This window comes from Rana temporaria, chromosome 8 (genome assembly GCF_905171775.1).
Source record: "Rana temporaria chromosome 8, aRanTem1.1, whole genome shotgun sequence".
In the NCBI taxonomy this organism is placed as follows: Eukaryota; Metazoa; Chordata; class Amphibia; order Anura; family Ranidae; genus Rana; species Rana temporaria.
In genome coordinates, this window is record NC_053496.1 from 164,438,993 (window position 1) to 164,511,081 (window position 72,089).

The 72,089-nt window shown below is 43.9% G+C and overlaps 1 protein-coding gene across 1 annotated transcript; it reads right to left on the reverse strand.

The window, feature by feature from the left end:
- Positions 1-4,567: 4,567 nt before the first annotated feature.
- On the reverse strand, positions 4,568-29,470 carry LOC120909337 (pulmonary surfactant-associated protein D-like). The gene is made up of 4 exons (XM_040321090.1): positions 29,402-29,470; positions 10,236-10,344; positions 6,531-6,572; positions 4,568-5,058 (listed from the first exon to the last, which is right to left on the reverse strand). The coding sequence occupies exons 2-4, from the start codon at positions 10,324-10,326 to the stop codon at positions 4,673-4,675; spliced, it is 519 nt and encodes a 172-aa protein (XP_040177024.1). The 5' UTR covers positions 10,327-10,344; positions 29,402-29,470; the 3' UTR covers positions 4,568-4,672.
- Between the last annotated feature and the right edge of the window lie 42,619 nt (positions 29,471-72,089).

Here is a 72,089-nt window from a genome sequence, read left to right on the forward strand (position 1 = left end):
ACCACCATGCTTGACTGTAGGCAAGATACACTTGTCTTTGTACTCCTCACCTGGTTGCCACCACACACGCTTGACACCATCTGAACCAAATAAGTTTATCTTGGTCTCATCACACCATGGGACATGGTTCCAGTAACCCAAGTCCTTAATCTGCTTGTCTTTAGCAAACTGTTTGCAGGCTTTCTTGTGCATCATCTTTAGAAGAGGCTTCCTTCTGGAATGACATCCATGCAGACCAATTTGATGCAGTGTGTGGCATATGGTCTGAGCACTGACAGGCTGACCCCCACTCCTTAAACCTCTGCAGCAATGCTATTTCCCAAAGACAACTTCTGGATTTGACGCTGAGCACATGCACTCAACTTCTTTGGTCGACCATGGCGAGGCCTATTCTGAGATGAACCAGTCCTGTTAAACCACTATATGGTCTTTGCCATTGTGCTGCAGCTCAGTTTCAGAGCCTTAGCAATCTTCTTATAGACTAGGCCATCTTGTAGCGCAACAATTCTTTTTTTCAGATCCTCAGAGAGTTCTTTGCCATGAGGTGCCATGCTGAATTTCCAGTGACCAGTATGAGAGGGGTAACCTTACGCCAGTCCGCCATATGCCATGTTAAGTATGGCGTCGGGTCCGCGTCGTCTGTTTTCCCGTCGGGTACGTCGTTTTCCTAAGTCGTTCTTGAATACGACTTTACGTCAATGACGCACACGTCGGCGTCATTGACGTTTTCCGTCATGAGCTGGAGCATGCGCACTGGGCTATTTTTCAGCCCGGCGCATGAGCAGTTCAATCGACGCGGGGGCGCGCTTAATTTAAATACAAGCCGCCCCCTTTGAATTACACGGGGATACGCTGGGCCATTTACACTATGCCGCCGCAAATTACGGAGCAAGTGCTTGAGGAATACGGCACTTGCTCTAGTAAGTTGCGGTGGCGTAGTGTAAATGGCTTACGCTATGCCGCCGCAGAAACTACCAGAATCTGGCCCAAGATTTTTACCCATATTTGCCAAGTAGTGTATGACATATTGGGAACCCATTTCCATTTTCTGAGAGGATAAAAACATGGTAGCAGCTCTCGTTCTATGGTGAAGGTATATACTGTAGATGATACTTAATTTCTTTGGAAGGGTTTTCAAACAGATTCAGATGCATTTTTGCCTAGGATTAACTTCATCATTTTAATTTTCTTTTTGGTTTTCAATCCTACATTAGTTATGAAGAAATTTACTTTCTTGGATCTTTATAAAGGATTGGCATATTATTTATGATTAAAACTAACAGAAATCCAGTAAATAACAGTTCTACTTTAGTACACTAAAGTGTACTTTTAGTGCAATGCATCACAACAAAATTCAACGCTTGTGCTAAATGGCCATGCTTGTGCTAATTTCCCACAGACACCCTATGAAATCTTGCAAAAAGCCTTTCCAGAAAGGGGTTTTTTTCACAAAGGAGGGGGACAACACCATATTAGTGGGATTTCCAACAAGCAAATTTTGGTGGGATGGTCAGGTGTACACTGATCTCAGGCCACATTATGAATCACTGCCTGAGAATCTGTGGTTCTGTCCATCTACAGTATACTATGCCTGTTCTAAGTAAAGGGGGGGGGGGGGGGTCAGGACAGTTGATAAAAACCCTTTGATCTGGAAAAGTTGAGATGACCAAGAGTAAGGGCCCTTTCACACCAGCGGACCGTATGTCTGTTTTTTCATCCATCTGTTTACGGATGAAAAAGGGATATGTATCCCTATGAGATAGTGTGTGTCAGCGGATGAACATTGGTGTCCGCTATGCTCCGATTCTGCAGATGGAGGAAAATCCTATTTTTCCCTCCATCTGCAGAGTGGATTGGGTAAACATGGACAGATGGTCCATGTTCATCCGATCCCTCCATAGGGGAGAGCGGAGATCTGACAGGGCGGTCCCTGCACAATGTGCAGGGACCGCCCTGTCATCTGCCGGCTCAGCGGGGATCAATGGAAAGATCCCCGCTGAGCAAGCGGATGAGACATGTACGGATCCTCACGGGATCCGTACATGTGAAAGTTGCTGTGTGTGTTGGTAAATGTAGCGCCTGTGTACTTTCAGTTCAGGTGCTATGTTAAATTTAGAGGGGAATGAGAGAGTTATTTTCTCTCGTTCATGATGATTTGTTAAATTAGGTTTCTGCCCGGCTGGACTGTTTGTGGTTTCATTCTGTGTTCCAAAGATACGGTTCCATCTTTGGATAGCAGGTGGTGCCAGAGGGGTCCAGGGAAAAGCGCCTTCTGTCAGCAGCCAATCAGAGGAGTGTTTCCCTCGCGGGGCATGCTGGGGGAGGGTACTTCTAGGGCAGACGCCATTTTGGAAGGGTCTTCACCCGTTCCTGGTTCCATGTGCGGCACCCACCTTTAGGGTGTGCGCACATCACGTGCCCCGGCGAGATGGCCTACCAGGCCGGGGCGCACGAGCTACGCAGAGTTCCTGACTCTGGGCCCCAATGGCCCAGAGCAATTAAAGCTGCAGAGGGGCCCCAGTGACTTACTGGGTCCCCCACAATTCATGAGGAGGATCCCAAGCGAGTTATGCTGTTCGGTGGGGAGTCGGTCTGAGGTGAGCCCGGAGGCAGGTGATCAAACAGAGCTTAGACGATCCATCGGGGATCTGGGTGACCGGACACTGGGAAGTTGTATGCTGCAACTTGTCAGTCGGTGACCCCAACCTAAGAAGTCTACCTGAGGGAGATTCAGGAAAATTGCATTTACTGGGAGGATTCGCTTTACCGTTCATGTTCCTGAGTAGAGGGCCTGTGGCAGAGGTCTCACTACAAATTCTAAGTCCTACTAGAGCCAAGTCGGTGGCAGAGACTTGTTCCTTTCCCAGAAGTTCTAAGTGATATTCTGGCTGCCAGGTCGGTGTGAGAGGCCTGTCCAGGTACACTTTACCCACCCCGGCTGGGGTGTCAACATGAATTAAAGTCCCATTGGAGGCAGGACTGCTTCCGTTTATCCATAGGCCTGAATCTGCAAATTCTCCTTTCACCAACCTATTTCTATCTACCTCGAGTTAACCGTTTGCCATGTTGGGCAAGAAATAAAAGCACAGAAAACGACACCCTGCTGTTTGGACATTCCGTTATTGCATCATCGTCATCATAAAGCGCTACATAAAGTTAATACATTTTGTTATAAATGCAATATAATTTTTTTTTTGCTGAATGCCTAGCATTTTTTTTTTTTTAATCTGTGGGTGTCTTGCAGTGCACCACAGGAAGGTGTTAAAGCCCTACAAAAAGACCCCCCTGGGGGGAAAAACAAGAGAAATGTGTCCTACCGGAGATAAAAATGCCAAATGTGGGCCGTGCCGCATAGAAAAAGGGGGTTATTGATACAAAAATTTAGCAATCACATAAATTCAGACACTTTGACACCCATCACCAACACCCAATGTGAAATTAAAATAGTTAGATAACGTTATCTAATTAAACACAGACTACGTGCGGGATGCATGCATGCAAATTTGAAAAATTAGCTGGAATTTATCCAGCCGACTGCCCAGCATGTAGTTGGATGATCAGCCTCTGAGCTGATCAAATCCAAGTGGGGCATGTATCAGAGTAATTCAATAATAAAATAAATGAGCTATGCGCTGTGGCTGACCAATGAATGAGGACGTAACCTGAATATCCCAACTCAGTGACACATGGTCCAATATTGGAGGACTATCATGGTATGTCATTCATAAAGGTCAAGGGCACTGTGGAGCCAAGTCATATATGTAGAATGCAAGGTGTTGAAGCCCCACTCTGGTAAAAATTATTTTGGAAATTTTGGGAAGAGGATGGGGAGATTGTCTACCCTTAGCATGTGGCCATCAGAAGACAAAGTAAGGGGAATAATCTCTTGGTTGTGGACATGGATTAAAACGTGAGTTTCCTTCTATGTTACAGATGGAATGTGACTCTCACAGTAAAACCTGCATGTTTGTGATATGGTCTATTGCGTCCACAGTTGTTCTGTGCCTTTCTGTATTTCCTTGTGAAAAAAGAAAAACGAATAGAATTCATATTTGAAAAAAAAAACATGAGTTTCCAACCCATCACTGCTCAACCTAAAGCGAAAAATCATACAGATGAAAATGTGCGTTATGTATCTAACTATGCGTGCCTTTGGAGAAACTATGTTGTATATCTACACTCCAACTGTAAAATATATTATACAGTTTTTTGAAACTAAAGAATAAAAAAAAAGTTGTTGCTAAAGTCACATTTTAATGTGCATTAAAGCACAATAAATAATTTGTGTTCTGCTAATCTGAAACCTCCTCTATAACAGTGAAATATACTTTGTTATGTAGGTTTACATTAATTCTCCTTGCGCTTTCTTATAATATGGAAATGCATAATGATATACAGTATATGTTAGGTGCTTTTTTTTTATTTACTTTTTTTATACGACAAAATTAAGTTATTTTTTTTTAATGATTTATAAACTGCTGAAATGAGATGACTACATTAGTTGTTTCATTTTTATTTATTTGCTGTCATCTGATGATTACATTTTAGTTCTTACTGTATGTTTAGATATACTTAAGCTTTTTTTTTTTTTTTAATGATGGTCTTATTTAAGACCTCAAAAGCCAAAACATGCCAACAATTGAAATTGACAAAAGCAGTAATTATTTAACCGCTAGATAGAAAACTCACAGATGATAAGACGTTTAAATTGACAAGCAATGTCATTCCATTCTCCTGTTCTTTGCAGCTCTACACAGTCTCGTGTGCCTTGATTATTATTGGGTGCATCATTTCTCCAGTTGGTGTAGGAGATCGCATCACCCAATGGACATCTGTAAGTCCCATCTGTCTTAATTTTATTTATTCCAAGAAAAGCAATGGCATCGTAATCAGTGGTGATGGAACGTGCGGCTTCATTCTCATCACCATTCTTTGGAGTGGCAATTTGACCTCCCGCACCTGTACACCTTTCTCTAGCATCAGTGAAATAGCCTTGACCACCATCTGAGAGGTAAATTTTGTCACCACTTCTAGCTCTTCCTTTGAAAAATAAAAAGGCTAAAATGGAAAGAGAAGAGAAAAAAATATATATCATCACAAGACCTTCTATGATGTACAGGTATCTTCACTTAGAGCAAAATATAACATTGCAGTGATGATGATGGGCTGGTAAAGGATAAGTTCACCCTTGTGCAAAAAATTATAAATGTACATATTTTTGCAGCCAAAAAATAAGCATTTTAATATTTTTTCCATAGGAGCCTGCAGACCATTGCACACAAAATTAATGGTTGCAATGTCAGGCTCCTGCAGAAAAGCCTTGCAGACTTATGCCCATACCTCTGTCAGTTTGAAGGCTGCAGTGCTTATGAATGTACTATGAGGGTAATCATCAGCACCCTCAGGCCCCATACACACGACCGAGTTTCTCGGCAGAATTCAGCCAGAAACTCGGTCGGAGCTGGATTCTGCCGAGAAACTCGGTCGTGTGTACACTTTTCAGCGAGGAAGCCGACGAGGAACTCGTCGGGCCGAAAAGAGAACATGTTCTCTATTGCCTCGTTGTTCAATGAGGAAAGTCGGCCCGCCGAGATCTCGGTGGCTTCCACACTGAACTTGACGAGGAACTCGATGTGTTTGGCACGTCGAGTTCCTCGGACGTGTGTACGGGGCCTCACAGTTGATTAAGAACTACAAGCCATCTGCTGAGGTGGCGGACTAGACTTGTTGTTTTCTCATTTACAAATCTCTGTAAATTAATGACATGGCTGTGCAGGCCAAGCCCTGCACAGCCGGCCAGACATGAGTTTCCAACCCATCACTGCTCAACCCAAAGCGAAAAATCATACAGATGAAAATGTGCGTTATGTATCTAACTACACGTGCCTTTGGAGAAACTATGTTGTATATCTACAATCCAACTGTAAAATATATTATACAGTTTTTTGAAAATAATCATGTGACAGTGGGTCTGGGGAGAGGAGCCCATGCCCTCTGTCACAGGGGAAGGGGGTAGTAGGAGCATGTTACACGTTACACCTTAAATATGCATGTAACATATAACATGCTTGTAAAGATGAACCTTTCGTAAGTCAACCTGTTGCTATCTCCTGTTTTTAGCCAAGACATGGCCCAACTCAAATCCATGCAATATGCCCCTCATTTCTTGTCTTTAATTTATAAACTCACAGATCCACTGGAGGATTATGTTTCTCCATTTAACAGAGAATTTCATCTGACCTTTACCCCTGCCCAGATCAAAAGGGCAATTTTGTTTGCACATACCGTATTTAATAAAAAAAAAAAAACACATTACTAATAAATACTACAATCTGCATACAATCCAAGTCATCCATACATAAAGAACACAACGTATTCTTACTAAGAACAAAATATGTCTCCATGGTCCAACTCAGATTCAGTCTCTCGGCTCAAAAGTAAGTCCCACTCCCTAATAGAACATGTTTGGTACATTGGGCCCTAAAGGTGTCCAACTAGATTTTTTCCAACGGTTCTTCATTTCTTCTTACCTGTTTGCAGTTCTTTTACTTTATTTTGAAGATCTTCACATACTGGGGAAAAAAGAATTTGATACTGTTTAAGGATTCATACTATGACATAGGATCTTTACCATGTCATCAATTTGTCTAATCACAGCTGATTATAGTGCAAATAGGAAGTGCCAGTTATCTGCTTTCTTCTGCTTACTCTGACAGCGCGTGAGGAGTGATCAGTGCAATGATTATCAGTGCCCACCAGTAATGCCAATCAATGCCTATCAGTGCTGCCTGCCAGTGCCCATCAATGCCTCCTCACCAGTGTCGCCTATCAGTTCCGTCTATCAATGCCTCATCAGTGCTGCCCATCAGTGCCCATCATTGCTTCCCATCAGTGCCCATAATGGTACCCATCAGTGGCGCTTATCAGTACCCCTTCAGTGCCACCTATCAGTGACCATCACTGCTGCATATTAGTGCCTCTTTAGCGGTGCCAATCAGTGCAGCCTCATCAGTGCACATCAGTGAAGGAGAAAAAATACCCATTTACAAAATGTTATAACAGAAACTAAGAAAAACATATTTTTTTCAAAAGTCTTCTGTTTTAAAAAAATAAAAAACCCAATAGTGATTTAATACCACCAAAAGAAAGCATCTGTCTCAGAAAAATTATAATTTTTTTCGGTCCAGCATCGCATAACCGCGCAATTATCATTTAAAGTGTGACAGCGCTGAAAGCTGAAAATTGGCCTGGGCAGGAAGGGGGTGAAAGTGTCCTGTATTGAAGTGGCTAAAGGTGCCACGATTGCAGTGCAGTAGGTTAAATTGGGCTTTGAGGAGGTTATATTACACCTCCTCACCACCTGTCAAATGGCCACTAAAAAGCACTTTGACTGGAATGAGGGAGCCTGAGATTGCTAGAGTGGGGATTATATCAGATCCTGACCTGGAGTAAGGAACAGGTTTACGACTCCTAGGATTTGCAGCTTGCAGGTGGCCAGGTGCCAACACAGGAAGAAGTTGGTCAGATACCAGAGTGGTTTAAGAGTGTTGGGATGTCTCTTAGGCAATGCTTTCTCATCAGAACCAAGCCTGTTGCTCAGCTCCATAGGTTATATCCTTCCAGTTCTTGCAGCTCTCCACACAGACATCTGTTAGGAAGCTGACACATTTACAGAGGCATGCTAAAATTGGAGGCCAAAGGGCCAGATGTGCCCCTGGGGCCATACGTTGCCCAGGTTTGCTCCAGATCCTTATGTGCAAGCAATGTGGTTCTGTGTCACAGTACGCCTACTGAAGGCTGTAAAAATGGTTGTAAAATGGACCATTTTATATTCACCTGAAGAGAACCTGTGCTATACCCATACAAGCAAAGTAACAGGTTCACTTAGCTCCCCATCCCCTTCCTTATATTCCCATTAAATCTGCTCCAGTCAAGCACCAGAGCCAAGTAAATTACCCTGTACATCAAAGTATGGGAAAGCATGTGACATCCATGAAGCAATACATGGTGCCCAGTGGTGATAAATCGCAAGACCCCAAAGCTGTCATATTGGGGAACAAGTCCTTGAGCACTGTACAACCAGACCAACAGAGACCTTAAAATGTAACTCCACTTCCTCTGGGTGAAAAAACATTACCCTCTGGATGACCAATGTACTGTACATGGCAAAGGTTGTGACAAACTTGGTTGTAGCTCCTAAAGAAATAGCTGTTGAAGAGTTCACCCCATTTCCTGTCTGGTAAAACATTGTAAGTAGAACAAGAAGTGGGGATGAATCTTTATAACAAAAGTCCCAGAAATCCCAAAAGGGGTCTCGACCCTTCCCCACTCTGTCCAAAATTAATAAAAGAAGTTTTGGCTAAAGCTAAGGCTAAGCTTTAAACGGGGTTTAATTTATTACAAAAGGGTAAATGCAGTGACTGGGAGTGAACAGCAGCTCAAAATCTCTACCCCGGGGGGGATTTTTTTTTTAAAAGAAGCCGGACTTTATGTATTTTGTCTGATTTAGGACTTTTGGAACAGTGCCAGGAATGGAACCATTGCTTATGGTTGGGCAATCTTTTAGAGTCAGTGAACAATAGACATGTGAAGAATGGAAAAATTTGTTTAGTTTTGTATCAGATAGATTAGTTATGTTACTAATTTTGTTTTGTTACAGAATTCATTAGTTTGTTTTCAGAATTTGTTTAGTTTTGTTTCGTTCTCCTTAAAATGTGTTTCCTTAATTAATGAATCTAACGAATTCCAACTTTTTAGAACAATCAGAATTCTGATTAGTTGAAAAAAATTGACTGGTTCAAATTCAGTTAAAAGAATAGCAGGTTGTTAGGCAGCAGGCTGGAAAGCCGGCTGCCCGCGTCCTTAACAACCATGACACACCATCTGTCAGCGGGCTTCCTCACTGACAGATGAATGTAAAGAAAAGAATGCCAGCATTGCCTGGTACTCCTTGCGGTCCTGGAATTCCAGGCAATCCAGGCAACCCTGTTTGATTGTAGCATACAATTTAGCATAATATGAGAGTGAGGTGACCCTGGGCTCACTTTAAACTTTTGTTTTTTAAAGTTAACCTCTGGATTTACTAGCCCCCCCCCCATTATCCCTTACCACGCTTTAGAGCCCTGGCTGATTTCATACTATCTATGGCTACAGACAATTTATTGTATTCGTAAAACATCTGTCATGGCAAGGACATACAGGAAACAGTTGTTTGCTGCATGCTGCATTTTATTGTAGTGCATCGTACTGAATCGCATCGCACTGCTTTACATTGCCATGAATGAAGTGTAGTCACATATAGTTTGTACAAAAAAAAGGGAGCCGTGTGATGTGCTGAATCGGGCACCACACAGCTCCCTCTCGCAGTTAGGAATAGACAGCTACCGGAGTGGCAGCTGTTTGTTCCTGTGTGAATTCACCCTACTGCATAAAAAATATTTAGGTATCAGTATTGCCCCCACACCCACCTTATACTTACCTGAGTTCTCGCTCAATCCAGTGCTGTGCCCATCTGGAGTGGCTCTGTTTTCTCTCCCCACTCTCACAGGACAGACTGAGGCCCCGTACACACGTCCGAGGAACTCGACGTGCCAAACACATCGAGTTCCTCATCGAGTTCAGTGTTGAAGCCGCCGAGGATCTCGGCGGGCCGACTTTCCTCATTGAACAACGAGGAAATAGAGAACATGTTCTCTATTTGGCCCGACGAGTTCCTCGTCGGCTTCCTCGCTGAAAAGTGTACACACGACCGAGTTTCTAGGCAGAATCCAGCGTGTGTACGGGGCCTGAGAGCAGCAGAAGCCATTGGCTCCCATTGCTGTCAGTCAAATTCTGTGATGAGAAACAGAGGGCGGGGCCAAGCCACGCTGTCTGTGAATGAGTGCCCCCATAGGAAAAAGGCTTTCTATAGGGGCGCTCGCTGAAGAGGAACCAGGAGTGTGCAGCAGTGGGCCCGAGAAGAGGAGTTTCGAAAGAGCAGGTATGATAAAAGAAAAGAAAAAAAACTTGACTTTATAATCACTTTAAATCAATTTTATATTTTTTGTAAAGATAATAATTTGTTTATATGTTATATATATATATATATATATATATATATATATATATATATATATATATATATAATCTCACATAAACACATTTTTATGAAAAATATAACTGATAGTACATATCGATGCAAAAAAATTTCCCCAAAACTCCTATTCCAGATTCCCTTTAAGATATGAGTATTTTACCTTGTTCTCCCTTCTCTTTTCCTGGAGCATCGCTCGGCATCACTAAAGCCGCATGGAGAAAAAGTAGACCGAAACCCAACAGAGCTTTCATATTCTAAACACAGCAGATCTACAGAGGAAGAAAAAAATATATATTTTACTCAATTGATGCTAATGCCCCCACTCCATTATTGAATGAACTTGTCTTTGCTAATCTCAAAAAATACTACGGTACTTGTCATGGAAGATTAATAGCAAGGATGTGTTCTAAGTCATTGACCAGTTGGGGAAGTTTTTACTTTCCATCCCGGGGGTCGCACCAGGAAATCTCTCCAATGTGATGGGGAATCGCCTTCTAGTTGTTGGTGAAACAATGTCCCTATTGGATGATCTTTCCTGTTCCAGATCTCATATTGCTTTATGTCTTGGTGACGATGGCCACCATAGCAAATAGAGTGAATCTTTCCAGTGGAAATACAGTAATAAATCATAACAGAGGATTTCACTCTTCCTGACTCTATCCAAAACTACAAATAAAGAAAAAAATATTTTCCATTGAATTCAATTTTTTTCATTGAAAATTGAAAAATATTCTTACCATCCAAAAACTGGTGAATTATAAAAATAAAAAAAAAGAGCTTAAGTAATTTTGGCAGCTGGACCTACCAATACATAATAATAAATGTACTGAGAAATAGAAGTAAGGTGCTCATTTAAATGGTACTTAATCGTACAATGGTACTTACCAAGGTAGACACTGGAGACCTGACCAAGGTAGACACGAAAGCAGGGCTGGATTAACATAGGGGCTGATGGAGCTGCAGCTCCAGGCCCCTTCCCCAAGATAGGCCCATTTGCCCAAAAAAAATAAAATAAAAAAGATTGACTTCGAGGATTGTAGCTCAGCTCTCCTATACATAGTTCCCACCGTCATACTCTCCACATTCCTCTCCTGTGCATACTACCTATTGTCATACCCTCCACACTCCTCTCCTGTACATACTTCCCACTGTCATACCCTCCACACTCTTCTCCTGTACCTACTGCTCACTGTCTTACCCTCCACACTCATTTAATGTACATACTGCTCAGTATCATACCATTTACACTCCTCTCCTGTACATACTGCTCACTGTCATACCCTACACACTCCTCTCCTGTAGATGCTGCCCCCATCATACCCTCTACACTCCTCTCCTGTACATACTGCCCACTATCATACCATCAACACTCCTCTCCTGTACATACCGCCCACTGCGATACCCTCCACACTCCTCTCCTGTACATACTGCTCACTGTCATACCCTGCACACTTCTCTCCTGTACATACTGTAACCCAACCTTACCCTCCACACTCCTCTCCTGTACATACTGTAACACAACCTTACCCTTCACACATACTGCTAACTATCTTTCTCTCCACATTCCTCTCCTGTACATACCGCCTCCCATCATACCCTCCACACTCCTCTCCTGTACATACTGCCCACTGTCATACTCTCCACAATCCTCTACTGTACATACTGCCCACTTTCATACCCTCTACACTCCTCTCTGGTACATACCAACCTCTGTCATTCCCCCCATACTCCTCTCCTGTGCATACTGCCCACTGTCATACCCCCCATACTCCTCTCCTGTACATACTGCCCACTGTCATACCCTCCACACTCCTCTCCTGTACATAGTGCCCACTGTTAGACCCTCCACATTCCTCTCCATCACCTGCACATACTTCCCAGTTTTATACCGTCCGTACTCCTCTCCTACCCCTTTTACCCACAGAAACAGTTCTTTAAAATTATACTGAATATCCTCAATATTACTAGCTCTAGAATGGAGACACTTTTGATGGTTCAACTAAAGGAAATCTTCTCAGTCCTCATATTTGTTCTGCCCCATTATTAGTACTCATTTAATTTTGTGATTTCTACTGTGATGTTTAGAGGAACATAGGGGATCTCAGCTACTCTAAATATAGTACTTGTAAAAAAAAGTGTCCCTTAAAAATATTTTTGAAATGTTTGCAACTATGCACTTAGGCACTGCCCAAGGGCTACCGGGTCAGTAGGGGGCCCCATGAGAGGCTCCTGGGTTCCTGTGATAATAAAGCGGTAGTAAACTTCGCTAAGATTACTACTTTTTAGAGGCCCTGAGGTAGGTTATGCCAAAATATGCACAGCATATTAGCACATTGGGGTACACTTAAATTGTCAGACTGAGCCTTCCAGTGCTTCGATCTGTGATCTGTCCGGCAGGTCCCGGGCGCTTCCATCTTCACCCGGTCTTCCTTCTGGGCTCTGTGCCTTCGGTCACTTGCCTTGGCTGGGCTGCGTTGATGTCATTCCCATACATGCTCATGCGCATCCTCTCTCTCTCATCCCCCCTTTCTCTCTCATCCTCCCTCCCTTACCCCTCAAAAATCCCAACAAAATCCTCAGCACCAGGCCCATGATGTTCTTAATCTGGCCCTGCACAAGAGACCAGGAGAAGATAAGGCAGAAGATCCAAAGTGGTCATCTATATATACTATATATGTTATCTGATTACGTACATATTTCTAACTGCAAACTAAGTAAATCAGCAACAGCAATTACAAACTTTGACCCCAAATATCTCCCAAAGAAAAGAATGACTCCAGTAGGCAGATTGTTGGTGTTTACAAAAACATGCTTTGGTTTACCATGAGACATAGACGATCTACAATTATTAAACTTCTGTGTGCATAACCTTTTTTTTTACAGAGATGACAGTAAATGAAAAATGGATTTCAGGAAACATGGCACTGTCAAAATTTACTTCACAGTATCGCAGAAATAATTACATTTTTTAAAGTCAGATTTTATTTAAAGATAGAAAAGTTTTCCATTTACATAGTAACATAGAAACACACTCTCACACAGGAAAGATAGACAATGGAAGATAGGACTAAAAGACAGCACTGAGCACACAAAGTCCCATCACCTAAAAACTTTGGTGGCATTCTATGAACATTCAATTTAACCACAGTTAGCAATGAAAGTGATATATGTAATAAGCAAATGAGAGGAAGTAACAGTAAACTTGCAAGAAGTCTGAATCAAAGCATACACAAAACAGCAATGAGACAAAGTTCTCAGACATAAGAGCATCCAGTATCGTAGATTTGTTGCATGGTGATTGAACAGAGCCCCACTGATGGAAGTAGAAATCACTTGTTATAGTGTCTATCTAACCAATCAGTGACAGCTCCTGGCGCATTGAAGAAATGGGTAGCGTCATTTACAACTACTCACAATTTAGCGAGGTAAACCATTGAGTATTGGAGGTGCAAATTTTGAAGTCTTTTCTTAAATCTTCTTGGTATTTACCATGGTGCTTCTGCACATTTGGCAAGAAATTCAGAAAGATCATACAGTAACTTTGGTTCCATTAAAGGAAACATCTCTTAGCTATCTGAATCCACAATGAATATTTATCCGGTCTTGGTAATTGAGTAATCAGATAAGGAAAGGGCCTGGAGGATAAGCAGGGGTAAGGGCCAATAGGGACATGATGGGTTCTCTCAACCGTAAATGATGAAAGATGCTCTTTTCCAAACATGTTTAATAGTCAGCATTCCGCAAAATCAGATGCGTGCTCCGAGAGGCCCACCAGACTGATAATATTGCAACACAGGCATTTTTTGAGATTCTATGATTTCTGTATGTGGCATCAACCTTATGAATGGTTGTGGGTTGGTGCAGCATTGTGCGGCAGCAGAAAACACTAATGCCGCGTACACACGATCGGTCAAACCGATGAGAACGGTCTGATGGACCGTTTTCATCAGACCAAACCGATTGTGTGTGGGCCCCATTGGTTATTTATCCATAGGTTAAAAAAAAGCAATCTTGTTTTAAATTTAACTGATGGACACCTAACCGATAGAACAAAACCGATCGTTTGTAGGCACGTCCATCGGTTAAAAATCCAGGCATGCTCAGAATCAAGTCGACGCATGCTTGGAAGCATTGAACTTAGTTTTTTTCAGCACGTCGTTGTGTTTCACGTCACCGCGTTCTGGATCGGGTTTTTAACCGATGGTGTGTAGGCACGACTGACCATCAGTCAGCTTCATCGGTTAACCGATGAAAACGGTCCATCAGACCGGTCTCATCGGTTTGACCGATCGTGTGTACGCGGCATAAGAGTCCCACAGCTTAGAAGTTCTGCAATACATGACAAGGCAACTGGACCAGGAAAACTCACAGCATGTAACGGCAATCTGTCAGTAAAAGTAGGCCTTGGGTGTGCCGACAGCGTCTGTCTCGAGGGGCAGAATGTGGCCGGGCCATATAGGGATTCTTCCAGATAGGATGGTGTGTCCCTGCATTTTCCCAACTCCTCTGGAACCTCTCCCTATTTAGCATTTTTGCCAGACGGAAGATCTGTCCCTACTTTAGCCACACGCTAAATGCGCCTGAGCCATGGTCTTAAATAGACTCTGCCCGACCCAAGATGGCCATCAGAGTCAAGGGGAAGCAGCATCCAATCAGAAAGCTGTCTCCTGTGACTCAGGAAACCACAAAGGAACTAAGTTCCTCTTGACTACCTCTGCAAAACCTCTGCTTTTGAGTGCCACCTGCAGTGGAGAAAGCAGACTGCACCTGTCTACACGGTCACTTTCACATCTGTTTGAAAAGGGTGTACTATGTTTTGTAGCTCGCTTACATGTCCCTCCAGTGTTGAAGTGCGGTCCATGATTTTTGTAGATCATGTCTGAGAAGTGAAATAAAGTGCAGTGAAACCCATCTCCACCATCAAGTACTCTGGTTCAGACCAGTTAGTGCTTAAACCCTGCACCTTGGGTCAGCCAACATCATCCGCCACTGTGACCTGCTCACGTATGTTTCCTGTTGGGCGGTGTGAGCATCTTTACTGCTATAGCTACTGGTCTCTGAGCTTGACCCCTGACCATGATAGGGGAATTGTGGGGAATCTTAATCTCTGTCAAGGCTGAGCTCACTTGTGTCTTGTGGCTTGTCACCATCTCCTGCACTTTCTCCCTGGTGTTGCAACCTTCAATGTGGTGTCTGTGCACAGCTTCCACCATCTTGCACACCTTGTTCCATAGTGTTGAGCCCTTGTTCTAATCTATTGTAACAAAAGGAACTGTCCTGTATGGTTGGGATTGTGGACTGTCCATGCAGCCTGCACGCTGGATGGGGATGTGCTTGGAGAGCACTATGTTTCAAATTGCACCTCATATACCCCATTAACTGTACAACATCAGATTGTGGAGGAGACACTGTTAAAAAAAGAATAATCGGATATTGTAGTATCACTATGTACAGGCGGCACTGCTCTACAGAGTGAAAGAAACTACAGCTCCCAGGGAGCCATGTAGCCTTAGGAAGGAGTGCAGAAATGCTTAGTGAACTAGGTCATGGTGCCCTAACTGGGGAAGAGAACAAACGTCCAGGCTAAAGCGCTGAGCCACAGTGTTGCAGTGTGGATTCATTGGCCATCGTTTGCATCCAAAGTGTTCCAGTGCTGGCTCATTGGCCATCTTCTGCATCCACAGTGTTCCAGTGTGGGTTCGCTGCCCATCTTCTACATCTCCAGCATTCCAAAGTGGCTTTGCTGGAGCTCATGCCATGGACCTATGAGGGGCCACTCTGCCATCGACTTCCATGGCTGAATCGCAGTATTGATAAGAGAGTTGTTAACCCATTGCTCATACTGTACAACAGGAACTGAAACTTCAACCCAGCACAGCCTCTTCCGCCTGCTCCCTGGGCATTGCCTTGCCTGTTTTGTGTATCAAAGCATCCATCCAGAACTATGTATAAATGTAACAAATCAGTGCAATATGATAAAAGACCCAAATAACAGCTGCTGGACACCAGGGTCAAATCTCAAATCCCTCAGATAAATATAAAAACAGATGGTGCAGCTATAATGAAATCAGTCCATATGAACAATAAAGCACCCTCAGTGAGTTCTTCAATGTAAATGATGGAACATGCAGAAATCCTTGTGATGTGTGAAAAACACCTCCACCAGTGGAAATAAGATGGCCGCTCACCTCACAGTTAGGACCCCACGGTAGACAGGGTCAAAAACAGCATTCCCTTACGGGTGTAATGGATGAATCCAAATCCTAATGTAGGGCAGCGATCTCATAAACTATGGAATACTCTCAATATAACATTCATCATGAAATGACAAAGAACAATCCCATAGTGCTCTCCGCAATAAAAATGATACAAACAGAGCACTGAGCCAGTGCTAGCTTGATCGGCATGTAAAACAGATAGGCGATTGTCGTAGGTGACGTCACTGCGCTGTCCTAAGCTCCATACGTGTTACCTCCCTGTGGGCGATGACTTCTTTAGCGGATTCTAAAGCAATTGTGACGCCCGCTATTATGTAGAATAAACAAAGAGTTGCTATAGCGACCCGACGCAGAGACATAAGACGATAATCAATCTTTCTTGATTTGGTCATTAATAAGGGTGTTGACCACTTTAAATTAGTCAATTATTTCAAACCTACTGACCGTAATTCTTATATGCCCCTGGGGAGCTGCCACCATCGCTCCTGGTTGTGCAACATCCCCAGGGGGCAGTTTATTAGGTTACGTAGAAATTGTACTAGTGATGATGATTTTCATGCTCAATCATAGGTACTGGTATCTAGGTTTGAACAAAAGGGTCATGATAAGAATGAGCTGGAGGGAGAGATAAAGAAGGTTAAGGCTATGGAAAGACAAACCCTTATCTCTGATCGTATTGACGGCGGGGTTCCCCTTAATATCCATACCAGACCTGAAGGGCCTGGTAATTGAATTTGGGGGGACCCCCACGCTTTTTTTTTTTTTTTTTTATGAATGAATCCTCTCTGAATTGCCGGGAGCCGACAATTCATTATAGCCGCAAGTCCGGTTTTAAATGACTTTTTTTCTTTCAGAAATGACACTTTGTGCAGGGACAGTTCTAAGTACTGGAAACATGTGCTATTTCACATGCTAATTTTACACCCCCCCCCCCCCCCCCTAGGTACAACATTTAAAGGAGTATTTCACTTTTATTGTTTCACTCTAAGCATTATTAAATTAACTGCTCCCGAAAAAACAGCCGTTTTTAAAACTTTTTTTTGCATTGATACATGTCCCCTGGGGCAGGACCCAGGTCCCCAAACACTTTTTAGGACAATAACTTGCATATTAGCCTTTAAAATTAGTACTTTAGATTTCTCCCATAGACTTTACAAGGGTGTTCCGCGGCTTTTCGAATTTGCCGCGAACACCTCAAATTGTTCATTGTTCGCCGAACAGGCGAACAGGCAATGTTCGAGTCGAACATGAGTTCGACTAGAACTCGAAGCTCATCCCTACTAATGATATGAGATCATTCTTTCAGCCGACCCATCAACAGCTGTCCTCTGGATCCAGCATCAGGGAACGCCTAGACCGACAGCTGTCCGACTACATCGGGTTAACGGCCGATGTGGACGCACTGAGAAGTGATGAACCCCTTGACTACTGGGTGCGCAGGCCTGATCTCTGGCCAGAGTTTGCACAATTTGCAATGGAACTGTTGGCTTGCCCCTCATCTAGTGTCCTGTCCGAAAGGACGTTCAGCGCGGCAGGGGGGGGTCATGACCGATAAGCGCACTCGCCTAGCTCACAACAGTGTTGACTACCTCACATTTATAAAAGTAAATGAAGCATGGATCTCGGAGGAATTCAACACATGTGACCAGTAGACCATGTTTCATTCAAATTCTGGTGAACGCCTGTTGGCTAATTTTTTGGGCCTGTACTGGTCGACACTTTATTCTGTATCCAGTGAATTCCTAATTAACCACCAGCCACAGAATACAAAGTTGTTTGCTGCTCGGTGAATGCCTGTGGCTGTGGGCTAATTTTTGGGGCCTGTAACGGCCGACACTTACTTCTGTATCCATTGAATGCCTAATGTACCACCAGCCACAGAATACAAAGTTGTTTGCTGTCCGGTGAACGCATGTGGCCGTGCGCTAATTTTTGGGGCATGTAATGGGCGGCACTTACTTCTGTATCCGATGAATGCCTATTGTACCACCAGCCACGAAATATAAAGTTGTTTGCTGTCAGGTGAACGCCTGTGGGCTAATTTTTAGGGCCTGTAATGGCCGACCCTTACTTCTGTATCCGGTGAATGGCTTAATGTACCTCCAGCCACAGAATACAAAGTTGTTTGCTGTCAGGAGAACGCCTGTCAGCTAATTTTTGGGGCTTGTAATGGTTGGCACTTACTTATGTATCCGGTTTTTCACTTAATACTTCTGGTAGGTCAGTGTCCATGTTGTGGGACTATTTGTGCACAGCTAGTAAGTATTTTGTGGCTGCAAATATGACCTGGAGGTTTTTAATATTCTCCTGCCATTAAAGTCAGTGGGGCCCGCCGCGAACTTGCGGTTCGTGGACATTTGCGATCGTTCGCAGTTAGCATTCGCGAATCGTCCCATCGGATGTTTGTCCATCACTACACTTGACTGATGGCTCCCATGCCAGCGAGCCCAGCTGACGATACTGGTCATAGAGGACGACCTTACGTAATGTATCATTGATGTTTTTGAATTTCATATGCTGTATAATATTTTCCTTTAGTGTCTGTATGTTAGCATTCCTATTTTCTTGGGAAATAAATAAGACGTTGTTTTATTAAGCAGTGTGTTTATTTTCATAGCTAACCTTATATCATTGTACTATCACCAGTAACATTGTCAGAGCTTTGATAGTCCAAGCAAGCAGCCTAGCAGGTCAGGAAGGGGGGTGAGCGAGTGCCCCGCCCCTCCTGAACCAAACCAGGCCACATGCCCTCAACATGGGGAGGTGCATTCCCCCCCCTCCCCATGGGGACAAGGGTCTCTCCCCCGCAAATCTGGGCTGTGGTTGTGGGGGTATGCAGGCAGGGGGCTTATTGGAATCTGAAAGCCCCCTTCAACAATGTGGCCCCCAGAATACAGCCACCTCCTCATGTTAATGAGTATGGGGTACATACCCCTAACCATTCACCAAAAAAGTGTCAAAAATAATAAAAACACAGAAACAGTTTTTGACAAATATACAACTGAATAACCTGTTTACTGGTCGAGATGGGTACAACAAAAAATTCTCTTTGGTGAATTTTTTTTTTAATTATTTTCTTTTTTTTATTCTTTTATGCTATTTAATGTTCTCTCATTCACGACTCTCTCTCTTCAATTATTTTTTCCGATTGATGACTATATTTTGGCATAAGATTGTAATCTGTGACATCACGCTTTCGGTTATTTATTACTATTGTTAAAACACGCAGTTATATGATGTATCTATACAATGCTATGTTTGATTTCATATTCACCTAATAAAACTTTATTAAACAAAAAAAGAAAACCATCATTGACACCCTCCATAAGGAGGGAAAGCCTCAAAAGGTAATTACAGAAGTTGGGTGTTCCCATATTAAGTATATATGCTGTTTAGATTGGCTTACCTATAGTCTAGTCTCAGCTAATACTAAGACCTATGAACCGGTGTTTTCTTAACCACTTAACGACCGCCGCATGTACATATACATCGGCAGAATGGCACGGACAGGCACATCAACGTATCTGTACGTGCCTGCCTAGACGTGGGTGGGGGGTCCGACTGGGACCTCCCCCCCGGTACTTGCGGCGGTTCCCGTGGCTGTAGGAGCGATCCGGGATGAGGGCACGGCTGTTAGTTTCTGGCCACCCCCTCCCGATCGCTCCCAGCCAATCCCCTTCCGCCAATGCGCTTCCTCTGCCTGTGTAATGTAAACACAGGCAGAGGAAGTGATGTCATCTCTCATCCTGTCAGTATTTTTGTCCGGCGAGAGGAGAGAAGACATCACAAGTAAGTTGAACCAAAAGACCACTGACACCAGTGACACATAGGCACACCTAACCCCCCCAGTCACCCCCTGATCACCCCCCCCCCCCCCCAGCCCCCTGTCAGAGTGTCACTGATTGCAGTGATCATTTATTTACTGATCACTGCATTTAGTGTCAGTTGTGACAGTTAAAAGTTGAAGGGCAGTTAGTCTTAGGCCCCTTTAGGTTCAGGGTAGCCCCCTACCCCCGCCCAATAAAAGTTTAACCCCTTGATCACCCCTCTAGTTAACCCTTTTACCCCCTATTGCCAGTGTCACTAAGCGATCGTTTTCTGATCGTTGTATTAGTGTCACTGATGCCGCTAGTTAGCTAGTTATTTTTTGAGGTTCGTCGCCAGGTTTTTATAGCGTTAGGTACACCCATAAATTTTCTAAATAAAGGTTTTAACCCCTGATTGCCCCTAGAGTTAACCCTTTCACCAGTGATCATCGTATAAGTGTCACTGGTGACGCAGGTTAGCCAGTTAGTTATTTAGTTATTTAGGTTCGCCGCCAGGTTTTTAGAAAGCGTCAGGTACCCCCATATATTACATAACAAAGGTTTTAACCCCCTGATTGCCCCCTAGTTAACCCTTTCACCAGTGATCACCGTATAAGTGTTACGGTTGACGCTGGTTAGTTAGTTTGCTGTTTATAGCATTAGGGCACCCGCCGTATATAACCCAATAACCCCCTGATCGCCCGGCGGGTGATATCAATTAAATTTTTTGCGTCAGTCAGGGTCTGCGTCGCCCCAGGCAGCGTTAGGTTAGTGCCAGTAATGCTTACACCCAATGCGCAAAGCATACACCCCCCTTAGTGGTATAGTATCTGAACGGATCGATACATGATCTGATCAGATCTATACTAGCGTACCCAGCAATTTAGGGTACCCAAAAACGCATTGTTAGCGGAATCAGCCCAGATACCCGCTAGCACCTGCATTTTGCCCCTCCGTCCAGCCCAACCCACTCAAGTGCAGTATCGATCGATCACTGTCACTTACAAAACACAACACACATAACTGCAGCGTTCGCAGAGACAGGCCTGATCCCTGCGATCGCTAACAGCATGGGAGCATTAGGGGCGGAGGAGCGATTTTGTTCCTAATGCCGCATACATACGGTTGACATTCCTATGGAGGCTTTCCCATGGAAAAGTCTGACCGTGTGTATGTGCCATAACTTTTTATGCCGTGTACATACGGTCAAAATTCCAAGGGAGGCTTGCCTGTGGAAAAGTCAGACCGTGTGTACGCGGCATAACTTTTTTGCGGGAGGATGCCCCCATGCTTCGGCATATGTAAATGGTGCATGTATGCCCATCATTAGAAGTGGGTGGATGAAGGGAGGTATTCTAATGGTGGGCATACCCACCGATCAATCTTTTTTTTCGTTCAGCCAACAGGCTGCATAAAAAAAAAGATTACAATACATGTCCAACAAGAAACATCAACGTACTGGTATGTTGCTGGACTTTAAATGGCTATACCAGAATGATGCCTGCGGGTTTAGGTATAATCTTGGTATCATTCTTATCACACCGATCTTAGTGTGGTCAGATGCTTTGAGGGCAGAGGAAAGATCTAGGGTCTAATAGACTCCATTTTTTTCAAAAAGGAGTACCTGTCACTAACTATTGCTATCATAAGGGATATTTTCATTCCCTGAGATAACAATAAAAATGGTAAAAAATAAATAAAACGGAAGGAACAGTTTACAAATAAAATAAAAAAGCTAAATAAATAATAATAATAATAATAATAATAAAAAAAAAAGCATCCCTGACCCCCCCTGCTCTTGCACAAAGGCGAACGCAAGCGTCGGTCCGGAGTCATATGTAAACAGCAATTGTACCATGCATGTGAGGTATCACCGCGAAGGGCAGATCGAGGGCAGTAATATTAGCAGTAGAACTCCTCTGTAAATTGAATAATTTGGTAACCTGTAAAGGCTTTTAAAGGCTTTTAAAAATGTATGTAGTTTGTCGCCACTGCGCGTTTGTGCACAATTTTAAAGTATGTCGTGTTAGGTATCCATGTACTCGGCCTAAGATCATCTTTTTTATTTCATCAATAATTTGGGCAATATAGTGTGTTTTAGTGCTTTAAAATAAAAAAAGTGTATTTTCCCCCAAAAATGCGTTCGAAAAATCGCTGCGCAAATACTGTGTGGAAAGCAAAAATGCAACACCCACCATTTTATTCTGTAGGACCTTTGCTTTTAAAAAATATATAATGTTTGGGGGTTCAACTTAACTTTCTTGCAAAAAAAAATATTTTTTTATGTAAACAAACAGTGTCAGAAAGGGCTTTGTCTTCAAGTGGTTAGAAGAGTGGGTGATGTATGACATAAGCTTCTAAATGTTGTGCATAAAATGCCAGGACAATTCAAAACCCCCCAAATGACCCCATTTTTGAAAGTAGACACCCCAAGCTATTCGCTGAGAGGCATCTTGAGTCCATGGAATATTTTATATTTTGACACAAGTTGCGGGAAATTTTTTTTTGTGCAAAGTTGTCACTAAATGATATATTGTTCCAACATGCCATGGGCACATGTGGAATTGCACCACAAAATACATTCTGCTGCTTCTCCTGAGTACGGGGATACCACATGTGTGAGACTTTTTGGGAGCCTAGCCGCGTACGGACCCCAAAAACCAATCACCGCCTTCAGGCTTTCGAAGGGTGTACATTTTTGATTTCACTCCTCTCTACCTATCACAGTTTCGGAGGCCATGGAATGCCCAGATGGCACAACCCCCCCCCCCCCCCCAAATGACCCTATTTTGGAAAGTAAATACCCCAAGCTATTTGCTGAGAGGTATGGTGAGTATTTTGGAGATCTCGCTTTTTATCACAAAGTTTTGAAAATTTAAAAAAGAAAAACTTTCCAAAATGGGGTCATTTGGGGGGGTTTTGTGCTATTTTGGCATTTTATGGCCTTCAAAACTGTCATAAGTAGTGAGGAGTGAAATAAAAAAATTTACGCCCTTAGAAATCCTGAAGGCAGTGCTTGGTTTTCGGGGTCCTGTATGCGGCTAGGCTCCCAAAAAGTCCCACACATGTGGTATCCCCGTACTCAGGAGAAGCAGCAGAATGTTTTTTGGGGTGCAATTCCACATATAACCATGGCATGTGTGAGCAATATATCATTTAGTGACAACTTTTTGTATTTTTTTTTTTTTTTTTTTGTCATTATTCAATCACTTGGGACAAAAAAAAATATTCAATGGACTCAACATGCCTCCCAGCAGTTTCCTTGGAGTGTCTACTTTCCAAAATGGGGTCATTTGGGGGGTTTTGTACTGCTCTGCCTTTTTAGCGCCTCAAGAAATGAGATAGGCAGTCATAAATTAAAAGCTGTGTAAATTCCAGAAAATGTACCCTAGTTTGTAGACGCTATAACTTTTGCGAAAACCAATAAATATACGCTTATTGCGATTTTTTTTTTACTAAAGACATGTGGCTGAATACATTTTGGCCTAAATGTTTGACTAAATTTTAGTTTATTCGATTTTTCTTATAACAAAAAGTAGAAAATATAATTTTTTTCAAAATTTTCGGTCTTTTTCCGTTTATATCGCAAAAAATAAAAATGGCAGAGGCAATCAAAAACCATCAAAAGAAAGCTCTATTTGTGGGAAGAAAAGGACGCAAATTTATTTTTGGTACAACATTGCATGACCGCGCAATTACCAGTTAAAGCAGCGCAGTGCCAAATTGTAAAAACACCTTTGGTCCTTTAGCTGCATATTGGTCCGGGTCTTAAGTGGTTAAAGTACATAACCCGACCAAACAAACCAAGTAGATTGCATAAAGTAGGGTAAGTGTCACCTAATATGGGAAGAATTTATCAGAAATTTAGTAAACAAGGCTCAAGAATACACTTCCCAAAAATAGGGCAGGTGTGAGCAGAAATAAACCAAGACAATTAAATTTACCTTTAGACAGCATGAACGGCAAATTCAGCACCCCCACAGACCACTGCCAGCAAAGGAAGCTGACGGTGTCTGTTTAAATAGTCCCCCAGTCGGCACAACGTCTGACGTCGTAGGGCGACAGCGGAAGTAATGTTAGCCATTGCGCATGCGCAGCTCCAAACACCACCTACAATCCCCATAAGGCTGTGCGAAGTTGCGGCAACGTCATACATAGACGCGGACCCAATGGGGATGAATGACAGATGGTTCATACAGAGTGGAGCTAGATGGCAAAGGGCAGCAAAGGCAAGGCTAAAAGTCGGGCACTATCACATAGGAAAACCGGTCCTTGGGTGTCCATATAGCCACAGGCAGTGGATGGTGAACAAAACGGGGGGAATGCAAGCGGACTTGTTCATATGGGACAGAGGCAGTCTGGCCGCCGATGGTACGGAGAGGCTGCAAGGGGGACAAAATACACTAAAGGCAATAGGGCAGATCCACAAAGAAAGTATGCCTGCCTATCTAGTGATACGCCGGCGTACTTTCAAATTTCCCACGTCGTATCTTTGTTTTGAATCCTCAAAACAAGATACAACGGCATCTAGGTTAGATCCGACAGGCGTACGTTTTCGTACGCCTTCGGATCTTAGATGCAATTCTTCGGCGTCCACTGGGTGGCGTTCCCGTCGTATTCCGCGTTGAGTATGCAAATTAGCTATTTCCGACGATCCACGAACGTACGAGCGGCCGTCGCATTTCTTTACGTCGTTTCTAGTCGGCTTTTTTCGGCGTATAGTTAAAGCTGCTATCTGGTGGCGTACGCAATGTTAAGTATGGCCGTCGTTCCCGCATCAAATTTAATTTTTTTTATTTAGTTTGCGTAAGTCGTCCGTGAATGGGGCTGGACGTAATTTACATCCACGTCAAAACCAATGACGTCCTTGCGACATCATTTAGCGCAATGCACGGTGGGAAATTTAGGGACGGCGCATGCGCAGTTCGTTCGGCGCGGGGACGCGCTTCATTTAAATGAAACACGCCCCCTACTTGCCAATTTGAATTACACGCCGTTACGCCGCGAGAGATACACTACGCCGCCGTAACTTACGGCGCAAATTCTTTGTGAATTCAAACCAAAGTCAGGTTAGTTACAGCGGCGTAGCGTATCTCAGATACGCTGCACGGGTGCAGATCTTTGTGGATCTGCCCCAATATGTATAAGCTTGGGACCTAATATGCCCTGTCAGTAATAAATCAGTCTGTATAAAAAGAGCAATATTAAACACCTAATTAACAAATGTGTATAGAAATGCAGTTATATGAATGTTTAATACAAAGGAAAAATAGTGACACCATTGCTGGCGATTTATAGTAAAGTAATATAAACCATACCAACGGGCCTACTAAAGATCTATGACAGAAGAAGCCAATGGTTTGGCGAAACATGTTGGGACTTACTGCTGTACAACTCAACTATCTATTTTGATTATTGTATTTATCAATAATACTACAAGTACTTGTTCTATTAACAATAAATATTGTGTTTCTTTAAAAGCAATTAAAATATTCTTCTGTTTTACTATAATCCCCACCTTCCCTACTTTTTCGTCCTTACAGGATGTCTTCAATTTACAAGCCGACCTCAATGCTCTGTCTAATTGGGCGACTATGAGGTTTAATGTTGATACATGTAAAGTTAAGCACTTGGGGGCTAAGAATATGTATATTTTTTACTTTTTGATTTAATAAATATCACAATTTAAAAAATAAAACATTTTCCTCAGTTTAGACCGATACGTATTCTTCTACATATTTTTGGTAAAAAAAAATCGCAATAAGCGTTTATTGATTGGTTTGCACAAAAGTTATAGCATCTACAAAATATGGGATAGATTTATGGCATTTTTATTTGTTTTTATTTTTTTACTAGTAATGGCGACGATCTGAAATTGTTATTGTGACCATGACATTGCGACGGACAGATTGGACACTTTTGACATGTTTTCGGGACCATTCACAATTATTAGTGCTATAAAACTGTAAATGTGACTGGCATGGGTTAACACTGGTCCTACAGTGGTTGCGGGCAATCGCGGGTGCCCGGCGCACAAAGCGGGCGACAGGCACGCGGACCGGTTCCCGGGCGATGCGGCGGGCGCGCGCAGCGCACCCCCTAGCGGCCCGAGAAGCCAACGCCGGAGGGAGAGAGGGTTCCTGCCGAAGTCATATTACTATGACTTGGTAAGGAAGTGGTTAAAGTGAATAACTCAACACCAAGTTCACTTTATGGACCACTTATAAATGTGTACATGTTGATCATATCCCCCCTTATTCTCCTCTTCTCAAGAGTGAATAAATCCAGTTCCTCTAATCTTTCCTCATAGCTGAGCTCCTCCATGCCTCTTATCAGTTTGGTTACTCTTCTCTGCACTTTTGGAGTCCATATCTCTCAATACAAGAAATTATTTTTGCAGTTTGGCATTGCCTGCTATTATTAAGCTTATGATCTTCCAAAACCCCAATAGATCCTTCTCCACTATGGATCCTCCCAGGTGTACTTCTCCTAGTAGGTAAGTTGCATGCATATTCAGTGTCCATTCATCGCCACAATGATATGATGACACTGTACTGCACTGGCGACAGTATGTAAAAAAAATTGTGAAGAATTTATTTTTATTTTTTTTAACCAGTTAAGGACTGAGCTTCTTTCTGTTTTTTTGCTAGAAAAATTACTTAGAACCCCCAAACATTATATATTTTTTCTAACACCCTAGAGAAAAAAATGGCGGTCATTGCAATACTTTCTGTCACACCATATTTGCGCATTGGTCTAACAAGCGCACTTTTTTGAGAAAAATTCACTTTTTTTGAATAAAAAAATAAGACAACAGTAAAGTTAGCCCAATTTTTTTTTTACACTGTGAAAGATAATGTTACACCGAGTAAATTCATACCCAACATGTCACGCTTCAAAATTGGGCCTTCTCGTGGAATGGCAACAAACGTTTACCCTTAAATCTCAATAGCCGATGTTTAAAAAATTCTACAGATTGCATGTTTTGAGTTACAGAGGAGGTCCAGGGCTAGAATTATTGCTCTCACTCTAACGATCGGGGTGATGCCTCACATTTTGAACACCGCTTTCATATGCGGGTGCTGCTCACCTATGCGTTCGTTTCTGCACGCGAGCTTGACGGGACGAGGCACGTTTACATTTTTTTTTTCTTATTTATTTTACCTTTTATAAAAAATGTTACACTGTTCTTTAAAAAAAAAAAAAAACTATCACTTTTATTCCTATTACAAGGAATGTAAACAACCCCAGTAGTAGAAAACAAGCATGACAGAACCTCTTAAATATGATGCCGCGTACACACGATCATTTTTCTGCATGAAAAAAAGTTGTTTTTCAAAAACATCATTTTTCAGGTTCTGAAAAACGACAAAAAAAATCCGAACATGCTGCATTTTTTAACGTCGTTTTAAACAATGTCGTTTTTCGGGTTGTAAAAAATGATCGTGTGTGGGCTAAAACGACGTAAAAAACCCGCGCATGCTCAGAAGCAAGTTATGAGACGGGAGCGCTCGTTCTGGTAAAACTACCGTTCATAATGGAGTAAGCACATTCATCACGCTGTAACAGACAAAAAAGCGCGAATCGTCTTTTACCAACACGGAATCAGCTAAAGCAGCCCAAAGGCGAATGGAACTTCCCCTTTATAGTGCCTTCATACGTGTTGTACGTCACCGCGCTTTGCTAGATCATTTTTTAAAAACGATGGTGTGTAGGCAACGTCATTTTAATGTTGGGAAAACTTTGTTTTTTGGACATGCTGAAAAACAAAGTTTTTTTTCATGCTGAAAAATGACCGTGTGTACGTGGCATGAGATCTGGGGTCAAAAAGACCTCAGATCTCATATTTACACAAAAATGCAATTAAAAAAAGTCATTTAAAAAAAATAATAAAGAAATTTTATAATGGAAAAAAGAAAACTGAATTTTTTTTCAAGATTTCCATTCATTTAGCAAAAAAAAAAACGCAGTAGTGATTAAATTACACCAAAAGAAAGCTCTATTTGTGTGAAGAAAAAAAAATTCATATGGGTACAATGTTATAACTATCATTTGAAGTATGACAGAGCTGAAAGCTGACCTGGGCAGGAAGGGGGTGAAAGTGCCTGGTATTGAAGTGTGTAACGGAATGACCCGTGACACCCAGAGACTTTTGAAGGATGGGGGGTACTCCTGTGCCAGCGTCACTAATGACTCTTGGGTCACCCTGTGCCCCTTTTGGGCATAGGGTGACTGATAAATGATATTTCATGTTTTGCAGGATATCTTGGAATATTACAAGTTGTTAAAGTCTGACTCCAAATGGAGTGTTTTCATTCAATGGGGGGACACATGCATTTGAGGTGTTAATTGCGTCTGCTCCTAGACATTCCATTGTGTGATGCTAATACTGTTTGTCTCCATTGTACTATGTAAGTCTGAAAGGTCAGATGTCTCATTTCAGGGGTAGGGAATTAGCATGTCAATTATGTTTAGTAAAGGAATGTGTTTTGTGTAACAGGTGAGGGGAACTTGTCGGAGACAGGACGTCTGGGGGATAACTAACTCACCTGAATGTCATTATCTAAAAGAATGTGATTGAAGCCCCATTGTGTGATGTGTGGGTGGAGTGTGTCTTTGTTCCTTTGATTACTGTAACATATTTGTACTGTATATAAGAAAGCTAAGGAACCATTAAAGTTTGTTCATACATTTTGAAACCAGTAACAGAGCTTGTCAGTCTCGTTATTCTGGGGAATGGAATGGATCGGGTCGTGTCTGATGACTGTCGGACTGTCGGATAAGCTGTCGTAGTTGATGGAATGGGAATATCGTAAACGGTGGTGACCGTTACAAAGTGATTAAATGAAATTGCCTTTGCTGGTCTCAAAAAATACTACTTGTCAGTGTCTTGAGATTTTTTTATAGCCAGTTGGGGAGTTTTCTACTTCCCATCCTGGAGACACACCAGAAAATCTTCCCAATGTGATTGAAAATCCCCTCTTAGCTGTTAGCAATGCAGGTGTCTCCTTCCCCCTTTGGATCTCATATCACTTTATGGTCTGGTGATGATGGCCTCCATGGCAAATAGGTTGTATATCCCCAGTGGGGATACAGCAATACAGCCACCCTTCCTGACTCTATCCAAAGTGAAAAATAACAAATTATATGCTATAGAAATTTGAAAAATATTCCCACCATCCAAAAACTAGTAAATTAAATTAAAAAAAGACCTGACGTAATTTTGGCAGCTGGACCTACTATCACATAGAAATACATTTATTGATAAATATAAGAAAGGTGCTCATTCAAATAGTACTCACCGGGATAAACACGAGACCTAACCAAGGTAGACACAAGAGACCTGACCAAGTGGTGGTGATCTTCTGTATATATATATACTGAAATGTTATCTGACTATGTACACATTTTTACCTGCAAGCTTAGTAAATCAAGAACAACAAACACAGACGTTGACCTTAAGAGTCTGGTAAGTAAAAGTTTTATGTTTCCAGAGACATGATTTGGTTTACCACAAAACGGTATCCAGCAGATCTACGTTGATTAAACTTCTGTGTACCCAAGAAATGGACTTCTGAAAGTTTGGCACTGTCAAAATTTACTTAACAGTATTGCACAAATAAACACGTTTTAGTCAAAGCAGACCTTTTACTTCAGACGAGGTCAGCTTACTCAATGAGCACCCCTCCCCCTCTTTATTACCTCTTGTTAGTGTCCACCAGTTCATAGGAGAAATCCCTTCAGTTCTCCCACATAGAGGAGTTTGGCTCCCATGGTTGACACGCAGGCAGGGCCACAGACGCCTGGGTGCAATATTTCTGGTGCCCCCACACGGGCATGGTCATCTTACTAACTTCTTCCCTTTAAAAATGTTTCTATGGCTACAAATCAAACCCAGAGATGCTCCTCTATGAAGTCTTCATTAGTGCCCCCCATCAGAGTCCCCCCCAGCAGGTGCCCCCCATCAGAGCCCCCCCACAGCAGGTGTCCCCCATCAGAGCCCCCCCACAGCAGGTGTCCCCCATCAGAGCCCCCCCCACAGCAGGTGTCCCCCATCAGAGCCCCCCCACAGCAGGTGTCCCCATCAGAGCCCCCCACATCAGGTGTCCCCATAGATCAGTATTTGTCCAATGGATCCATGTAGCTCGGGGGCGCTGGGAGCAGAAGCACATTACAGGGGGCAGGGCATACGTGGCATCTTTGGTTACTTGGAGGTTGGCACTCGGAGAGCATTTCTGGTTGTGCACGGGATGATTGGCAGCAGCTCCGGCCAACCCAGAAATCTCTCATCACACCGCCTATGGGAAAAGAGCCGACACATGCAGAGGGGGCGGGGCAGACAGGAGACTGCTCCATGCACACCAGACAGAATTAATTAGTGGACCCTAGTACCAGAAGGTGTTCCAGTTCTAGGCTCCGCTGCGGTACCCAGCCCGGATTCCGGGGACAGCGGGAGGTATACGCTCTTGTCAGTTGCCAGCGGAGAGAGCAAGCGGGATAGGGAACCGCAGCACCCGCTACATGCGCTCCGCCTCTGGACACAGACAAGGAGAAGGGAGGGGAGCACTTTGGAGCTTCGGCGCCCCCACCTCTGCAGTGCCTGGGTACGGAGCACCCCGTGCCCCCTGTCCAGAATCGGCCCTGGACGCAGGTTCATTCTATTACTAGGGTAGGACCCACGAAATTCTGAGTAATTTGTCGCAGTTTGTGGGCTTAGCACTATATGACCATATGTATATGTTCAGGTGTTTTTACCTAGCCTTGCAGGATAAATGTCATTCTTGAATGTGTGTGCTATAATCTGTTTTGTGCTTACTCAATGAGGCTTCCCCCACTTCCCAATCCTTAAATTCTACATAAAATAAAAATAATCCGTATATTATCCATCTCCCCGACAGGTTTTCTTTTTGCACTTTCTTCCAGTGTTTTAGGGAAGGGGAGGGGGGGCACCTTGAATAAGTGGACCTTGTCACTGAGTTGCAAGGACCCCTTGAATACACAGTCTTATGGTTAACTAAAAAGGATAAAAAAATTGGTCAAATAGACACCAACACAGAATGGACAGTGGGTGGCTAAAATAACGCAGTGTCGCGTCCTACAAATATGTTGGATCAAATGTTGGAAGTGAAAAGAATGGACTTCATAGGCACCAATTATATGAAAATAGAAAATATTTTTATTAACAAATTAATATATAGTTAAAAAAAAAGGAATCAAATAAGCTAAAAAACTGCAGTATGACTACAGTGGCAACAAGATTTTCCAATAAAGGTCAGAAGATGTCAGCATGCGTCACAGAGGGCGTGTATAACTGTATTAAGTGGTAAGAGGATTGTTTAGCTCGACATGTTTCGCGAAGACCGTTTTTTCAGGAGCTACTAAAATCTTGTGTCCAAATGCACGGCGTGCTTAGAAATTTATTTAAAGATGGTTTGTAGTACGTGGCTGTAGCTTCCAAAAAGAGCCTTGTCTAGTGCTTTTATAATAGGATATAATGCCACAAATCAATTGGAACTAGGAACGTCTGGGTACGGAGATCCGCAGATGGAAATGCTGCCATTCTAAGCACGTGAATTTGGACACAAGATTTTACTAGCTTCTGAAGAAGCGGTCTTCATGAAACATGTTGAGCTAAACAATCCTCTTACCACTTAAAATGGTCATACACGCCCACTGTGACGTGTGCTGACATTTTCTGACCTTTATTGGAAAATTAATGGAAGTGAATGGAGCCGTCTTAATGTACACTACTAAAGTCGCTCCGACTTCAGAAAAAGTTCCTGTACTACTTCAATCCGACTTGTAGGCAACTTGTAGGCAACTTGTACCCATTGATTTTAATGGAAGTTGCCTCAGAAGTCTGATCACTGTCTTAACTGAAGCAACTTTCCAGGAAGATAACATACATTTCTCAGGCAAACCCCTCCCCCTTCCTCCCACAGAGCTGATTGTTGTTCGATTGGCCACTGGAAAGCCTCCTGTTCTGAAGTTCTGAAGGCGACTTGAAGTTGCCTTGTACTGTCCAGCAGGCAACTCGAAGTTGCCTTGTAAGTTGCCTGATGATTCATACTCAAGTCGTGTCCAAGTTGCCTCCCAAAGTCGTGCTGGAAGTCGTGTTGCCCCTGTGTGAACCTACTCTGAAGGGGTTAAACCCCTGTAAAGTTTTATATTGCTCCCTTTGAGGAGATTTCCCCTCTGGAATTAGAATTAAGAGGAAATGTCTTCAAAGGAAATGAAAAAAAACATCTTAGATGCAGTGGCAGCCGGTGGTATGTTTTTATGGGGGCGGCAAACAGTACCAAGCCCCCCAGCCTCCCCCATTGGTCAGTCGAGCAAGTTTGGTGCACTTACCCCATCTATGCAGAGCTTCACCGGTGGCTTGCCATGCTTGGCAGCGACAGCTTACCCTTCCACTGCTCTCCATGGGCATGGTTTCCGTTTCCTCCCTCCTCCTCGGGAGCCAATCGGGAGTTTCCTCTTTTTGGGCCAATCGGAAAATGGGTCTCAGACCTGCTTTTGATTGTCTGGTTGGGGATCAGTGTTACAACAGCTAATATTAATTTGTTGTAACACCTAGTTGGGCTCATGGCGCAATGCTCTGTGCTCCGAGCCCACCCTATTTTAAAGCCTATTAGAGCCTATGGCTCTAATCAGGTGCTTAAAAAAACACCCGCATTGCGGTGATTCAGGCACCCGGCATCCTGAAAGGGTCCGGACACATGAGTAGGGGGTGCATAAATAAATGATTTTAGTGCATTTTATGGAAAAAATATTGTTGTAATAAACATTTGCGCAAATATCGTGATGCGTAAAAATCAGTAGCACCTTATTTCTATTCTACTGGCCATGTGCTTTCAGAAAATGTATGGTTTGGGGGTCTTTTACAAATTCTGAAAGCTGTAAGTGAAAAATGAAAACCTCCAGATTTTTGGAGAAATTTTGGGTATGTTCAATTTTCACCATTTTGCATAAAGGCGCAATTTAAAATTTACAAATATTTGTGTAGCGCCCCCTTACTTTCAGTATGGGCACTACGCTAAAGTTAGTGGGGAATGGGAGAGTTATTTTGCTCCCATTCGCAATTTGCTAAATTTTGGGCTGGTGTCATTCCTGAACTGTCCTGTAGGTCAGTCTGTGCTCCAGGGGTGTCGTCACCACCCCTGGGCGACAGGTGGCGCTAGAGGGGTTCTGGCAGAGCCGCTTTTCCCCAGCAGCCAATTAGAGGAGTTTTCCCTTGCGGACCATGCTGGGGGAGAGTATATCTGTGGCAGACGCCATTTTTAAAAGTCCTTCGAGGGTTCCAGGTTCCAGGTGCGGCACCAACCTTCAGGGTGTGCGCATCCAACGGACCCCGGTGATGGCCTACCAGGCCGGGGTCGCATTTTACGTGGAGTTCCATGTTCCTGAGAGGAGCCCCAGTGGCTTACTGGGTTCCCAATTTTGTTGAGGAGATCCCAGGCAGGATGCCGTTCGATGGGGGGTCGGCTTGAGGAGAACCCGAAGGCAGGTTGTCCGACAGGGCTTGAACGAACCATTGGGGATCTGGTGACCGGAATGTTGACAGGTACACTATTGCTGTAATCCGGTGACCTATGCTTGATCTACTGGGAGGATTCGCTCAATCTCAATTTGTTAATTTAGCTCATTCAAGTAATTGGCCTGGGGCAGAGGCCCGTTCCTCACAGAAACCTAAAGTGACACTTCGGCTGCCAGACTTGTTGCATGAGTCTGTCCGGGGGCACTTCACCCACTCTGGCTAGAGTGGCGACGGATTTCAATTGATACTACTGAGAGCAGGATTGCTCGGTTCATATCCAGGCCTGATACTGCGAAGTTCTCTCTTGCTTCATCAACCTTTTTCTCTTCATTTGATGTTGATGTTGGGCCTGGAAATAAAGCATTTGAAAACCTTTATTCATTGACTGGACATTCGCTCATTACTCTACTCATCAAATACACCCCTAGACAACACTGAGGTAACTTAATATGCCGATCCCAACAACAACCAGCGGCTCCTTCGTGGGGTAGCGCTACATTTGTTATTTATTAACTCCATACAGGTTAAACTTTTATATTTAGTAGGGATTTAGCAGGAATTTTGTAAAATTAGCTTTGTTTTTATCTGCTAATAATGGTTTTAGTGTATTTTTTGCGAATATATTTGTTTGATGAACATTTGCACCAATACCGTGAGGTCTAAAAAATTTGTAGCACCTTCTTTTTTTTTCTAGATGTCATATGCTTTCAAAAAATATATGGTTTTGGGGTCTTTCACATATTCTTAACGCTGTAAGGGACAAATTAAAACCTTCAGATTTTTTGAGAAATTTGGATATTTACATTTTTGCTTATATTCGATTTTCACCATTTTACAAAAAGGCGCAATGTAAAAATGTAATTTTTTTGTCATTTATTAACTCCATACAGGTTAAGTTTTTATATTTAGTAAGGATTTAGAAAGGAATTTAGTCAAATTAGCTTTGTTTTTATCTGCAAATAATGGTTTTAGTGTATTTTTTGCAAATATATTGGTTTGATGAACATTTGCACAAATACCGTGGGGTTTAAAAAATCTGTAGCACATTCTTTTTATTCTAGAGCTCACATGCTTTCAGAAAATATATGGTTTTGGACCCCCAAAATTGTTTTAAATTTTTCCTTACAGCTTTCAGAATTTGTGAAAGACCCCTTTCACAAATTCTAAAAGCTGTAAGGGAAAAATGAAAAAAAAGAAATTTGTAAATGTACTATTTTGCGTCTGTTCAGTTTACACCATTTCACAAAAAGGCGCAATTTAAAAGTTACAAATATTTTTTATATTTATTAACTCAATACAGGTTAAGCTTTTATATTTAGTAGGAGTTTTGAAAATTTGCTGTGTGTTTTTTTTTTTTTTTTGCTGGTTTTAGTGTATTTTTTGCAAATATATTGGTTTGATAAACATTTGCACAAATACCCCATGGTCTAAAAAATCAATAGCACCTTCTTTTTGTTCTACTGATCATGTTCTTTCAGAAAATATATGGGTTGGGGGGTCTTTTACAAACTCAGAAAGCTAAGTGAAAAATAAAAAAGCAAAGAAAAAATTGCAAAAATGGTCTGGCCACCTGAGTGTACAAAATGAAGCACAGGGCCTGGCAGCAAAAGGGTTACTGTACATAATATAATATAACTGGGTACTAACATTTATAGGTAAAGTTGATCCGGGGAAAATTGATTGCCTCTCGGGAGATCAGGAAGGAAGCTTTTCTCCTGCTGTAGCAAATTAGATCATGCTTTGCTGGGGTTTTTCGCCCTCCTCTGGATCAACTGTTGGTGAATGATTGTGTATTGTATGGAACTGCAAGAAAAAGGGTAATACATTTTATTTTTATTTTATTTGGTGGAACTAGGTGGACTTGTGTCTTTTTTCAACCTGACTAACTATGTAACTATGTAATTCCCAGTGACATGTCCAACTGTTGCTGCTGGATACAGGAAAACACACGTCACTATAACTACACGCTTGTTCTCTTACCAGGGGCCTCTCTACATCTCGCTGTGACTGCCAGCTAAGTCCCTAGGCACTCTGTGCTGCAAGGACAGTTCGGGTATGTCAAAAGCCAGTTGTTAGTGAAGCGGGACAAGCATAACACCCTTTTACTACCAGAGTAGCTGCCACCCTTGCCTGTCACCCATTTCCTGGCTGGTTGTTTGCACTAATAAAATGACTCAAACACAGTTGTCCCTAGCAACAGCAATATAGCCTACACTAGACTGCATGCTGGACTTCATGTACTGTAACTCTGTTTTCATACCTCCCTGTACACAGTTCTTCAGTGCCCCCATAAAGTGTGCATACCTTAAGCAGAAGGCAAAGTCTATTTAAGCAATAAATCCACAAGCGGTAATGCAGTTTTTTTTAGAGGCAATAAATCTATGATTGTAAAAAATGGGGTTGGGACTTTATATGAGGCATGTGGTTTGGGTCACCACAGGCCTCCATCCCTGTAAGGATAAAATATGGACGGTTGGGACTTTAAATGAGATGCGATTAGCAATATGCGATTAAGTATAAATATATATATATAATGGCAAATGTAAAAATTCTTACCATAAAGACCAGGCTCAAAAATACCAAACCAAAGAAGCACAAAACCAAATTAGTCTGTCTAACTGTATGTAATTAAAACAGAGGTTCAGTTGCAGTCATTTGCAAATGTCTGGGAAGCTGCAGGCCACGTCACGGCACTCTGTGTAACTGCAGTCCTAACTGTGATTTTTAAGGCCTCCAAAGGAGGAACCCAGGTGTGCTAATTAATAGACAGGGAGCAGAAAGCAACATAGAACCGCCCCTATCTATGGTTGGTCTGGCAAATGAGAGCACTGAAAAAACAAAATACAAAAAACAGGGGTGAAACCAAAAACATGCCTACCAAACCAAAATACCACCAAACTGGGTGCGGACCACATCAAACTGGGTCAGCTAGTCAAAAAACGACAATGCATGAATTAACTTGTTGGTGGTAGATCTGTGGAGGCAATGTGTGACACTCCTGGAATCGCATCTCCATCCCTGGTTAATGTAAAAAATGGGGTTGGGACTTTATATGAGGCATGTGGTTTGGGTCACCACAGGCCTCCATCCCTGTAAGGATAAAATATGGACGGTTAGGACTTTAAATGAGATGCGATTAGCAATATGCGATTAAGTATAAATATATATATATAATGGCAAATGTAAAAATTCTTACCATAAAGACCAGGCTCAAAAATACCAAACCAAAGAAGCACAAAACCAAATTAGTCTGTCTAACTGTATGTAATTAAAACAGAGGTTCAGTTGCAGTCATTTGCAAATGTCTGGGAAGCTGCAGGCCACGTCACGGCACTCTGTGTAACTGCAGTCCTAACTGTGATTTTTAAGGCCTCCAAAGGAGGAACCCAGGTGTGCTAATTAATAGACAGGGAGCAGAAAGCAACATAGAACCGCCCCTATCTATGGTTGGTCTGGCAAATGAGAGCACTGAAAAAACAAAATACAAAAAACAGGGGTGAAACCAAAAACATGCCTACCAAACCAAAATACCACCAAACTGGGTGCGGACCACATCAAACTGGGTCAGCTAGTCAAAAAACGACAATGCATGAATTAACTTGTTGGTGGTAGATCTGTGGAGGCAATGTGTGACACTCCTGGAATCGCATCTCCATCCCTGGTTAATGTAAAAAATGGGGTTGGGACTTTATATGAGGCATGTGGTTTGGGTCACCACAGGCCTCCATCCCTGTAAGGATAAAATATGGACGGTTGGGACTTTAAATGAGATGCGATTAGCAATATGCGATTAAGTATAAATATATATATATAATGGCAAATGTAAAAATTCTTACCATAAAGACCAGGCTCAAAAATACCAAACCAAAGAAGCACAAAACCAAATTAGTCTGTCTAACTGTATGTAATTAAAACAGAGGTTCAGTTGCAGTCATTTGCAAATGTCTGGGAAGCTGCAGGCCACGTCACGGCACTCTGTGTAACTGCAGTCCTAACTGTGATTTTTAAGGCCTCCAAAGGAGGAACCCAGGTGTGCTAATTAATAGACAGGGAGCAGAAAGCAACATAGAACCGCCCCTATCTATGGTTGGTCTGGCAAATGAGAGCACTGAAAAAACAAAATACAAAAAACAGGGGTGAAACCAAAAACATGCCTACCAAACCAAAATACCACCAAACTGGGTGCGGACCACATCAAACTGGGTCAGCTAGTCAAAAAACGACAATGCATGAATTAACTTGTTGGTGGTAGATCTGTGGAGGCAATGTGTGACACTCCTGGAATCGCATCTCCATCCCTGGTTAATGTAAAAAATGGGGTTGGGACTTTATATGAGGCATGTGGTTTGGGTCACCACAGGCCTCCATCCCTGTAAGGATAAAATATGGACGGTTGGGACTTTAAATGAGATGCGATTAGCAATATGCGATTAAGTATAAATATATATATATAATGGCAAATGTAAAAATTCTTACCATAAAGACCAGGCTCAAAAATACCAAACCAAAGAAGCACAAAACCAAATTAGTCTGTCTAACTGTATGTAATTAAAACAGAGGTTCAGTTGCAGTCATTTGCAAATGTCTGGGAAGCTGCAGGCCACGTCACGGCACTCTGTGTAACTGCAGTCCTAACTGTGATTTGATTTAAATCTATGATTGACAGTCCAGATTTAAGTCCATGAGGGTCTCCAGTCTCAAGACCCCCACCAGAAATCCTGACTGGCCTCCCATAACCCCCTGACTGGGCTCCCATAACCCCCTTCCCTCCTGCAAGTGACCCTGATCATCGCCTAGCGCAGCCCAAAGAACCCACCTCAGGGGTAGACCTCCTATGTGACCCACACTTGGCGCCCAACGAGTTAATGGGGAACATGGAGGAAGTGTCACCCGCCTGCCCTACAAATTTATTTTAATTGGTTCTATACAAAGCATTTATTATTTACAAAGCTACTGGAAGGACTGGATACGGTACCTCCTCAAATTTCAGGAAGCCATCTTCTCACCACTTTTGTATCAAAAAGGCCCAAAGCTGAAAATCAGATGCAGATAGCCAGCTACATGCAAGGCATTTTCCAGATGTCCTCTAACCAACTCTAACACAAAAGTCACCCCCTAAAAATGTTGTGACTTTGGTAAATGTAGAATTAATGCATGCCACACAGTTTTTTTGCCCCTTATGTCCTGGCCAACCTGGCATCTGCCTCAACCACTGCCTTTGTCGCTACCATTCCATAGAGGACTCCTTTAACTAGAGCACTTGACAAGGTCAACCAGTGCCCAGGGCGAAGATGCCAAATTTCACCCCCTCCTCCTAGACACAAGAATAGCCCCCAGCACATGTGTCAGTTGATGTAATAACTTACATCATTAATATCAGTGGACACAATAACAACCCCCAGCACAGGTGTCGGTGCACACAATAACGCCCAGCATTGGTGTCAGTGCACACAATAATAAACCCTAGCATTCATGGTGGCATTACAATTTTTACCCCCCCCACACACACATACATGACTACCATTGTGGGAGATGGGGATTCGCTTTCACTGACATTACCACAAATGCAGAAGGGGAGGGAGGTTAGAATTTCACTGCCTCAGGCGGGGGGGCATGACCGGATGTAGGAGAGCGTGAATGAGAGAGTGAGCATGTGAGTCCCTCTGCTCTGCTCTCCCCCTTGCCTAGTAGCACAGGTTTTTTTCCTGGATGCGCGTCCTGGGTGAATCTCCCCCCCCCCCTTTTCCACCTCACCGTGCCTCTGGTGGGCAGCCGCATCTGTGCCCCCCTGTGTCCCGTGTCCTGGCGCTGAGTGCCGAGTCTCTGTAGCCCTTCTGTGGTGGACTATCTAACGGGAACGGGGGAAGCTTCACAGAGCATGGAGCCGCCTGTAAAATCTTGCAAGATCTCAGGAGGCCGCGAGATCTCGCTGTCTCAGCTGTTTTCCGGGCATCAGCGCTCCGTAAAAAGTGCGGGACAGTGGGGGACCCTGTCTCCAGCACGGGACTGTGTTTTTACCTGGCTAGCTCTGCAGAGTGGGGTCAGTTACCCAGCACAGTATAGTGCCCTGCTCTGCTTTTCACATCCCCCGCTCCAAGAACTCTGCTGCAAGTGCTGCCAGCCAGGACTAGCCCCCCAGATCCACAGAGGTGCTCACTGGGTGGCTACGTTATCTATACCTTTCTATGGTTATGCTATAGCTATGCTACAAATGGACATGTCAATGGCTATTGCAGTTTGAGCACTGTGTAATCCTGGTACCGGTAGTACCCATCAGCAGAGAGGTTCAGTGTGGCATATAGGGCTACTACAAGCTGTGGGGCCGACCTGTGCCCAGTGAAGATCATCAGTGACGTTCCTGAGGTTTCCTAGAGGTTTATTATGTCCAATGTTCCTAAATCGCAGGAAGGAATGTCATCCACAAGATCAGCCAAAAATAGCCAGGCAGCTGCTGCCAAGCTGGAGCGATTCGCACATACCTCATCTAATTAACCAGCCAAAGGCCAACTACCTACAGTCGCATCCCAGCTCAAGCCGCAGACGGGTCTGCCACTTGACAGAAGGAGCCAGGGCCAAGCAGCCGCAAAATCAACTAGCACTCCCTGTACATCACACGTCAAAAACGTAAGTACTAAAGGGTCGGGGGGCGAGGCATTTGGAACTGTAAATATCCCGGTAATCTCTGCAATGTCTGGTGACCCCGATCCCCCAGCAGCTGGCCCGATACCAGAAGGGGAGCCCACACTGAGAGAGGTACTTTCTGCGGTTAACTCATGTAAGGACTATATGGTTAACTTTGATACTCAGCTAACGAGTCTAAAGGAAGAACTGTTATCTGAGTCAGGAGCTACATAGGACTGTGGTAAGAACGAATGCTCTGGAAGATCAAGTCTATCTTAGACGAAACGTCGGGAGGAGACGTGCTGACGTCACCGCGATTGAGGACAACTCGTTCTGTTACCGGACGGATTTTTATGCTGTTTTATATCGTCAATTTTGTAAGTGTGCTACTGTTTTATTCATTAAATGCTCCAAACATTATCACGCCATTGTGAGTTTTTCTTCTCCATGACCTTTGATTGCCTGGTGAGTCCGAGGACCGCTCTGTGAGAAGATTTTTCATCTGCTGTTTACATCCCCTCTGCCATTTCTGATCCTTAGTGATCCAGGGCTCTGTTTATTTGTTTTTCTGGATGCTCCGCTGGTGGACTATTGGGATGATCGTATCAAGACTCTGATCCCCTGTACAGCCTAGGTGTTTGGCTACTTGCTCGGCTTGATCCGTTAGGATCTTATTATTCGGTAAGGGTCAGCATTTTCAGGGAGCTGTGATCCAGATCTTCCTTCACTTGTGTGATAGTTTTCCACCACATTAAATTTGTTTTTATGGGACTTTATCTATATAATTTTTCACTAGAATTATTCGATTTTTTTGGACTTTCACAGTTATCTTCACATCTTTTTATGACCTCAATAAGTCATATTTTTATATATATATATATATATATATATATATATATATATATATATATATATATATATATATATATATATAAATATATTTTTAGCGCAACTCCACGTTTTGCCCATATTATTTGTGTTTGTATAAACATTTTGAGTTTGCTGCTGTTTATAAGTGTATTAGATAAGTGCACTGTTTTCCACATTTCAGAAATATAGAATTACATATGCTCTTTTGTATCCGGCTCGCCTCAGAGTAGTAGCTCTGGGTAGTACCCTCTTCTTCAATGACCCGGTGGAAGTCTTTAACTGGCTGGAAGAAAATAAAGCAGCGCTATAGCTCCTCAGTGACAGGGGGGCTAGCCTTAATGAGGAAGATGAAAACAAGCAAGGCCCCAGTTTCTTCCTAAACTTTTTTTTTTTATAGAAGGGACAAGACACTGATGGTGGAGAGAATGGATTGCTGCTCACCCCGATTTAAATGATAAAGACATTTTCCCAGTGGGGTTTTTAGGCAGCTCAGATTAGAAAAAATAAAATTACAGTGTAGTTAAAAAATAAGTATTTATTCACATGTATAAAAGGGGGATAAACAGAGTGGGGCACTTGTTGATTACAAATTGGAGCATAAGTTGTGGCATGGCACAGAGACACAATTTACATTAATGTACAAACAGTGCACAATATTACATTCATACGCCCAATGATTGTAGCGCAGTATAAATAATTCCTAACGTTTCGACCTTGTCGGTCTTCTTCAGAGGATTTATTGTGACTGGAAGGGAACACACATAAATTAAAATCTCATAGCATAAATGTTTTAATGGTAATAAGTTAAATTTTTAAGGAGACCCATTATTATAATCGTATAGAAAAACCTTAGAGGATAAGGGACAAGTAGGTAGAACAGAAAAAGAAAAACAAATTGGTATATACTGTATATAAAAAGTATAAATTGGTATATATATAAAAAGTATGAGAGACAAAAGTTTATTATTTACCTTAATATGAATGTAAAAGGCGTCATGGTGTAATGCTCTATGCTGAGTGGGGGTATCCAACAGGAATCTCCCGGGGGTAGTTCAAAAATCGGATGTCAAGGGCGTGCATCCACACCGAGGGGCTCTGCTCCACACAACAGGGGGTCACCCCCAGAAAAAGTGGAACCCGTGATGGATTGGACCACCACCGGGGAGAGGACAGAGAAATGTTTGCAAAGATAAGGAAAAACAAACCTGCAATCGGAATGATGAGTGTTAAAATTCTAAGAATTTAAATATGTATGTAAGCAAGGTAGATACCAGACAATGATCAGGTGTGTGCTCTAAAATGCTGAGGGTAAAGGAGTGAAGTCTTGACTCTTAAAGGGGCCGGAATGCAGTGCTTTCCCATAGGGAAAGGGGTGAGGGGAGAGGGAAGGAAGAGGGAAAATGGAAAAAGGGGGGAAGGTGGCCCAAAGGGGGCCAGAAATAGTGAATAAAACAACATAAGGGGACGGGGGGAAGGGAAGAAAAAAGGGGGGGGGGAAGGGGGGAGAAAAAGGTAAGGAAAGGAGAAGGAGTGAAAGGGACAGCGTTGGAAGTGTGGGTGTGTGGTGCAAGAAGGGGGGGGAAGAGAAAAAGAAGGGGGGAAGGATGTGATGGATAAATTAAAAGGTAAAGGTGAATGAGTAGTGAGAAGAAAAAGAGAATAGTGAGTGGGAGAATGAAAGCGAAGGGGAGAGTGTATGGGAATGGTATGGGAAATGTGGGAGTGATGAAAAGGGGGACATACAGAGAGGAAAGTAAGGGGGGAAACAAATATACCGGAATATTAGTGAGAGGTAGGTGTGTGAGAAATGTGCAGAACTTGCCAAATGTGAAAAAATGTGGGGGAAAGGAGGAGAAGTGAGCAAGACAGGTGAAAAAATGAAAAGAAGTATGAGAGAGCAATAGAAGAGCGAAGGAAGGGAAGACAAGGGGCAGTGATAGGGAAAAGAAAAAGGGAAAGAATATTGAGGGGAGTGGGAAAAGGGAAGAGGGAACAAGGGGTGAATAAAAGTGATGGATTGGGGAACAGTGATAGTAAAGGACAGGATGAAAATGGGGAGGGAAAGGGGAAGGAAGAAGAGCAGGGATGGATAGAAAAATGGGAAAAGGGGGGAGGTGTATGGGAATAATGGGGAAGGGAACTTATAGTGAGGAAAGAAGGAAAGGAAGAGGATGTGCAAGAAAAATAATAAGAGGTGAAAAAAACTGGAAGGAGGCGCAGTGAATAGGAGTTGTGAGGGACGTGCACAGTATGAAGGACATGGGGGGAAAAATGTATTGAAATTAAAAAAATAAACATAGGCGGGGAAAGGTAGGAAGTGGAAAGCAAGGAAGAAGTGTAAGAAGCAGATGGGGGGTGAAGGAAGAAAGAACAAGGGACAGTGACTGGGAGAGAAAAAAAAAAGAGGATATAGTGGGGAGTGCGAGAGGGGAAGGGGGAACATGTGAGGGTATATAGGTGAGGTGGACCAAGGGGCAGTGATGGGGTGGGGAACGGGAAAGAGGGGGAAAAAAGGAGAGAGAGGGGAGAGGAGGGGGGAAGGGGGGGAAACAGGGTAAGGGAATGAGTGGTGGATGGAACCGAGGACAACATGAAGTGAATGGGGAGTAGAGGAACCAGTTACCTTATAAGTAAGAGATTTTCTTTATATTTAAAAGAACAATTTTCAGGCATCCAAAGGACAAGTGTCAAACTCTCTGATGGAAAGACCGCTAGGGCCGGAGAAGGCCGCCCTTAACAAGCGAGGTTATCTCTATAATAGTAGAGTAAATACAATGGTAGGTTTTTAGACATCAAGAGAGGGAACAAAGGAATGCCTAATGGAGGGTGTTATGGATAGTAAAGACTAATAGCATGACTTACCCAGAGCAGAGCGATGAACAATGTACTAGTCCTGGAGGTTGCACCATATGCCTCCAGGAAAAGCAAAGGTACAGAGTATATATAGTGCAAGGATGCTGAAAACGAGGGGAGGGGGGAGGGGGGGGTTTGGCCTAGCCCACCTCCCTTCCTTAATTGAGCGCACAGTAACCAACCTTACCTGGTGGTCGTGGTTCCAGGTGTACACCTGGCAATCATGCGAGGTGTGTGGAGGGGGTGGCTGCTCACATGCCGCCAGCAGAGTGCCTCCCCCACAGGTGACGGCCGTGCACTGTCGCCATCATGTGGGTGAAAGCTAAAGCGCAAAAATAGCGCTATATTCTCACCCTGCTGGGCGGTGGGCAGGAGTCCAGTGGGGAATGCACGTTTACCAGAAATTCGAAGGGGACATCCCCGGGAGAGCTGTGGAAAAAGGGAATTAACCAGACAGCACAAAAGGACAAAAACAATAGACATTTATACATTCACGGGGTCATTGCAGATAAAATTAAAATAAGTACTCATAGTACACGGTAGTGTTCCTGATTTGCATTACAAAAAACTGGGTAACCGTGAACATGCGACAACAAGAATCTGATCCAGAAACCAACAATAATTTTTGTTACCGACTATACACGTGTAACTACCTGAATATGGTTGTATATATATTATTCTAAAAGAACATAAAGTGCAGCACAAAAGAATACCTCAGTAACCATTTTCAACAAACGCATAGCAGTCCAATCAATATCGAGTATGATTCTATCATGTCGCTACAAGTTCTAAAGCAACCGGTATTGTAATGATCATAAGGGGAATGTGTGGGGAAATCACATTCCTAATGGTTCTCTGTGAAGGATCGAAGAGAGGCTGTGCAAACAATGGACAGAAAATGGAGCGTAGAATAAGGAGGGAAATTATATATGTTACTAGGTGTAAATTATTGTGTTTTCCCTGATACAAAGCCCTTAAGGAAAGGGGCAAAAGAAACTGATTCATTTAAGCCCGGCAATATTGTAGCTTGCAATTGGAAAATCCAGCGCTGCTCATGTTGGAGCAGGATTTTGTTCCAATCACCGCCTCTATTTAGAATGTGAATTCTGTAGAGCGCGGTGAAGGAAACTTTAGGTACAATATAGTTATGGTGAGTTACTGTATTTCTTCCGATTGGGAGATGTAAGTTACCTATTTCCATGCTATAAGTATGTTTCGCCATTCTGCGCCAAAATTGTTGTTTCGTCTTTCCGATGTAAAAAGCCCCGGATTCACATTCCATTAGATAAACAATACCCTGAGTTTGACAGTTAGAAAAATGGAGAGGTTTAAAAAGGTCACCATTCGGAAGCCGAAAGACCTTTGCTTTTTTAATGAGAGGACAGTGAGAACAGTGACCACATGGGAAGGTACCACGTACAGGGCAATGTTTATTCTTATTTGCGGCATCCCTGTATTCACTTTGAACTAGACAATCCTTGATCGAAGTAGCACGTTTGAAAGTGATAGAGGGGTGGTCCGCAATAAGTAATTTAATCTTTGGATCATCGGTAAGGATGGTCCAATTTTTGGAAAGAATTTCTTGAATAGATTTATGTTGACGTGAAAATCGTAGAATAATTCTGGTGACATCTAAGTCAGGGTTGGGCAATATTTTCTTTTTATGTAAAAGTGTGTGTCTGGGAAACAAATTGGTTTTGTTATAGGCCTTCCGCAGACATTTGCGGCTATAGCCTCGACAGAGAAGTCGGTCTTGCAATTTGCCGGCTTCCTCAAAGAAAAGGGCATCGTTTGAACAATTGCGACATAGTCGCAAATACTGTCCAAAGGGTATGGAATTCTTCAAGGGGAGTGGATGGGAGCTGTCAGCGTGGAGTACAGTGTTTCCAGCTGTGCTTTTCCGGAATAAGGTGCTGCAAAGGTGTCTACTGGCATCTACATAAAGTCTCACGTCCAAAAAAGTAATGCTGTTTGTATCATACGTCGATTATGAACTTTGCACCAGACGTGCGCAGGTCAGCTGGAGAGCAGCTGCAGCAGCACCGTTACGGACGAGCTGAGCAACCACACTTGCAGGACAACACATCCGTCTGCCAACATGCCAGGGGCAGGCATGGTCATAGCACTACTAGTGTGTTCAGAGGCACGTAGAAGGAGGAGGGCACAGGAGAGGATATACCGAACGTGCATGAATGTCTTTGGCATGGGGGATTCGGAGGTGTATCGCATCTTCAGATTCAGCACTGCTGCCACCCTGGAACTAGGCACAACCATGCATGATGACATCACCAGCAAGACACATCGCGCACATGCAGTGCAGCCACTGGTCAAGGTACTGGCAACACTGCATTTCCTCGCCAGTGGATCATTCCATCGTACAAGTGGAGTAGTGGCTGGGATGTCACAAACCACCATGAGCAGATGTGTGCACCAGGTTGTCCCCGCAAACCTCAGACGCATGTCCCACCACATCAGACCCACACATGAGCATCTGCGGCAGAAGGCAATGCAGGATTTTGTCAGAATTGCCGGATTCCCATGCACCGTGGGGGCCATTGATTGCACACATGTGGCACTACAGCCCCCCCCCCCCCGTGCCACAGAGCACATATACTGCAATTGTAAGCATTGGCATTCCATCAACGTACTGGTGATAGCCGATGCCCAATGCCTCATATGGCACGTCCGTGCCAAACACCCAGGGGCCAGACACGACAGCTACATATACCGTCAAAGCAACATCCCAACAGAATTCGAACAGAACGTGTATGGGGACAGCTGGCTGGTTGGAGAGTGACATGGGTGTCAGGCATGACTGTCCGACCCCATGATGCAGACATCACGAGGGGCACGTGCACGTCTAACATCCTCCTGTCTTTTCCCTTCCAGGTGACTTTGCATATGATCTTGGGCTCCATCTCCTGACTCCATACCGAAATCCCCAAACCAGAGGAGAGAGAAATTACAATGCTGCACACATACGTACCCGTGCAGTGGTGGAACGCACATTTGGCATCCTGAAGTCCCGTTTCCGATGCCTTGATAAGTCCGGGGGGACCCTGTTGTATTCCCCAAACTTTGTGTGCCAGATCATCGGTGCATGTTTCATGCTGCACAACTTCGCCATGAGAAAGGGCCTGGAGATTGACATACGTGATGACCTGACCCCCGAACCAGACAGTCCCCCCCGCCCGAGGCTACCCCGTCTGCTAAGGGAACAGCAGTCAGGAGTTGCCTCATGGAACGCATCTTTGCACGTTAAACACACACATTCATCATAGCACAAGGACAATGCACGCATGAACACCACTGTGGTCCCTAGCTCACACACACCACATCACATTGGATTAGCCCAAGTCCACCATGCAGGACTTGGGAGCAGCAACGCCGCGCCAAGGCCCCAATTATGTCCATTCATACCACATTCACATGGTCGTGGGGATAATTTCTCCCCGACGACCCAGGGTGACACCCCTTTGCTGGCAGGAGTGTCACCCCCACATTCACACACCAGTCACACTATAGTCTGCACGCCTCACCGTGTACAGTAATTAATAATGAAAAAAACTCATGACCTGAGCAAACATAAAATAATTGTGCTCATCACCTGAGCAAATAGAAACAAAAAATGCTCATGACCTGAGCAAATATAAGGTAAAACAAAAAAATCAATTGCCCTGTCGTGGGCCAAGCCTGGTGGCACGGCCACGGCCCCGGATCCTTAATTGTCTGGTGGGAGCCTCGGGTGGGGGAGGTGGGGCATCAGGTGGAGGAGCATCCCTTGGTCTCTCCCTGGCTGGCTGCCTGCCCTCCAAAGCCATGGCAATGCGGGTGAGTACCGCATTTGTCTCAGCCTGCAACAGCCTCGTCTTCCTCCCCTCCTCCTGGATGACAGCTGTATTGCCCTGTACGGCAACTGCCAGGGACTTCACCTCTGCCACTAGGTTTGCCGTTGTGGCCTGCAGCTCCCCAAGGCAGGTGACCATCGCTGCACTGTTGCCACTGACATCTAGGAGAGTGTCATTTATGTGGCCCAAGGAGGCCAGGCTGTCTGCCACACGACGCATCTCCACGGCAACAGCACCCATGTGGCGGGTCTGGCAGTCCTGTTCCCTCGCTAAATGTTCTGGGAGGAATTCAGGAACCCCCCTTGTCTTCCTGGTAGCCTTCCTGGGGCCAGAAGAGGCTTGGGGCCTTCTATAGGGGGAGGCCCTTGAGGGAAGAATCCTCCATATAGAGGCACACCTCCTGATCCATATGGACCACATCCTCCTCAACCACCTCTTGAGTTGAGGTCTGGGCACTCCCCTCCACCAATGACTCTTGGCTTCCCAGGGGGTCAGGCTCAGGATGTTCTGGGGATGATGGCGTGGGACGGCCACAGGCAGCAGATGGCCCCTCTCCCTCCGGGACACATCTGTGGATGACACAAACATTCACATGTTGGTGGACCCACACACTTGTCACATGTTCCCTTCCACCCCCTCACATGCTACACACCAGATAGGAGATAAAACACATTTACCTGTCCTCAAGACCTGTTCAAAGGAGTCATGGCCCTCCACTCCCTCCACTTGCTCCCTCTGAAGACACCAGGCAACCACCTGCTCTTCAGGAGACAGCCTAATAGCAGTGGCTGGTCCACCTCCAGTGCCCCTGGCATGCCTCCTCATTGTGGCCACCTTCTCTCTGACCACACAATGCGGGTCATTCATCTTTTTTAAAATGTCCTTGGGGTCCTTACCTCATTACCAATGGCATTGACCTGTGTGGTGATCTTCAGCAGGATCTCATCCCTCCTGGCCTTACTGGTTGTGCCAGTCTCTGCCCCATGGAGGCGAGTATCGTACCTCTCCATGGCCGAAATCACAAGCGCCTTCTCCTCTGGGGAGAAGTTCTTCTTTCTCTTATCCTTCCTAGACGCTGGAGCAGGCATGGCACAAAGCAAAAGTACTTACACCACAAACAAACAAACGGGTGTACTTTTGCACTCGACGGGCGCATGTCTGGGCATATTTATGCCCTGGGCGTAGGCTGTGGGCCGGCGTATCTCAGGGGGTATCTCAGTTGTGAGCATGCACAGAGGGGAGTGGGACATACGTCCACGTCACGGCGAATGCGTTCGTTCGGCCCTTCATTTGCATGGGGTTACGCTTCATTTAAATGGATCACGCCCACTTCCTTCCTACTTTGAATTACGCCGCCTTACGCCAACGATTTTAGGTTGGGCGCATTTGCTCTGAGAATACGGTGCTTGCCTCTCTAAGTTACGTCGGCATAGCGCATATGAGATGCTCTACGCCGGCATAAAGATGCGCAGATCTACGTGAATCTGGGCCCATATTTCTCAACAGTATACAAGAAAATATTATGCTCATCTTGCAGCTTGGCATTGCATGTTATTATTAAGATCTACCATAAAAACCCTGATCCTTCTCCACTATTGATTCCACCAGCTGTTCTCCTCCTAATATGTATAACACATTCAGTGTCCCTGAATGTGTCCCTGTTCATCCCCTCAAAAGTTATATGATGACACTGTACTGCACTGGCGACAGTATGTAAAAAAATAAATAAAAAAATTCGAATTCTTCATTTACCAAAATGTTGTTCTCTTCAAAAAACTCTCCATGCCTCTTACTAAACACCTTGGACTGTCAACTTTCCAAAAAGGGGTAATTTGGGGGGTATTTGTACTGTCCTGTTTTTTTCAGGCCTCAAGAATTGAGAATTGCCATCAGTACATCAAGAGTTATCAGTTTTCTGATATATACAGTATATACCATAGTCTGTGGACTCTAAAACACTTTCGTGCAGGCTAAATAATATACACTGGGCCAGATTCACAAAGAGATACGACGGCGTATCTCCTGATACGCCGGCGTATCTCCTGATATGCCATTGTATCTCTGAGATCCGACGGTCGGATCTATGCGACTGATTCATAAGAATAAGTTACGCATAGATCTCCCTTAGATCCGACAGGTGTAAGTGACTTACACCGTCAGATCTTAGGCTGCAATCTTCCGCTGTCCGCTAGGTGGTGTTTCGTGTTTTACTCGCAACGAATATACAAATGAGGAGATACGCCGATTCAGAAACGAACGCCCGCCCGTCCCTTTTTTTTTACGTCGTTTGCGTTCGGCTTTTTCCGGCGGATAGTTACCCCTGCTATATGAGGGGTAGCTAACGTTAAGTATGGCCATCGTTCCCGCGCCGAGTTTTGAATTTTTACGTCGTTTGCGTAAGTCGGTCGCGAATACGGATGGCCGTAATTTACGTTAACGCCGAAAACAATTACGTCCTAGCGACGTCATTTGGAGCATGCGGGGACGCGCCTGATTTAAATTGTACACTCCCCCTAGCCGCGGAATTTGAATTCCGCCAGGGGGAGTTACGATCCGCCGGCGCAAGTTTGGAGGTAAGTGCTTTGTGAATACTGCACTAGCCTTGCAAAATTGCACCAGCGGATCATAAATCACATAGATTACGCGGATCTAAAGATCCGCTAATCTATGTGAATCTAGCCCACTGACTTTAATTTTTTTTTCACCAAAGAAATGTAGCAGTATACAGTTTGGTCTAAATTTATAAAGAAAGATTGTTTTTTTGCAAAGTCTTATAACAGAAAAAAGAAAATTGCATTTTCTTTTCAAGATTTTCATTCTTTTTTCTTATATTTACCAAAATAAAACAAAAAAACGCAGTGATGATTAAATACCACCAAAAGAAAGCTCTATTTGTGTGAAAAAAAAAATGTCATATGGGTACAATGTACAATGTTGTATGATAACGCAACTGTCATTCAAAGTGTAACAGAGCTGAAAGCTGACAATTGGCATGGGCAGGAAAGGGGTGAAAGTGCTTGGTATTAAAGTGATTAAGTGAACTTGCTTTTGGTGATCTAAAAAAATACTACTTGTTTTAGCATCATGAGATTTTACTAGCCAGTTGTGAAGTTTTCTACTTCCCGTCCAGGAGACACACCAGGAAATCTTCCCAATGTGATTGAAAATCCCCTCTTAGCTGTTGGCAATGCAGGTGTCTCCTCCCCCCTTTGGATCTCATATCATTTTATGTTCTGGTGATGATGGCCTCCGTGCGCGGGGTCCATCTGCGGCTTCCTCGCGGCGTCCGTCCAGGTGTTTGTCTGCGGCTTCCTCGCGGCGTCCGTCCAGGTGTCCGTCTGCGGCTTCCTCGCGGGGTTCGTCCAGGTGTCCGTCTGCGGGGTCCGTCCAGTCCTCCATCCGCACATTGCCCGGGGTTGCGGCGGTGTTAGTTTTTGAATTAGGCGCCGAGAGGAGCCGGATTTCCTGTTTGTTCGGCTTCTCTGGCGTGGCTGCGGGCATAGCCGAGCGTAGCCGAGTGGGCAGTACACTCGGATCGGCTCGGATCGGCTCTAGGCTGCGGCGCTCGGCGCCTAATTAAAAAAAACAAAACACTGCTGCAACAGTATCGGCGTATATCGCGCACCCACGATTTTCCCCTGATTTTAAGGGGAAAAAGTGCGCGGTATACGCCGATAAATACGGTAAGTGAACTTGCCTTTGGTAAAAAAAATACTACTTGTCAGCATCATGAGATTTTACTAGCCAGTTGGGAAGTTTTCTACTTCCCGTCCTGGAGACACACCAGGAAATCTTCCCAATGTGATTGGAAATCCCCTCTTAGCTGTTAGCAATGCAGGTGTCTCCTTCCCCCTTTGGATCTCATATTATTTTATGTTCTGGTGATGATGGCCTTCATGGCAAATAGGTTGAATCTCCCCAGTGGGGATACAGCAATACAGCCACCTTCCTGACTCTATCCAAAATGAAAAATAAATTATTTGCTATAGAAATGTGAAAAATATTCCCACCATCCAAAAACTGGTGAATTAAATAAAAAAAAGACCTGACGTAATTTTGGCAGCTGGACCTACCATCACATAGAAATACATTTATTGGTAAATATAAATTAGGTGCTCATTCAAATAGTACTCACCGTGATAAACACAAGACCTAACCGAGGTAGACACAAGAGACCTGACCGAGGTAGACACAAGAGACCTGACCGAGGTAGACACAAGAGACCTAACCGGGGTAGAGACAAGAGACCTGACCAAGCTAGACACAAAAGACTTGGAGCAGATGATGCAAAAGACCCACGGTGGTGATCTATATATACTGATATGTTATCTGACTATGTACATCAGTTGCGGCTGGTGCTCAATTTTTGGGGGGGCGCAAACGAAAAAAGAAAAAGGAAACAATTTCAGCCTCACTGTTTCCATCAAATGCAGCCACTGTGCCATCAATTGTCATCACTGTGCCATGCCATCAAATGCAGTCACTAGTCACTATGCCATCAATTCGCACCACTGTGCCATGCCATCAAACGCAGTCACTGTGCCATGCCATCAAACACAGCCACTGTGCCATCAATTGTCACCACTGTTGCCATGCCATCAAACGCAGCCACTGTGCCCCTCAATTGTCGCCACTGTGCCAATTGTCACCACTGTGCCCTTTAATTGTCGCTACTGTGCCAATTGTTGCCACTGTGCATGTCCCTGTGCCCTTTAATTGTTGCCACTGTGCCCATTGTCACCACTGTGCCCATTAATGCCACTGTGCCCTTTGTCCCACTGTGCCCTTTGTCGCCACTGTGCCCATTGATGCCACTGTGCCCTTTGTCGCCGCTGTGCCCATTGATGCCACTGTGCCCTTTGTCCCACTGTGCCCTTTGTCGCCACTGTGCCCATTGATGCCACTGTGCCCTTTGTCGCCTCTGTGCCCATTGTCGCCGATGTGCTCTGTAAAATGCACTTCCCTTTCTCCTTCCACGTCCCTCGATGTCTTCTCCCACCTTGGTGACGCTTCAGCCAATCAGGTTACCGATAGCCAGAATCGGTGAACCTGATTGGCTGGGACGACCATCAGTCTTATCCAAGGAACGCACCCCCCGTGCGTTCTGAGGATAAGCTTCCGGGAGACGTGGGTTTTACTCGGAAGGCACTTCCACACAGCCAACCAGCTGCCGTTATTCAGGTGGTCGGCGCTCAAGTTCCGGCCATCTGAATTAGACCAGCGGCAGCTGGCAACAATAACATACATTCATGCAATTCATGAATGTATGTTATTTCAGTGGCGGTGAGGAGCCACCAGAGGGGGCGGTGCTCCAGCGCCCTCTATAGACGGACCGCCACTGCCTGCTATGTAAATCCAAAACAACAAACACAAACCTTGACCCCAAGAATCTGGTAAGTAAAAGTTTATTGTTTTCAAAGACATGATTTAGTTTACCATGAAACAGTATCCAGCAGATCTATGTTGATTAAACGTCTGTGCACCCAAAAAATTGACTTTTGGAAATTTGGCACAGTCAAAATTTACTTAGCAGTATTGCACAAACAAACACATTTTAGTCAAAGCGGACCTTGTACTTCAGACGAGGTCTGGTTACTCAATGAAGCACCCCTTCCCCACTTTTCCATCCTTAAATTCTTTAAAAAAAAAGAATCCGTATATTATGCAGCTCCCCGACAGGTTTTCTTTTTGCACTTTCTTCCAGTGTTTTAGGGAAGGGGAGCTGGGCACCTTGAATAAGTGGGCCTTGACACTGAGTTGCAAGGACCCCTTAACTACACAATCTTATGGTTAACTATAGCTAGAGTGTGAAGGGGTTAAACCCCTGTAAAGTCTTATACTGTATTGCTCCCTTTGAGGAGACGTCCCTTCAGGAAGTGAAATTGAGAGGAAATGTCTCCAAAGAAAACGAAAAACCCATCTTAGATGCAGTGGCGGCCGGTATTTTTTTTTTTTTTTTATGGGAGGCAGCAAACAGTTCCTACCCAAGCCTCCCCCATCAGTCAGACGGGCGGGTTTGGTGCACTTACCCCATCTATGCAGAGCTTCACCAGCGGCTTCCCTTGCTCAGTGACGGCAACAGCTTTCCCTTCCACTGCTCTTCATGGGAATTGGCGGCTTCCGTTTCCTCTCTCCTCCTCGGCAGCCAATCGGGAGTCTTTTCTTTTTGGGCCAATCAGAAAATGGGTCTGTTTCTAAATGGTTGAGGAACAGTGTTACAACAGCGAATATTAATTCGCTGTTGTAACACCTGGGTGGGCTCATGGCGCAATGCTCTGTGCTTGGAGCCCACCCTATTTTTAAGCCTATTAGAGCCTATGGGCCAGATTCACAAAAGAATTACGCCGGCGTATCTATTGATACGCCGCATAATTTTAAATTTCCCGCGTCGTATCTTTGTTTTGTATCTACAAAACAAGATACGACTGCATCTGGGATCGATCCGACAGGCGTACGTCTTAGTACGCCGTCGTATTGTAGATGCATTGTTTCCACCGGCCGCTAGGTGGCGTTTCCGTCGAATTCCGCATCGAGTATGCAAATTAGCTAGTTACGGCGATCCACGAAGGTACGTCCGGCCGACGCATTTTTTTACGTCGTTTGCGTTCGGCTTTTTCCGGCGTATGGTTACCCCTGCTATTATGAGGCGTACTCAATGTTAAGTATGGCCGTCGTTCCCGCATCGAATTTTTTATTTTTTACGTCATTTGCGTAAGTCGTTCGCGAATACGGCTGTTTGTCATTTACGTTCACGTCAAATCCAATACGTCCTTTCAACGTAATTTGGAGCAATGCACACTGGGATATTTTACAGACGGCGCATGCGCCGTTAAAAAAAAACATAAAAAACGCGGGGTCATGTCAAATTTAAATATAACACGCCACCAACATCCCCATTTGAATTACGCGGCCTTACGGCACAACACATACGTTACGCCACTGTAAATAAGGGCGCAAGTTCTTTCAGAATACAGAACTTGCGCCCAAAGTTACAGCGGCGTAACGTATCAGGGATACGTTACGCCAGCAGAAAGATCCGCTGATCTTTCTGAATCTGGCCCTATGGCTCTAATCAAGTGCTTAAAATTAAATAAAACAGCTGCTGTAATTCAGTCACCCGGTGTCCTGAAAGGGGCCGGACGCATGACTAGGGGGTGGTTGCGGTGGCCGTGGATAGATTCATGCTATGCAAAAGAACCCTAATGGATGAGCCACCACTGCTTAGATGTCACCATGCTATACGTCCCCATTATAATCTTACCAAACACGTCCCTCTTGGGAATCCCCATGATGTCATTGATCAAATATAGTCATGTCCATATTTGGTCAATGATGTCACCTGGGAGACCCCGTCCCTTTGTTTTTACTTAGCTGTCATATGCTGGAGCTAGCATTCACAGACAAGTAATCATCAGAATCAGATTAAGTCAACAGTTAGTATTTTTTTTTCCTTTCGACAGGTCAGGGGGCATTGTTCTTTTATATTGACAGACATAAGATTCTTCTGCTGGTTCATTTATATGTGTCACAGATTTGTGGTTGCAAGAGAACCATTGCCTGGAGAACTCTGTGGTTTACTGTGTTTTCGAGTTATCCAGAAGAAGCTGGTCAATAGTTTACTTTTATGCTCATCCGGACTTCCATTTAGCCTGGGCAGTCCATCAGTGCTTCACTGGGTCCTAACCATATTCGCAAGGAACTGTATAGTGGCTAGGGCCAGTTAGAATACCCACTAACTTTACTAGGAGTTGTTTCCAAGACCTACTGTCTTGCCACTTCGCTCTTTTGAAACTATGTTATTTTTTTGGTGGGGCATGGGATGGCGTAGTTACTGAGAGGGAGCTTGCTTGGGAACCTTGGGAATTTCAGAGTTACATCTCACTGGGGTTTGGTAACTATGGCTATGGAACTGTTGCCCGGTTACTCTACGAATGGCACCTGGGAGTCTTTAACCAGTTGTCTCTCTGGCCCAATCCATGGAACATGAGGCTTTTTGGATCATATCATCTGGGGGTCTGGGGCTATCAAATGGTATCCCGGGACTGCCACCACTCCCTTGAGGTCACCCCAAAAGAACTATCATTATACCATATGGCTTCCTATGTATAATGTATTCCTATGTGTGTGCTGGACTGTCTGAGGTGGGCATTGTCTGTGATAATGTGATTAGCTCTTATCTGATGGTTTTCTGTACAAATTCAGTATGTTTCTCTAATAAAGCAGTTATTTTTGTTTACTATAAAACTGGTGTTGTCTATATTTTGGGGGTAGCTACAGCTATGGTCACTTGTCTCGTGTTCCAGAGTCCATCACAATATGCAAAGCAAATGACGGCTCATTCATATGCAAATTCTGTAGCATATTGCATGTGAGTGAGCTATGGGCACACTGTGCCGGAGCAGAACCGTTGTTTACTCCAAAAACTGGTGCTGTAAAGTTCTTTGGAGTAGCTACAGCTTTAGTCACTTGCCTTGGGTTCCAGAGCTTGGGAAGCAGCTTCTTGGCAGAGATATCCAGTCGGGGGGTCCAGATTCTGTTACAATATGCAAAGCACACGGTGGGTCATTCATATGCAAATCCTGTGCATAGCTCCCAACTGTCCCTGATTTCGAGGGACTGTCCCTGATTTGGAGCAATGTCCCTCTGTCCCTCATTCTCCTCATTTGTCCCTCATTTTGGTCTGATCCATATAGTTGTATATAAAATGCACTTTTTATCTATCAACACGTTAGTTCAGATTGTGATAAGATGACCACGCTCCCTCCAGATTGTGATAAGATGACCACGCGTGGTCATCTTATCACAATCTGAACTAACGTGTATACTTTGAAGTGTGGCGTTTTTTGAGCTTGCTGTGGAATAAGGAAGGAATTTTGGAAGATTACAAACGGTCCAAGGGCTGTGAGTACTTCTATGCTGATTGAGGGTCCGCCGTGACCACTAGCTCACCTGCAAGGAATATTGGATTACACCTTTTTGATTTGGAGTGATTAATGCCTGGTTAAAGAGTTTGTTTGTGAGTGTATAATTTGAAGATTTTACGCATGGTATTTTATTAAAACAGTTTTACACTACAGTATTACACTATTGTGGATTTTCTTTTATCATTTATGTGGACACAATTGTGGATTGCACTATTTTGGAACGGATCTCTTATCAATACATCTGAGTGGTCCTGGTTTAAGCTTTTACGCCAAACACGAGAGTGTGAGGCCTATCGTTCTGGTGAGTGCGTTTTTCTGAAGGGTGGAGGATTCACTGAACACTGTGTTGTGGTGGAAGAATCTGAGGAAGAGACCAACACTTATGAACTTTATTTATATCACCTTTAAACACTTATATATTTTTCACAGGTTTTTGATAATCATTTATCCGTCCGATCATCTGTGTGTGGTTATTTTACACTTCAATGTGTTGTGATTATCACTACACTGTCATTCTGTGTATATATACATATTCACATCTTTATTTAGTTTTGTAAGCGCTGCTTTATATATTTAGCCACTTATCTCCCTTAAGCAGGTGTTAGTGCACTTTTATATATATTTTGTCACAATAGTTATCATGTGTATATACTAATACGTTATATAACTTCACGCATTTACCTGAAAACTAAATAAAAAACAAATACAGCTAATACAAACTCAGACTCCAAATCTGTTGCACAGAATGTTTCTGGTTACCAAAATTTCAAAGTTTCCAGAGACGCAGTAATGGTCTTTCATAACAGTTTTCAGTAAATCTACATTACAACATCCTTGTGTACCTAACTCTTTTTTAAAGTCGATAAATGAGAAACAGACTTCAGTAAAAATGGTGTTGTCAAAATTGTATTTAACTTGAATGAATTTTAATTAAATTTCATTAATTTTAAATTGGTTAACAGTACTGCAAAAATAATCACATTTTGATAAACAAGACACTGGGGCTGATTTACTAAAAGCAATGCGCTGCGCCGGTTCATGGCTTAATTGGCACGCCGGATGAATCCTTAATTAGGTGCATGAACCGGCGCAGCAGCCAGCGCAATGCAATTAATATGTAAATCCACCGAACTCCCTTTAGAAGTCTATGGGAGAAATCAAAAGTGTTAATTTTTAAGGTTAATATGCTAATTTTTGGCCTAAAAAGTGTTTGGGGACCTGAGTCCTGCCCCAGGGGACATGTATCAATGCATTTTTTATTTTTTAAAACAGTCGTTTTTTCGGGAGCAGTGAATTAGATAATGCTTAAAGTGCAACAATAAAAGTGAAATATTCCTTTTAATTTCGTACCTGGGGGGGTGTATAATATGCATGTAAATGAGCGCGTGTTTCCTGTTGTTAGAACTGTCTCTGCACAAAATGACGTTCTGACAGAAAAAAAGTAATTTAAAATCACTCGCGGCTATAATGAATTGTCGGCTTCCGGCAATTCAGAGCAAATTCATTCATAAAAAAAAAAAAAAAAGCGTGGGGTCCCCCCAAATTCCATTACCAGACCCTTCAGGTCTGGTATAGATATTAAGGGGAACCCCGCCGTCAAATTAAAAATAAAATGACGTGGGGCTCCCCCCAAATATCCATACCAGGCCCTTCAGGTCTGGTATGGATTTTAAGGGGAACTCCACCCCAAAAAAAAAAAATGGTGTGGAGTTTGCAAATCACACGTGATCACACCCCAGCCCGACAGGTGGCAGCAGTGGAGTCAAGGGTTTGGATGCTACTTCCCGGAAGCCTATCAGGAGGAGGTTTCCTCACTGTGCATGCTGGGGAGGGGTATTTTATGGGGCAGATGCCATCTTCTTGGGTCTTCTTCCCGTGTGGCGCCCACCTTCAGGGTAGCCATTCCACGGCACCCCGGCATATGGCCTTCTGGGCTGGGGTGTGCGTGTTACGCAGTGATCCTGGTTCCGGGACCACGTTGGCCCGGAGCATCTGATCTGCTGCTGGGGCTCAGTGAACGACTGGGTCCCCAATCTGATGAGGTCCTGAGCTGTCCGTTCTGTTGGAGGAAGCTATCCGGTGGAGAGTCTGTCTGAGGAGTGCCAAGAGAGGCTGGTGTTCCAAGAGGGGCCTGACTATCCATGGGGACCAGGAAAACCGGGTACTGAGAGGCTGGACGTTGGTTGCCTATCAGTAGGTAACCTAACCAAAACTACCTGAAGGAGATCCAGGTGCTGAATCTGCTAAGGAGGATTCCGGACCACCATTATCTCCATTATTTCCAATCATTGGGAGGGTCTGTGGCAGAGACTTAGCCCCAAGTTCCGAGTGACATTCTGGCTGCCAGGCTTGTGAGAGAGGCTTGTCCAGGTGTGCTACACCCATTTCGGTTGGAGTGGCGAAGTAAAGTGTCGTTGGAAGCAGGACTGTTTTCCATCTACATACACCTGAATCTGTTGTTCACCATTTCTGCTATCTATTCACTCTTCACCTTTCTACCGTTTAACCGTTTTTACCCGGCTGGGTAATAAAAGCACAGAAGAGACACCTGTTGTGTGGACATTACATTTACTACAACTCTCATCAAGTACCCTAGACGGCAGAGAAACAGAGGTAACGTGCCACCCAAAACAAACCAGCAGCTCCGTCCGGGGGTAGTGCTACACGTGTGCAGAGGAACAATGAGAGGTAGGGATAGGGGGAGTTCTGTAGTCCAGCAGGCTGATCAACATCGTTAATTGGGATTTCAGTGCAGCAAAAGCACTGTGTTATTAACTGTTTTCATTTGCGTTTGCTCACTGTGGCTTGTCAATAAAAACAACGATTTTTTAATGAGCAACAACCGAAGTGCGGATAATTCTTCCCTCATTACTCTACTCAGCCAGCGACTGTGGATCGAGCATCTATGTGGCGTATGGGTAGTAGCACTGATTTTTCTGTTTATACTATCACACATTAGGCTCCATGTTACATGTATGGTGGGAATGCCCAAAAATTAGGGGATTTTCATTTTTACACCTTTAACCACTTTCTGACCACCCTATAGCAGTTTTCCTGCTACAGGGTGGAGGCAGCTCTGTGCAGGATCACGTATATATACAGTGCCTTGCAAAAGTATTCACGCCCCTTGGCATTTTTCATGTTTTGTTGCCTCACAACCTGGAATTAACATGGATTGTTTGAAAATTTGCTTCATTTAATTTACAGAACATGCCCACAACTGTGAAGATTTTTTTTATTATTGTGAAGCAAACAACAAATAGGACAAAATAACAGAAAAAGTCAGTGTGCATAACTATTCACCCCCCTAAAGTCAATACTTCGTAGAGCCACCTTTTGCAGCTATCACATCTCCAAGTCGCTTTGGATAAGTCTCTATGAGCTTGCCACATCTTACCACTGGGATTTTTGCCCATTCCTCCTTGCAAAACTGCTCCGACTCCTTCAAGTTGGATGACTTGCGCTTGTGAACAGCAATCTTTAAGTCTGACCTCAGATGTTTTATTGGATTGAGGTCTGGGCTTTGACTAGGTCATTCCAACACATTTACATGTTTCCCATGTACATGTTACAAGTGTTGTTTTAGCAGTGTGTTTGGGGTCATTGTCCTGTTGGAAGGTGATCCCCTGTCCTTGCCTCAAATTACACACAGAGTGGCACAGGTTTTATTCAACAATATCCCTGTATTTAGCACCATCCATCTTTCCCTCAACTCTGACCAGTTTCCCAGTCCCGACTGCAGAAAAACATCCCCACAACATGATGCTGCCACCACCATGTTTCACAGTGGGGATGGTGTTCTTTGGGTGATGTGATGTGTTGGGTTTGTGCCAGACATAGGCCCAGATTCTCAAAGGCGTTACGCCGGGGCACCTTGATATGCGCGGCGTAACTGTACAGATGCACCGTCGTATCGGTGCGCCGTACCCACAGAACCAGGTCCGCCAGAAATTAGTCTTGTTCCGATCGGCGCAACGTTTGTACGCCGGCGTAGCGTAGGCGCACATTTACGCCGAGAACGGCTAGCGCTCCCATTGATTTCATAATCAAATATGCAAATGAGGGATATACGGAGATTCCCGAACGTACGAGCGGTGCGCGTAAGCTGTTCGTCCGGTGTAAACTTGCCCCTCATAAAAGCAGGGGCAACTTTGCACCAGACGTGTGCAGGTCAGCTGGAGAGCAGCTTTAGCAGCACCCTTACGGACGAGCTGAGCAACCACACTTGCAGGACAAGACTTCTGTATGCCAACATGCCAGGGGCAGGCATGGTCATAGCACAACTAGTGTGCGCACAGGCGCTTAGAATGAGAAGGAGAAGGAGGAGGGCACGGCAGCGTTTTTACCGAATGCCATTAGACGTCTTGGCCATCAGGGAAGCAGAGGTGTATCGCCTCTTCAGATTTAACACTCAAGCCATCCAGGAAATAACCACAATCCTGCAGGATGACCTCACCAGCCCAACACACCGCTCACATGCAGTGCAGCCACTGATCAAGGTCCTGGCAACACTCCATTTCCTGGCCACTGGATCTTTTCAGCGCACAAGTGGAGGTGTGGCTGGGATGTCACAAACCAGCATGAGCAGATGTGTGCACCAGGTTGTCCCCGCAATCCTGAGACACATGTCCAACCAAATCGTCAGACCCACCCAGGAGGTCCAGCGGAATAAGGCAAGGGCAGATTTTGTCAGAATTGCAGGATTCCCACGCACCATCGGGGCCATTGATTGCACCCATGTGGCACTACAGCCCCCCCATGACACAGAGCACCTATTCCGCAATAGGAAGCTCTGGCATTCTATCAATGTCCAGGTGATCGTGGATGCCCATGGCCTCATATGGCACGTCCGTGCCAAACACCCCGGATCCTGTCATGACAGCTTCATCTACCGCCAAAGCGACATCCCAATGGAGTTTGACCAGAACATGTATGGGGACAGCTGGCTGGTTGGTGAGTGACATGGGTGTCAGGTATGACTGTCCCCCCCATGGCGCAGACATTACGAGGGACACATGCATGACTAACATCCTCCTGTCTTTTCCCTTCCAGGTGACTCGGCATATGCACTTGGACCTCATCTAATGACCCCATTCCGGAACCCCCAAACCCCAGGAGAGGAACACTACAATGCTGCACACATAAGTACCCGTGCAGTGGTGGAACGAACCTTTGGCCAACTGAAGTCCCGTTTCCGATGCCTGGATAAGTCTGGGGGGACCCTGTTGTATTCCCCAGACTTTGTGTGCCAGATCCTCGGGGCATGTTGCATTCTGCACAACTTCGCAGTGAGAAAGGGCCTGCAGATTGAGCTACGTGATGACCTGAGCCCCCAACCCGACAATCCCCCCCTAACCGAGGGTACCCCGTCTGCTGAGGGATCAGCAATCAGGAGATGCCTCGTTGAACGTCTCTTTGAACGTTAAACACACACATTAAAAATGGCACAATGTGAATGCACGCGTGCACACCACTGTGGTCCCTAGCACACACCCCCCACATGCACATCGAATTGGATTAGACCCAATCAAACCACATGGTTTTAGGGAGCAGTAACGCCGCGCCAAGGCTCCAATTATGTTACTGTACATTCATACACCTTTCACACGGCAGAGGGTGACACCCCTTTGCTGGCAGGAGTGTCAACCCCCCCCCCATTCTCACACCAGTCACACTATTCTGCACGCCTCACCGTGTGCATTTGTCAACAATAAATTAAAATACTCTTTACCAGAGCAATACTTAGAAAAATAAATAAAATAACTCTTTACCCGAGCAATAATCATAAAGAAAAAATAACTAATTGGCCTGCCTTCGGCCCCGGCCCCGGCTCCTCAACTGCCTGGTTGAGGGGGGGGGGTTGCATCAGGCAGAGGAGCATCCACCGGGGCAGGAGGCCTGCCCTCTAATGCCACCGCTATCCTCCTCAGGAGGTTATTGGTCTCGGTTTGAACACCAACAATGGCAGCTGTGTGCCCCTGGACGGACTCATTTAGGGTCTGCACCTCTTTCACCAGGCTTGCTGTGGTGGTTTCGAGATCCCGCAAACAGGTGATAATTGCAGTGGTGTTGCCTGCAATGTCCTGAATCACATTGGTGACATGTCCCCTCTCCCCAAGGCTGTCAGCCACTCGAGTGAAGTCCTGGCCCATCGCACCCATAAGGCGGGTCTGGTTTTCCTGCGCAGTGGTTAGGGTCACATACAGTAACTCGGGTACCCCCCTGGTTCTCGGCGTTGACCTCCTTGCTCCACGAGAGGCTTCAGGCCTGGCATAGGGGGAGGGATTAGATGGAGGGGGTGGGTTGGGGATGGAGACAGAGGGAGTGGCTGGGTTGGAGATGGAGTCCGAGGATATGGAGGATCGTGGGCTTGAGGTCCGGGATGGACCAGCCAAGCTTCCCAAATCCTCCATGAAAAGGGACAGTGACACCTCCTCCCCCAAATGCTCCGCATCCTGCAGAACCTCCTCAATGGAGGCGTGGCCACCACTCTCCTCCACCAATGCCGCTTGCCTTCCCTGGGGGTCAGGGGCATCTTCATCAGATGAAGATGGTGTGGGACGGGCAGGGACATCAGCATCAGGGGATGGTGTGGGACGGGCAGGGACATCAGCATCAGGGGATGGTGTGGGACGGGCAGGGGCACGAGACGGGCCAGCTTCATCCTGGACACCTGTGGATGACACAAAACATTCACATGTTGGTGGACCCACACACATATTCCCTTCCCCCCCCCACACATGCTACACACCAGATAGTTGAAATAAACACTTACCTGTCCTCAAGGGCGGATGAACAGAATCATAGCCCGGCATTCCCTCAACTTGCACCCTGGTAAGGCACCGGGCAACTACCTCCTCATCTGGTGTCAGACGGATCCTTGAGGCAGGTCCCCCACCAGTGCCCCTGGCATGCCTCGCCATGAGGGCCATCTTGTCCTTGACCCTCCTCCTAAGATCATTTATTTTTTTGCCTATATGATGGGGCCTCCTCGCCTCATTGCCCACAGCATTCACTTGATCCGTTATCCTCTGCAGGATCTCATCCCTTCGCCCCTTGCTTGTAGTTTTACTCCTGGACCCATGGAGGCGGTCATAGTGCCTCTCCATGCCTGCGAGAATTATGGCCCTCTCATCAGGAGAGAAATTCTTTTTCCTGCTCCTTGTACGCTCAGCAGACATGGCAAAGCACTGCAAAAGTAAGCTCACCACCAACAGTAAACTAACAGGTGTACTTTTGCACACGATGGGCGCATGTCTGGGCGTATTTATGCACTTTGTCGGAGCAACTCGCCAATCGCGTTGTGCGCATGCGCATAGGGGCGGGGGACACCCGGTCACGTGACAGCGCATGCGCCGTCCGTTCAGACCATCATTTGCATAAGGTCACGGTTCATTTAAATGTATCACGCCCACTTCCTTCCTACTTTCACTTACGCCCACATACGACCACGAATTTGCACTACGCCGGCGCAAATTTGAACGCCGGTGCTTCGGGAATACGGAGCTTACCTCTCTAAGTTAGGACGGCGTAGCACATCTTGGATGCGCTATGCCCGCATAAGGATGCGCCGATATACGAGAATCTGGGCCATAGTGTTTTCTTTGAAGGCAAAAAAGTAAAATTTTAGTCTCATCAGACCAGAGCACCTTCCTCCATACATTTTGGAAGTCTCCCACATGCCTTTTACCAAACTCAAAATGTGTCATTTTGTTTTTTTGCAGAAAGTAATGTCTTTCTTCTGGCCACTCTCCCATAAAGCCCAACTCTATGGATCATACGGCTTATTGTCGTCCTATGTACAGATACTCAAGTCTCTACTGTGGAACTCTGCAGCTCCTCCAGGGTTACCTTAGGTCTCTGTGCTGCCTCTCTGATTAATGCCCTCCTTGCCCGGTTCATGAGTTTTGGTGTGCGGCCGTCTCTTGGCAGGTTTGCTGTTGTGCCACGTTCTTTCCATTTGGTTATTTTTTTTCGTTTCAATATGTTTATTTAAGGTATTTCCAATTTCCATATAACAAAAAAGTACAAGTAAAGATGTACAAACGACTTATATGGATAAAAGCAGTAGAAAATACACAATATCAGGGTTAAGAATCTGTTAACAGACAATCAAAATGTTTCTCCAACAGTCGGTAACATACAAAATAGTAGTCATTGTGTATCATAGAAATCTTTTCAAACGTGTCTCCATTCAGGAGACTCATTTACACATCTAACTAACTAAGGGCCAGATTCACAAAAGAGATACGACGGCGTATCTACTGATATGCAGTCGTATCTCTGTTTCTAACTATAGAATCAGTTACGCATAGCTAGTCCTAAGATCCGACAGGTGTAATGGACTTACACTGTCGGATCTTAGGATGCAGTACCGCGGCCGCCGCTGGGGGCATTTCTCGTTGTAATCCAGCGTCGGGTATGCAAATTAGCACTTACGAAGATCCGCAAAGCTTTTTCCCTTCGTTAAGTCGCCGAAAGTGTTAGTTTGCCGTCGCAAAGATAGGGTACCTTTACAAAAGTGTAAAGGTACTCTACAATGCAAAAGTATACCCGTCGTTCCCGCGTCGGTTTTGAATTTTTTTCAAATCTTTTTTTTTCCCGCCGCAACTCTATTTTACCCGTCGCGATTCACAAAACTCGGCGCAACGTAACTTCGCGCAAAGCACGTCGGGAAAATAGCGTCGGGAGCATGCGCAATACGTCCGGCGCGGGAGCGCACCTAATTTAAATGGGACTCGCCCCATTTGAATTGGCCCGCCTTGCGCCGGACTGATTTAGGATACACCGCCGCAAATTTCCAGGTAAGTGCTTTGTGGATCGGGCACTAACTTGTGTAATTTGCGGCGGTGTAACTTAAATCAGAAAAGTTACGTTGCGCCCGCTGGCTATGAATCTGGCCCTAAGTGTCTTTAATTACATTCTATATCAACTCAATCTAAGGTCAAGGCACTTTAAATATCATCCAATAAATAACTTATTTGTTGAAAGACAAATGGGTATCATCACTTTCAAAAATGGACAACAAAGAATACATTCTCAAGGGCCCACAATTATCTCCAACATATCAGATATAATCACATTTAGGGATTATAACGGACAATGTGAGAAGAACTTTGGCAACTCAATCTTAAGATTATAGATCAAGCAAATCAAAATATATTAAATATGAATAAAAAAAATAAAAAAAAATAAGAGCAAATAGAATGCATTAGAGAAGAAAGAAAATAACTAAAAAAGAAAAAGGATGTACACTCCTGACACTCTGATTTTTACATTGCTATAATTTCTGTGACGTATCTGTACTGTAATACTGATTTGTCTAATAAAACTTTTTTCTGTTAAAAAAAAAAGAAAAAGGAGAAAAAAAGGGGGGGGAGAGAGGGGGGGATATCTCCACGACACCCAATATAAGTTCCAATAATTTAGTCCGGAAGAGACCTAGGATCATCAGAGAGATAACCGACCCATGGATTCCAGATAGCTTTGAATAAATCTAGCTTATCATGTAGAATAGCAGTCATATGCTCATTAAGCATAATCCAGGAGAGCTTATTTTTAAGTTGTTCGAATGGCAATATGGCCGATTTCCACGATTTAGCTATAATTATTTTGGCTGAGAGAAAAATACATTTTATGAGGTATTTTTGGGGCTTAGAAGTATTTTTCAGTTCATATCCCAGCTGCGCCTGTTTTGGTGATTTAACTAAATTTATTTAAGTAAGGGTATATATAAAATTATAAACTCTAATCCAATAGCGCCTCACTCTGGGGCATTCCCACCATATGTGATACATCGTTCCCTCTTTTCCACATCCACGGAAGCAAAGAGGAGAAGCATTAGGTATAAAGGATGCCAGTCTAGAGGGAACCATGTACCATCTCAAAAGTACTTTGTAGTTTGCCTCGACCATAGAAGTATTCATAAGTGAACGCGATGCTCCCCGTGCCATTATATGCCATTCTACAAGCTCAATATTCTCCTGGATGTCCTCTTCCCATTTTTCCATATAACTCAATTTAACGGAAGAATCAGTCAAAATAGAGTACGTTTTTGAAATATGACCATCGATTTTGTCGAATTTCCGACAAATATATTCCATTTTAGACATTGACGTTAAATTAGATTCACATGGTATATCAGCCAAAAAACATTTTATTTGATCGTAGTTACATTTTTCAGAAGCTGGAATATGATAATGTTTCTCTAGGAGTTTATAAGGCAACATTCCATTAGTATCACAGACGTCTGCTATGCGTATCAGGCCCTTATTCTTCCACCATTCAAAACTACTGGGGGTGAGCCCTGGGGTAAATCATATAGCATTCGTAGTATAGTCAAAAATTGTGAATTAAAACCCAGTCTATGTAGAATATAGAAAAGATAATCCCAAGATAGGGAATCGAATGCCTTGTGCATATCTAAGGACAAAAGCATACCCTTCCGTGGTCCTCTCGCATCCTAATCAGAATGGATTGCTGATATGACATCAATAACTTTTCTAATTTGATCAGTAGTCTGACGTCCCGGAACAAATCCGGCCTGGTCTGGGTGTATATATTGAGCCAAAAAAGAATTAAGTCTTGAAGCCAAAATTGTTGTCATAATTTTCAAATCTGTGTTGATTAAGGAAATAGGACGGTAGTTAGCACAGAGCCCTAGATCTTTACCCGCTTTAGGGATAACATGTATACTGTATAAGCTTTGTTTTCTTGAGTTGGAAGGGGATCACCTTGTCTAAGAGCATTACAAAATTTACACAGATGGGGGGTCAAGACGTCTTTGAATTTTTGATAATAATGTCCAGAGAACCCATCGGGCCTGGTGCTTTAGAGGGATTAAATTTTTTTATCGCTAATCTTATTTCATCTTCAGAAAATTCTCTATCCATAAGTTCCGAATGTTCCCGCGTTAGTGTGGGCAAAGTGACTTATTCAAGAAAATGGTCCATCATTTTCTGGTCAAAAGTCGCTGGCTTGCTATATAGTGTAGAGTAAAAGCTTTCAAACTCATTCAAAATGAGCTTCGGATTTTGGGTCGGATATCCATTATTAATTCTAAGTTTTGGTAAGGCTGGAGTGTAGGAGCGTGGGACCAGTTTCCTTGCCAACAACCTAGTAGGTTTATCTCCCATTGTGTAAAATCTATGACGTGTCCATCTTAAAAAAATTTCCGCCCGTGTGGTTAGGCTTAAGTTTAGCGATAGTCTAGCCTCATCAATTTTTGGCCTAATATCTATCTGGGGAGATTTTTTTGTTGAGATAGTAGATCTTTTAACACCCTCTCCTGATCCAAAATCAAAATGTTTCTAGATTTTCTAATTCTGGCTGCTATCTGAATCAATTTACTTCGAATGGTAGATTTGTGGGCAGCCCAATTAATAATCGGTGATGTGTCTAGAGGCAAGTTTTCACAGAAAAAAGTGCGTATTTAATTTTCTATTTCCACTAAAACAATAGGATCACTTAGTAAAGACGCATTGAGGCACCAGGGGGAGGGGCAGGGTTTTCTCCACAAATTTGAAAGGGAAATTAGCACCGGGCTATGATCTGACCACGGGGTCGTAAGAATTATGGTTGAGAACACATAAGGAATCAATGCAAGATTTATAAATATATGGTCAATTCGCGAATATGTGCCATGTACATGTGAGTAGTGAGTATAATCTCTGGCAGAAGGGTTATTCTCTCGCCAGGCATCAATTAAACTATTACTATGAAGCAATCGTGCCAATCTAATACTGTTTTTGGGTATATGTTTCAAATGAGGTTTGTTAGGAGAAGATTTGTCAAGTATTTGGTCCAATGGTAAATTGCTGTCTCCACCCAATATTATTTGACCCTGTACTAACGGAAGTAATTTCGGGAGCATATTATGAAAAAATTCCAGTTGATTAGAGTTGGGAGCATAGTATGATATGAACGAAACCAATTGTTCATTGACATGTCCCACTGCCATTACATATCTACCTATGTCATCTATAATAATGGAAGTGGGAGTAAAGGGCATATTACATGAGAAACATATGGCCACTCCCCCTCTTTTTTCTGTACCCGACGATAAATAGCATTGTGGATAATGAGTACTAAGGTATTTCAGGGTAGAGTCCTTAGAAAAATGGGTTTCCTGTAACATCAAGGCATCAACCATCTGTCTATGATAATAATGGAAAGCCTTATTTATTTTCGGGGGTGAATTAAACCCCTGCACATTATGCGTCAATATAGAATATTTAGACTGAGAGACATTAGACATCACTATTTGGTATAGCACAACTATCAAGATATCGGAGCTAAGATCCTAGATTCTGATTTATGAGTAAACTATTTAAAATAGAACAAGAGCACGGAGATAGGGTCCAAAAAATCAAATAAACTAAAGATAGGGACAAGGTCACTAAAGTGGCTTGCGAGTCCACCCCAACTTTAATAACGAACATCAGCAAAACAACAGAAGGGCAGGTACAGGACTGCTTTTACAGTAAAGCAGCCGTGTATATCACCAGAGTGTTCAATATTACCTCGGAGCCATCGGATTGACCCGCTGAGGGTAAAGGTGTTTGATTTCCTGTGTTACAATATAGCTATAAGAGTACTCGATATTCAATCGAAACATATTACGTAACATCTCGATTGAATAATCGAAAATAAAATAATAGATAAATATTTTTTTTTTCAAAAAATATAAATAAGAGAGGAGACAAAAGATCAATAGTAAATGAATAAGATCTTAAATACAGAACAATGGTACTATAACGTTTGCAAACCACGTCAGGGGACTATTCTGAAGTCCACAAATATGGTGATGCGATGAAAGTAGATGAAGGATGATCCACTTCTTCTCAGGCGGACGGCGAGGCCTTCCTATCTTGGGCGTCGCGACGAAAAGTCCAGACGGGGGACAAAGGGCGATTAGGCTGGGCGGGCTGTGTCGATGTCGACCAGTCTGTGGATAAAATGCCCAATTTCAGCAAAAGATCTTCTCCATCATGATAATTTGTAAAGGAGTGCGAATTGCCTTTGTATGTGAATGAAAGCCGGAAGGGGAAAGACCAGCGATATTTTATTTGACGGCTTAGCAGCTGTTGTAGCAATGGTTTCAGAGTGCGTCGATTCTGAACTGTTGAGCGGGCCAGGTCAGCATATATTTGGATTGGTTTACCAAAAAGCATAAAATTTTGGTGATTCCTGGAAGCCGACATCAAATTCTCTTTCGTCACATAAAAATGCGGTTTAATAATCATGTCTCTAGGCAGACCATCTGATCTAGGTGCTGTCAGGGCCCTGTGGATTCTATCGATTTGCATATGATGCGCTGGAATATTAGGGATCAGTTCTTTCATGAGGGTATGAATCGCTCCTTCCAAGTCAGTATGCGACTCTGGTAAACCTCTAAGTCGCACGTTATAGCGACGAGATCTGTTCTCGAGGTCTTCTATTTTCATATAGGCCTTATCTAGTAATTCGTGCAGAATAGTCACCTCCCTAGTATTGTGGTTAGCTCTGGCAATCACACCTTCCATTTAAGTTTCAACTGTATCCATTCTTAGACCAATGCTTTGGATGTCTTGTTTGATCTCTTTAGTAATGATAGAACAGGGTTTAGATAGTTCATGTTGCAGGAGTGTGGAAAAACGATTAATAAGTGCCATATCCCAAGCACATTGGTCTGAGTGAGGAGAGGAAGAGGGGTTGCACGCAGCAGAGCAAGCTTGGCTTAATACAGCACCTGTCAGCTCGGCCATATTCCTGTCACCTGCAATGTCAGACAGATCAGACTGTACATGCAGTTTCTGTGTCTCCTCAGGGGATGATGGCATGGACAGTGACATCTCACCTCGATCCTCGATGACATGGAGGAGAAGGGGTCACGGGATCCAGCCACTGATGTCGCAAATGGCAATTGCTGTGCGTTGCTGCGAGTGCCTCTAGTGTTGTGCTGCGCCATCTTGGGAGAAGGAGACTGCACAGGGAGGGGGGGCCACGTCTGTCACTGCTGATTTCTCCATTTATATTGCCTCTTTCTCGATTGTCCCGAAGCTTGATGCTGCATGACAGGATTGCCTATCTCAGCAGCCCAATGTGGATGGACGTCCTGTCATCCTGTAGCTATGATAGCTGTTCAAAGTCGGCGGTGTGCGGAGCTCAGTCACTTCATTACAGCTCCCGTGCCCGCGCGCATGCGTTATTTTTTTTATTTATTTTTTACAACCACTTCAGACTCAACCACAGCAAGAGACTTGCTCATGATTTCTTTCATTCATTAATATCGTCTCTACTTCGGTTTTGCATCATTTGTGGTTTTTCAAATATATTTATCTTTTTACTTCCTTATTTTGTTGTTTATTATTTTACCTATCAAATGTATTTATAAACATACCCACCCACCCCCTCCCACCCCTATCCCCTAATGGTTTGTTCCTTCCCTTTTCTTTCCTTTCCCTTTTTCTCTTTTCGTTCTCTCTCCCCCTTCTTTTTCCCTTCATCTTCTATTGCCCTCTATTATCCTCCATTATATTTCCCAGGTATTCCTCTGATGTTTTAAAGTCCTTCCACTGTCTCCATCTCTTATTGAATATGTTAAGTTGGCCCGCATCACAACTACATAGATATTCCATTTTATTATAGTTTTCCACTTGTTCAAACCATTTTATTATATCTGGGGTTTTTTTTGCACTTAGCCAGTTTTTAGGTATCAATCCCTTTGCAGCATTTATCAATGGTGGAATTAATATTTTCCTATAGCTTATATTTGAGTCTTTTGTTTCGTAGAACACACAAGCTTGTATGCTATTAGATATCTTTTCTCCAGTTATTACTTCCACGTATTCCCAGATTTCCTGCCAGTATTCCTTATCTTTGGACAGTCCCACCATATGTGTGTAGTTGTTCCAATCTGCCCACATTCTCTCCAACACAATGGGGTTTTGTCTTTACTGAATTTATGAATCACTTTGGGTGTCCTATGCCATCTCGAAATGCATTTATAGTTTATAGTTCATTTCAATTGTATTCATATCAGTTGTGGTGTTATGTACGGCTGCTATTATTCTTTCTACTTGTTGGTCTTCAAATTCCTTGTTTATTTATTTTTCCCATTCCTCTATAAAATAGGGTTTTCCTTGTAGTTCTGATTCTGTCAATATTCGATATACTGTTGACATCACATGCCTTAGTGGAGTTTGTATACTGCATAATTTTTCTAGTGCTGTTAATTCCTTTTCATCTCTTATAGGTGAGGGTATTGAGTTTACCAGATGTTTTAATTGCAGATATTCCCATTCGTTGATATCCCACCTATTTTTTTCCTTTATACCCTGTTCTGTGATGTCCTTTA

What these genes read in the sequence shown, in the direction of transcription:
- LOC120909337 (XM_040321090.1), bottom strand. Translation starts at nt 10,326, where the DNA reads ATGAAAGCTCTGTTGGGTTTCGGTCTACTTTTTCTCCATGCGGCTTTA. An exon ending in AAAAGAGAAGGGAGAACAAG is followed by an intron (nt 6,573 to 10,235) that starts GTAAAATACTCA and finishes TTTTTTCCCCAG; the next exon opens with TATGTGAAGATCTTCAAAAT. An exon ending in AGTAAAAGAACTGCAAACAG is followed by an intron (nt 5,059 to 6,530) that starts GTAAGAAGAAAT and finishes TTTCCATTTTAG; the next exon opens with CCTTTTTATTTTTCAAAGGA.